The sequence below is a fragment of the Bos grunniens genome, chromosome 18 (assembly GCF_055505025.1).
Source record: "Bos grunniens cultivar Pamir isolate PY7600 chromosome 18, Bosgru_T2T1.0, whole genome shotgun sequence".
In the NCBI taxonomy this organism is placed as follows: Eukaryota; Metazoa; Chordata; class Mammalia; order Artiodactyla; family Bovidae; genus Bos; species Bos grunniens.
In genome coordinates, this window is record NC_141182.1 from 24,842,942 (window position 1) to 24,911,844 (window position 68,903).

Genomic DNA, 68,903 nt, shown 5'->3' on the forward strand with positions numbered 1-68,903 from the left:
TCTCAGGAAATTCTTGCCTGGGAAATGTTATGTATGAAAGTTGTTAAGAGAGTAAATCCTAAAAGTTTCATCACAAGGGGAAAAAAAGTTTACTATTTCCTTAATTTTATATCTGTGAGATGATGACTGTTCACTAAAATTGTGGTAATCATTTCATGATAAATGTAAGTCACATCATTATTCTGTAACCTTAAATTTATACAGTGCATATGTGCTTTTATTGATACTTTTAAAAACTGTTTCTGGCTTCTGAATTTGCAGAAGATCAACTGGATCAAAGGCGGTGCCCTATTTACATTACTGTCTTTTTGTTCTACAAACTCACTTCTGGAAGATCACATCACTTCTTCAACAATACAGGTACATGTATTTCACAGACACTTCTGCTTTTTCATCATTCCAAAAGTATGAATGACATCACCAGATGGTCAACACCGAAATCAGATTGATTATATTCTTTGCAGCCAAAGATGGAGAAACTCTATACAGTCAACAAAAACAAGACCAGGAGCTGACTGTGGCTCAGATCATGAACTCCTTATTGCCAAATTCAGACTTAAATTAAAGAAAGTAGGGAAAACCACTAGACCATTCAGGTATGACTTAAATCAAATCCCTTATGATTATGCAGTGAAAGTGAGAAATAAATTTAAGGGACTAGATCTGATAGAGTGCCTGATGAACTATGGACGGATGTTCGTGACATTGTACAGGAGACAGGGATCAAGACCATCCCAATGGAAAAGAAATGCAAAAGAGCAAAATGGCTGTCTGAGGAAGGCTTACAAATAGCTGTGAAAAGAAGAGAAGCAAAAAGCAAAGGAGAAAAGGAAAGATATAAGCATCCGAATGCAGCATTCCAAAGAATAGCAAGAAGAGATAAGAAAGCCTTCCTCAGTGATCAATGCAAAGAAATAGAGGAAAACAACAGAATGGGAAAGACTAGAGATCTCGTCAAGAAAACTAGAGATACCAAGGGAACATTTCATGCAAAGATGGGCTCGATAAAGGACAGAAATGGTATGGACCTAACAGAAGCAGAAGATATTAAGAAGAGGTGGCAAGAATACACAGAAGAACTGTACAAAAAAGATCTTCACAACCCAGATAATCACGATGGTGTGATCACTCACCTAGAGCCAGACATCCTGGAATGTGAAATCAGGTGGGCCTTAGAAAGCATCACTATGAACAAAGCTAGTGGTGGTAATGGAATTCCAGTTGAGCTATTTCAAATCCTAAAAGATGGTGCTGTGAAAGTGCTGCACTCAATATGCCAGCAAATTTGGAAAACTCAGCAGTGGCCCCAGGACTGGAAAAGGTCAGTTTTCATTCCAGTCCCAAAGAAAGGCAATGCCAAAGAATGCTCAAACTACCACACAATTACACTCATCTCACACGCTAGTAAAGTAATGCTCAAAATTCTCCTAGCCAGGCTTCAGCAATACATGAACCGTGAACTTCCAGATGTTCAAGCTGGTTTTAGAAAAGGCAGAGGAACCAGAGATCAAATTGCCAACATCCACTGGATCATGGTAAAAGCAAGAGAGTTCCAGAAAAACATCTATTTCTTCTTTATTGACTATGCCAAAGCCTTTGACTGTGTGGATCACGACAAACTGTGGAAAATTATTCAAGGGAGAGGAATACCAGAACACCTGACCTGCCTCTTGAGAAACCTGTATGCAGGTCAGGAAGCAACAGTTAGAACTGGACATGCAACAACAGACCGGTTCCAAATAGCAAAAGGAGTACGTCAAGGCTGTATATTGTCACCCTGCTTATTTAACTTCTATGCAGAGTACATCATGAGAAACGCTGGGCTGAAAGAAGCATAAGCTGGAATCAAGATTGCCGGGAGAAATATCAATAACCTCAGATATGCAGATGACACCACCCTTAAGGCAGAAAGTGAAGAGAAACTCAAAAGCCTCTTGATGAAAGTGAAAGTGGAAAGTGAAAAAGTTGGCTTAAAGCTCAACATACAGAAGACAAAGATCATGGCATCTGGTCCCATCACTTCATGGGAAACAGATGGGGAAACAGTGGAAACAGTGTCAGACTTTATTTTTGGGGGCTCCACAATCACTGCAGATGGTGATTGCAGCCATGAAATTAAAAGACGCTTACTCGTCTTTTCTTGGAAGAAAAGTTATAACCAACCTATATAGCATATTCAAAAGCAGAGACATTCCTTTGCCAACAAAGGTCTGTCTAGTCAAGGCTATGGTTTTCCTGTGGTCATGTATGGATGTGAGAGTTAGACTGTGAAGAAAGCTGAGCGCCGAAGAATTGATGCTTTTGAACTGTGGTGTTGGAGAAGACTCTTGAGAGTCCCTTGGACTGCAAGGAGATCCAACCAGTCCATTCTGAAGGAGATCAGCCCTGGGATTTCTTTGGAAGGAATGATGCTAAAGCTGAAACTCCAATACTTTGGCCACCTCATGTGAAGAATTGACTCATTGGAAAAGACTCTGATGCTGGGAGGGATTGGGGGCAGGAGGAGAAGGGGACAACAGAGGATGAGATGGCTGAATGGCATCACTGACTCAATGAATGTGAGTCTGAGTGAACTCCGGGAGTTGGTGATGGACAGGGAAGCCTGGCGTGCTGCAATTCATGGGGTCACAAAGAGTCGGACACACTGAGCGACTGAACTAAACTGAAAAGCATGAAGTATTTAATTACTTTCTTGTTGCAAACTTTAAAACTTTTTTATTTACAGAGAAATCCTTTATTTTTTTTCAGACAATCTTGAATTACTAAATCAAACCCAGTCTTCACCTGTGAATTTCTTCTCATCCAGCAGAGGGCAGCAATGTAAAGGGGGGAAATTTTTCCCTTCCCTCAGGGGTCCTGGGATGCAGGTGCTGTGGTATGCTAGAGCTTAGAAGGAAATGGCAACCCACTCCAGTGTTCTTGCCTTGAGAATCCCAGGGACGGGGGAGCCTGGTGGGCTGCCATCTATGGGGTCTTACAGAGTCAGACACAACTGAAGCGACTTAGCAGCAGCAGCAGCAGCAACAGGAAAAGAAAACCATACAAAACAGTTAAGTTGCAAACCAACACCATTAATCATTGTCTCTTTTCTCTGCGATATTTGGAAAGGGGAGAAGTGTAGTTCATTACCTCAAGGGCAGGAATGGACACACAGATGTAGAGAACGGACAGTGGGGGAAGGGGAGGGGAGGAAAGTGCAGAGAGTGGCGTCGACATATATACACTGCGAGCCGGAAGCTGCTGTGTGGCACGGGGGGCTCAGCTCAGTGCTGAGATGGCCCAGGGGAGAGGGTGGGGCGGAAGGCTCAAGAGGGAGGGGACATATGTGTACATACAGCAGATTTACGTTGTTGTACAACAGAAACTAACACAACATTGTAAAGCAATTATACTCCAATTAAAAAAAAAAAAGTCTGACTGGAATGACTCACAGGCAGAAGAGTTTGGGGCCAGCGATCTTTTCCTTTCCTGTTTTTTCTAGTTTTCCATCAATCCCTCGGGGCCTCATACGGGTCAGAAGCAGTTCCTTCCCCGGCGGATCCTGTTCTTTCTACTCTTCCCTCAGCGGCCCTTTGCACCGTGGTGGACCTTTCTGCCTGACCCCCCAAAGCCCGATCCTTCTCCCTGTCAGCCTCTGGTCTTGGCCACAAGTCACGGGTTTCCCCTCCTGGCAGAGGTGGGGTTCAGGACCTAGACCTGGGAAGCTGCCCTGCCTGGGCGACCACTGCCCTAAGACAGATCCAGCGCACCATAGCCCTGTGCTCTGCTAGTTTGTAAGTGTGCACCTCATTTTATCCCCTGGGAAGGCAGGCGTGGGGAGGAAAAAATCTAACTTGTCATTTGATTGTGTTCAAATACAAGGGAATTCCTGGGCAAAGAGATTGCTATGCTATATGGATGGACTGAGTCTTAAATTTGGACCAGAATGAATGGGGGGATAAAGGCCAGCAAAGGTGTGTAGAAGCTCGGCCATAAATGTGCAGGACAGGGCGAGAGTCAGCCCAATGTGCAGCATGGTGAGTATTATGGTTGCTGGAGTACAACTTTGAGGCTTAGAGAACAGTTTTTATACCTTGACCTGTAGGAAATAGATCTCTTTGTTCACAGTGGGATGATTGATAAAAGGTGAATTTACCTACCTATCCATTCATTCATCCATTATCTATCATCTATATCTATCTATCAGGCTTCCTTGCTGGCTCAAATGGTAAAGAATCTGCCTGAAATGTGGGAGACAATGTGTGAGTTCAATCCCTGGGTTGGGAAGATCCCCTGGAGAAGGGAATAGCAACCCATTCCAGTATTCTTGCCTGGGGAATTCCATGGACAGAGGAGCCTGGTAGGCTACAGTCTATGGGGTCACAAAGAGTCGGACACGACTGAGTGACTAACACATACACACACACATCTATCTATCATCTATGTATCTGAGCCCCTTTTTAGACATACCTCATTTTATTGTCGGAGAAGGCAATGGCACCCCACTCCAGTACTCTTGCCTGGAAAATCCCATGGACGGAGGAGCCTGGTAAGCTGCAGTCCATGGGATTGCTAAGAGTCGGACATGACTGAGCGACTTCACTTTAACTCATTGGAGAAGGAAATGGCAACCCACTCCAGTGTTCTTGCCTGGAGAATCTCAGGGACAGGGGAGCCTGGTGGGCTGCCATCTCTGGGGTCGCACAGAGTCGGACACGACTGAAGTGACTTAGCAGCAGCAGCAGCAGATCAAACCAGTGACAACATTCCCTTAAGCCAAAATCTAATCTAGTGCATGACCCTGACTTCCTTTAATTCTGTGAAGGCTGAGACAGGTGAGGAAGCTGCAGAATAAAAGTGTGAAGCTAGCAGAGCTTGGTTCATAAGGTTTAAGGAAAGAAACTGTCACCATAACATAGAAGAACAAAGAAGTGCCAAGAAACTGCAGCAAGTCGGCCAGATTATCTAGCTAAAATGATTAGCAAAGGCAGCTGCGCTAATGACAGACTTTGAATATAAACAGCCTTCTATTAGAAGAAGATCCAGCTAGGATTTTCACAGCTAGAGAGGAGAAGTGAATATCTGGCTTCAAAACTTCAGAGGACAGGCCGACTCTGTTGTTAGGGGCTAACGCAGCTGCTGACTTTCAGTTGAGTCAATGCTCATTTACCATTCTGAAAATCCTAGGACGCTTAGAAGAATTATTCTAAATCTACTCTGTTTGTGCTCTGTAAATGGAACCACAAAGCCTGGATGACAATACATTTGTTTCCAACATGGTTTGCCAAAAATTTTAAGCCCACTGTTCAGACCTAGTGCTCAGGGAAAAGAAGGATTCCTTTCAAAATATTACTGCTCAAAAGCTCTATTTTCATGCTGCTTAAACATCCATTCTGCAGTCCGTGGATCAAGGGCTAGTTTAAACTTTCAAGTCATGTTATTTAAGAAATACATTTCATTCAGGTTATAGACAATACAGGTAGTGATTCCTCTGATGGACCAGGGCAAAGGAAATTGAAAACCTTCTGGAAAGGATTCATCATTCTAGATGCCATTAAGAACATTCATGATTCATGTGAAGAAGCCCAAATGTCAATATTAACAATATTTTAGAAAAAGTTGATTCCAGCTTTCATGGATGACTTTGAAGGGTTTAAGACTTCAGTGGAGGAACTAACTGCAGATATGATGGAAATAGCAAGAGAGCTAGAATTAGAAGTGGAACCTCATGAAGGGACTGAATTGCTGCCATCTCATGATAAAACTTTTTTAAATTGGAGGATAATTGCTTTACAATATTGTATTTGTCTATGCCATACATCAACATGAATCAGCCATAGGTATACACAAGTCCCCTCTCTCTTAAGCCTCCTTCCCACCTCCCACCCCCATCCAACCCCTCTTGGTTGTCACAGAGCACCAGGTTTAGGCTCGCTGTGTCACTCAGCAAATTCCCACTGGCTACCCATTTAACATATGGCAAAGTATATGTTTTCATGATAAAACTTCAACAGCTGAGGAGTTGCTTCTAATGATGAGCAAAGAAGGCGACTACTTTAGATGAAATCTATTCCTGGTGAAGATGTTGTGAAGATTGTTAGTTCAGTTCAGTTCAGTTCAGTCACTCAGTCGTGTCCGACTCTGCGACCCCATGAACCACAGCACACCAAGCCTCCCTGTCCATCACCAACTCCTGGAGTCCACCCAAATCCATGTCTATTGTGTCAGTGATGCCATCTAACCATCTCCTCCTCTGTCATCCCCTTCTCCTCCTGCCCCCAATCCCTCCCAGCATCAGGGTCTTTTCAAATGAGTCAGCTCTCCTCATCAGGTGGCCAAAGTATTGGAGTTTCAGCTTCAACGTCAGCCTCTCAAATGAATACCCAGGAGTAATCACCTTTAGGATGGACTGGTTGGATCTCCTTGCAGTTCAAGGGACTCTCAAGCGTCTTCTCCAACACCACAGTACAAAAGCATCAATTCTTTGGCGCTCAGCTTTCTTCACTGTCCAATTCTCACATCCATACATGACCACAGGAAAAACCATAGCCTTGACTAGACGGACCTTTGTTGGCAAAGTAATGTCTCTGCTTTTTAATATGCTGTCTAGGTTGGTCGTAACTTTCCTTCCAAGGAGCAAGCATCTTTTAATTTCGTGGCTGCAATCACCATCTGCAGTGATTTTGGAGCCCAGAAAAATAAAGTCTGACACTGTTTCCTCCGTTTCCCCATCTATTTGCCATGAAGTGATGGGACCGGATGCCATGATCTTAGTTTTCTGAATGTTGAGCTTTAAGCCAACTTTTTAACTCTCCTCTTTCACTTTCATCAAGAGGCTTTTGAGTTCCTCTTCACTTTCTGCCATAAGGGTGGTGTCATCTGCATATCTGAGGTTATTGGTATTTCTCCCAGCAATCTTGATTCCAGCTTATGCTTCTTCCAGCCCAGCGTTTCTCATGATGTACTCTGCATATAAGTTAAATAAGCAGGGTGACAATATACAACCTTGACATACTCCTATTTGGAACCAGTCTGTTGTTCCATGTCCAGTTCTAACTGTTGCTTCCTGACCTGCATATAGGTTTCTCAAGAGGCAGGTCAGGTGGTATGGTATTCCCATCTCTTGAATAATTTTCCACAGTTTGTCATGATCCACACAGTCAAAGGCTTTGGCATAGTCAATAAAGAAGAAATAGATGTTTTTCTGGAACTCTCTTGCTTTTACCATGATCCAGCGGATGTTGACAATTTGATCTCTGGTTCCTCTGCCTTTTCTAAAACCAGCTTGAACATCTGGAAGTTCACGGTTCATGTATTGCTGAAGCCTGGCTAGGAGAATTTTGAGCATTACTTTACTAGCGTGTGAGATGAGTGTAATTGTGTGGTAGTTTGAGCATTCTTTGGCATTGCCTTTCTTTGGGATTGAAATGAAACTGACCTTTTCCAGTCCTGTGGCCATTGCTGAGTTTTCCAAATTTGCTGGCATATTGAATGCAGCACTTTCACAGCATCATCTTTTAGGATTTGAAATAGCTCAACTGGAATTCCATCACCACCACTAGCTTTGTTCATAGTGATGCTTCCTAAGGCCCACTTGACTTCACATTCCAGGATGTCCACCTCTAGGTGAGTGTGAGTGATCACACTTTCATAATTATCTGGTTGTGAAGATCTTTTTTGTACAGTTCTTCTGTGTATTCTTGCCACCTCTTCTTCATATCTTCTGCTTCTGTTAGGTCCATACCATTTCTGTCCTTTATTGAGCCCATCTTTGCATGAAACGTTCTCTTGGTATCTCTAATTTTCTTGAAGAGATCTCTAGTCATTCCCATTCTATTGTTTTCCTCTGTTTCTTTGCATTGATCATTGAGGAAGGCTTTCTTATCTCTCCTTGCTATTCTTTGGAACTCTGCATTCAGATGCTTATATCTTTCCTTTTTTCCTTTGCATTTTGCCTCTCTTCTTTTCAGAGTTATTTGTAAGGCCTCCCCAGACAGCCATTTTGCTTTTTCGCATTTCTTTTTCTTGGAGATGGTCTTGCTCCCTGTCTCCTACACAATGTCACGAACCTCCGTCCATAGTTCATCAGGCAGTCTGTCTAGCAGATCTAGTTAAAATAACTAGATTTAACTGTATTATTAAAACAACAGTAAAGATTTAGGATATTACATAAACTTCATTGGTAAAGCAACAGCAGGATTTGGGAGAATTTGACTCCACTTTTGAAAGGAGTCCTACTGCCACCAAATCGCATTGCATGCTACAGAGAAATCATTCATGAAAGGAAGAGCCAGTCAGTGCACAGACTTCACTGTTATCTTTAAAAATTGCCACAGTCACCCCAACGTTCAGCAACCAACACCCTGATCAGTCAGCAGCTATCAACATCAAGGTAAGACCCTCTACCAGCAAAAAGATTATGACTTGCTGAAGGCTCAGATGATGGTTAGCACAATTTTTAGCAAAAAAAGTTTTTTTAAATTAAGGTATGAGTATTGATTTTTTAAAAACATAATGCTATTGAATTCTTAATAGACTATTATGAAAGAAAGAAAGTGAAGTCGCTTAGTTGTGTCCTACTCTTTGCGACCCCGTGGACTGTAGCCTACCAGGCTTCTCCATCCATGGGGTTTTCCAGGCAAGAATACTGGAGTGGGGTGCCATTGCCTTCTCCAGAGGATCTTCCCAACCCAGGTATTGAACCCAGGTCTCCCGAATTGTAGGCAGACTCTTTACCATCTGAGCCACTTGGGAAGTCCTAATAGACTGTTATAGGGTGCAAATATAACTTTTATATGCGCTGGGAAAACAAAAAACTCAGAAATTACCCATCTCCTTACTTTCAGTTTGTGTGCATCTTTAGATCTGAAGTGAAGTGTTAGTCGCTCAGTCATGTCTGACTCTTTGTAACCCCACATGCTGGGGCTCTCCCGGCTCTTCTGTCCATGGGATTCTCCAGGCAAAAATACTGGAGCAGGTTGCCATTTTCTTCTTCAGATTAGATCTGAAGTGACTCTCTTTTCTCTTCTTGTGTTTCTTGAATCCCTATAATGTGAATGGTATTCTGCTTGATGTGGTCCTATAGGTCCCTTAAGTTATCTTCATTTTTTAAAGTTCTTTTTTTCTCTTTGCTGCTCTCTTTTAGTAAGTTCCACTGCCCTGTCTTCCAAGTCACTGATTCTTTTCAATGCTTCTTTCACTCTGCTGTTGAACCCCTCCAGTGTATATTCTGGTTCAGTTCTTGTATTCTGTAGGCCTGTGATTTGTTTGGTACCTTCTCGTGTTTTTTCTCTGCTGAAATTCTGCTATGTTCATCCTTTCCTCTCCCAAATTCAGTGAGCATCCTCATGACCACTACTTTTAGACTTATATTGGGTAAATTACTTATTTCTATTTCATTGAGGTTTTTCTGAGGTTTTATCTTGTTCTTTCATTTGGAAAATATTCCTCTATCTCCTCATTTTGTTTTGCTCTCTGTATTTGTTCCATACCTTGATATTAGGCAAAATAGCTATCTCTCCCAGTCTTGAAGTAACAGACTTGAGTAGGAGATAAAACAGCGTTTAACCTGACCTAGCTTGAGTTGTCTCTTAGTCATTTGTGATTATTTAAGCAGCCTGATTTTTTTTTTAATTTTGTGGTTTAGATTTTTTTTTAAACTTTCTATTTTACATTGGAATATAGTCATTAACAATGTTGTAATAGTCTCAGGCAGACAGCAAAGGGACTCAGCCACATGTATCCATGTATCCCTTCTCCCCCTAACTGCTTTCCCATCCAGGCTGTCACATAGGATTGAGCAGAGTTCCCTGTGCTGTACAGTAGGTCCTTATTGTTATCCATTTTAAATATAGCAATGTGTACATGTCGATCCCAAACTCCCTAACTATCCCTTCCCCACATATCCCTCCCTGACCACCATAAGTTCATTTTCTAAGTCTGTGAGTCTGTTTCTAAGCAGCCTGGTTTTTTTCTTGATAGGTGCCAGTTTTTGAGGGTGTCAAAAACTTTCTGATTTTTCAGACCCCTGGGACCCAGAAATATAAAACTCTTTGCCATCAGAGTGAACCAGGGTATCCCCACTATGGCCTGCATGTGTCTGCCAGCTTTGGGGGAGGGTCACAGGAGCAGTGCAAGGGCAGGGTACTTGCCCAGCCAGGTTTGGCAAGACTGTAGGCACCTACCCAACTGGCTTTGGTGGGACTGCAGAAGCGGTACAGGGGTGAGGCACTTGCTTGGTCAGCTTTGGTGGGGCCAAGGGAAAGTCTCAGATGCCAGACCTCCCCCCCAGAGCTAGCAGGCCAGAGGCAGAGTGCAGAAAACGTGTCTGCCAAGCTTATGTTAGCAAGGTAGAAGAAGCAAAAAGGGTGCCCACCAGAGGCCGTGTCCCCAGAGAGCAACCCAGCAGGTTCCTGCCCCTCCAGCAGATGCTTAAGGATTACCAAATGAATCTTCTTCACAAATGGTCTAGGCATCTTTCAAGCTGCTGCTTTTGTGCTATATCCCAGGAAGTGAGTTTGAGTATAATCTCTCTAAGAGATAAATCTCCATTCCCTATAGGCCCATAGTTCTCCTGAACAGGAGCTCTGTTGGTTTTTAAAATCAGGCATCCTGGGACCTGTCTCTCCAGTTCAGGTCCCAAGGGCTAGTGGGCACAGACCCCTCGCTCCTCAGGGATAAGCAGTGTGTTTTTGATATTCCTCCTGCTTGTGGGTCACCATACTGGGGTGGGTTTGGGGAACACCATGACTCTGCCCAGCCAGCCCATCTTGATGTGGCCCTTTGTTGTAGAGGAGCTGATTTACCATTGGTTACCAGTGAGATATTTTCTTCTGTAAATTTCCTATCTCTAGCTGTGGTCTTTCATTCTTAGAGAAGTCCCTTTAGCATTTATTGTAAAGCTGGTTTTCTGGTATCAAACTCTTAGCTTTTGTTGTTTAATCGCTAAGTCATGGATGACTCTTTTGCGACCCCATGGACTGTAGCCTGCCAGGCTCCTCTGTCCATGGGATTTCCCCAGCATGAATACTGGAGTGGATTGTCATTTCCTTCTCCAGGGAAAATCCAATTTTCCCTACCCAGGTGGATTCTTTACCACTGAGTCACCAGGGAATCCTTCTTTTAGCTTAAACTCTTTATCTTATTTTCAAACCTGAATGATATCCGTCTCAGGTAGAGTATTCTTGATTGTAGGATTTTTCCTTATGACTTCAAATATACCATGCCACTTCCTCCTGACATGCAAAGTTTCTGCTGAAGAGTTAGCTGATGCTTTATGAGAATTTCATTAGGCATAACTAGTTGGTTTAACCTTGGTGCTTTTAATAGTCACTCTTTAACTTTTGACATTTTGTCTTGGTGTGGACCTCTTGGAACACTCTGTGCTTCCTGGATCTGGATTTCTGTTTCCTTTCCCATATTAGGGAAGTTTTCAGCTATTGTTTCTTCAAATAAATTTTCTGCCCCTTTCTCTCTCTCTTCTCTTTCCCTATCCTGAAAATGACAGTATACTTGATATTGTCCCAGCAGTCTTTTAAACTATTCTAATTTTTTTAATCCTTTTTTTTTTCCTTTTGCACTTTGGGGATCCCCACTACTCTGTCCTGCAGTTCCCTGATTTGTTCATTCGTATCACCTATTCTATTGATGATTCCTTCTAGCATGTTTTTAATTTCAGTTGTTGTATTTTTCAGCTCTATTTTTCTTTATACTTTCTAACTCTTTGTTGTGCGTCTCACTGTGTTCATCCATTCTTCTTGAGTTTGTTGAGGCTCTTTATATTCATTACCTTGAACCCTTTATGGAATAGATTGCTTATCTCCACTTCTTCTAGGGTTTTATCTTATTCCTTCCCTTGTAACATATTTTCCTTTTGCCTCCTTTTGCCTAGCTCTGTTTTTATTTTTTTTGTATTAGATAGGTCAGTTACATTTCCCAGTCTTGGAGAAGTGGCCTTATGCAGCAGTTGTCCTATAGGAGCCAGCAGCACACTCCCAGGTCACCAAAATTATAGGCTCTAGTGGTGCCACCTGTGTGGATTGCCAGAGTCCTCCTATTTTGGCAGGGCAGACTACTGTGGGCCCACAGTAAGTGGGGCTGGTCCCTGGCCCAGCTGGCTGCCAGGGGATTCTGAATTGGGGGTAGGTCCCAGGGCTGGTTTCAGCCTGTTCATGGCAGGGCCATGTGCCAGTATGGTTGGCTGCTGACGTCGGGGGGTTTTACAGCTGGTGCTGACCTGTTGGGTGAGGCTGGGTTCTGGGCCTGCTGATGGGCAGGGCTGTGTCCCAGAGTGGCTGACTGCTCAGCCTGAGGGGTCCTGGGACTTGTGCCAACTAACTGGGGGATAGGGAAGAGCCAGTGGTAATGGACTAGAGGGAGGGCTCCCAAATGGCACTTGCTAGCCCTGGTGTCCTGGTGGTAGAACAGGAGCCCATAAATAGCTGCCACTGTAATATTTCTCCTTAGGGGGTGCCCCAGTTGTCTCCTGCCTCTTCAGGAGGCTCTCCAAGATCAGCAAGTGGATAAGACCAAGGCTCCTTTCATATGACTGCTTCCTTGCTGGATCTAAGAGTATGTGATATTTTATGTGCACCTTTCCCAAGGTCTCCAGTTCCCCTGCATGCCGGCCTTCAAAGCCAGAGACTCTGGGGGCTGGCTGGTCTTCCTGGTGTAGGTTCCCCAGGTTGGGGGCCTGATGCAGGCAGGACTCAGACTCCTCGCTCCTTGGGGAGAACCCCTTCAACTGTGCTTATCTTCCTGCTTGTGGGTCACCTACACAGGGGATGTGGGTCTTCTCTATCCATCCTCTTGTATTGTTGTTTCCTTCTTTGTATCTTAGTTGTGGAAAACCTTTTCTGCTAGTCTTCAGGTCATTCTCATTGTTACCCTATTTGGAGTGCCTGTTGGAAGAGGTGAGTTCAGGGTCTTTCCACTGTACCATGTTGGCCACTCCCTTAGAAAATTGTTTTCCTGAAAATAAGTTACTCAGTGGGAAAAGCATACCATGATGATCAGCTAGTAATATAAGGATGGGACCGCCTTGTCCACCATCATGACCACTAGGTAGGTAATCAGGCATTGTCTTCATCAAGGGTCACTGTTACTGCAGTCACTTCCTGGAACTTCAGGAGACTTTTCCTTTTGACACTAAGATCTCTGGACAGAAATAACATTATGTTGAGGCTTCCAGGGTCCTTCTGATGCCCTGTTGTGATTAAGTGATTGGATTCCCCAGATGCAGTCCAGTTCTAGGAATGGCAGAAGCAGAGCCCATGTGGGGAACTTTGGCCTGGGTGGATCTTGGAGGGGAGAGCTGCACTCTTGATGCACAGAAGTTGGGGATATCTGCACCCCCACTTTAACAGTTACCTGGCACCTCTAATCTAGAAGGCTGTCTATTGCCTCCATTCTGCATCCATCTGTTGGGGGTTCCCTCATCCCCACACATCGACTCTCCCTTTCTCTGCTCTGAAAGTAGTAATCATTGTTCTGTCATCTTTCAGCTTCTAAAATACTGTTGCCATCAACTCCTCTTCTGTTTTGTTTGGACACAGCAGCTTGTGCCTTAACAAATGTTATTTTGCTCTCCTTTTAGAAAAACTTGAGAAGGGAGTGGAAATAAATGCATGGAGTTTTAAAATAGATTTTTTAAAATATTTATTTATTTGGCTATGTCGAGGCTTAGTCGTGTTGTGTGGGATCTTTTGCTACAGCCTATCGACTCTCTAGCTGTGGCGGGCAGGCTCAAGAGTGTTCCGGTTCAGTAATTGTGGCCCGTGGGCTTAGTTGCTCTGAGGCATGTGGAATCTTAGTTCCCCAACCAGGGATCGAACCTGCATCCCCTGGATGGCAAGGTGAATTCTTAACCACTGGACAACCAGGGAAGTCCCCATAAATGCAAGTTTTGATCCTTCTTCTTTAATAGCAAGTACCAAACTGCTTTTTAAATAAACACTTAAAAACAATATCATACATGTCATTACATTTTTGACTGCTACATAGCATCCCACAGTAGAAACACTTAATAAATTATATAATCATTTACTTTGTTGGTCATAAGTTATTTCATACTTTTTACTACTATCAGTATCACTGAGGTGAACAATCTGAAACAGACACCTTTGAGAACTATTCTTCAGTAGAGAATCATACAGACATTCAGAATTATTCCTCAGTAGAGAAAGCTGCCGTCTGTGGGGTCACACAGAGTCAGACACGACTGAAGTGACTTAGCAGCAGCAGCAGCAGCAGCAGTAGCAGAGAATAGCTAGGGCCACCCGGATATCCTTTTTAAGTATTTGGATGTGTTTAACTGCTTCAGTCGTGTTCAACTCTTTGCAACCCCATGGATTGTAGCCCACCAGGCTCCTCTGTCCATGGGATTCTCCAGGCAAGAACACTGGAGTGTATTGCCATTTCCTTCTCCGGGGGGGATAGATTTTGCCAAATTGCCCCAAGAAATGCTGTATTAATTTATCTCCTACATCAGTTGTGAAACTTCCTGTTTTTCTTGCCAATACTTGGCACAACCACTAAAACTGTCGTGAGGTGATTCCTTGCCAATTGGACAGGTACAATTTGATATGTATAGTTTTAATTTGCACATCTTGATGTTCATGCTTATACTTTGGAGTGACATTTTATATATATGTGCAGCTTGAAGGGTACTTGAAACCTGGGTGATATGATGGGGGAACCGTGGACTGATTCAACCTCCGCCCGCACCGCACACTTGTGCCCGGTCCCCAGTGTGCTCCTGACCTGCTTCCTAGAAGGACAAGTAAGCACAGAACAAGACAGTGATTCAGGGGAATCTCAGTGGGTTACAACTTCCCATGGCTCCTGTGACCTTTCAGAGTGAGAGCCGAGAGCTCACAAAAATAGATCCTGGGATTTGACAAAACTTGTTGGCAATCTAGCATTTTGGAGATTCTTCTGTTTTATTCTTGCTGAGGTCTGTGGGATCCCCTAAGGAACAACTTTCACCTGCTGAGAATTTAGCCATCTTTGGGAAGGAGAACTCACCTTCCACTGTCTCAGTGAGTGTTTGGAGGGTTCCTTTTCAGATTAACCCTCTTGGCCACTCCAATGGCTTACATGCTTCTGCCAGATTCTACTTTCAGAAACACCCGTGTTATCTTGTCATCCCCATCATCTGGGGTGAAACCCAGCTCTCCTTAACCTGGTACTTTTCAGAGTAAAAAAAAATTGGTCTCTGTCCTTTATTCACCTTTCAGCCCCTGCTGCCCAACCCCAAGAAGTCTCCAAATCCACTTTGCACTGCTGCTAATGTCCTTTCTTCTCTATTCTCCAAATCCTGCTCACCTCTTAATGCCCAGTATGATCAGAAGTCATGGACAAATTTGGGCATGTATATATATATATATATATATATATATATGTATGCTCTGATGGGCTATCCAGGTAGTTCAGTGGTAAAGAATCCACCTGCAATGCAGCAGGAGGCACAAGTTCAATCCCTGGATGGACAAGTTCCACTGGAGGAGGGCATGGCTACCCACTCCAATATCCACTCCTGGAAAATTTCATGGACAGAGGAGCCTGGAGGGCTGCAGTCCACCGGGTTGAAAAAAGTCGGACATGTGATCCTGAGCACACACACAGGATCTCATGATAATAATAATACAGATGGTATACTGATATAGCAAAAAAGCATGATGTTATTATGAGAACAACTGAGGTTCCAGAAACACTGCATATGTCTAGGCTGCAGTGGAAAATGTCATATAATTCTAGATTCATAGAATGTTGATTCAGAGTGAGTGGTGCATGAGAGATCACCTCACCCATAGGCACTCCTGTCTCTCACCACTCCCTTTCCAGAACAGATGCCCGAATGCTACCCAGTGGAGTTCCCAGGTTTCTGATCTCCCAGTGCCATGTTCTAAACCATGAAGTCTTTGTCTGATTAATCCCATGATTAACCGAACAAAGCCCAGTAAAGGACCCATATGACACAAGCTCATACTTGTCTAGTGCTTGTTTTAGTATGTGCTCTCTGTATATCTTTTGAATAAATTGATAGAGATGGAAAGGTTTTGTCTTCTCTCCTAAGACCTGCCCAGCTGCATAGGAGTTAAGGTCAGTTCCTAGGATTTTACTTTCCAGATCATCTAGTTTCACATGGAAACCTTAGGGAGTTACCCAAAGGAAAGGTGATCATCCCAATCAAACACCACTGACACCTAAGAGCTGTGTTACTTATAGTGATTGTGATGCCACAGAATTATACACATTAAGCGAAACTGAGGTTTGGCTTTAAATTTGATAGGCTTCAGCCTTACCCATTTCTGCAGAGTCATCATGAGCTAGGTATGGGCATTCATAACTGTAGCCATTCAGAGCAAGGTCTGGGAGTGGCTGCCTCTCTTTTTGAAATTGTGGGTGTCGCAAGTAGGTATGTGATTGAACCATGAGATGAAGAGAATAATTCATCCCCTCTTTTTATATTTTGTTAAGACAGCATCCCACAGTCTTCCTAGGCTAACAGCTAGGGTTGTGTTCCCAGAATGGAAAGGCCAAATGGCCAGGGCAAAAGGCTGGATAGTTATTCCTTGACTGCTGCTGCTGCTAAGTCACTTCAGTCGTGTCCGACTCTGTGTGACCCCACAGACGGCAGCCCACCAGGCTCCCCCGTCCCTGGGATTCTCCAGGCAAGAACACTGGAGTGGGTTGCCATTTCCTTCTCCAATGCATGAAAGTGAAAAGTGAAAGTGAAGTCACTCAGTCCTGTCCGACTCTTAGCGACCCCATGGACTGCGGCCCACCAGGCTTCTCCATCCATGGGATTTTCCAGGCAAAGTACTGGAGTGGGGTGCCATTGCCTTCTCCGTATTTCTTGACAGGCGTATGCATTTATGAGTTTTAGTGTGAGTGTTAGTTTGTGTGTGTGTGTGTGTGTGTGTGTATGTTATGATAAGTGATTAGAAACAGCCTTGTTTTTTGCTTAGGTAGACCACTTGGATTGTTCCACATGAATAGAAATAGAGATTCCCTTTTTAGGGTGCTCATATGACCCCTGATTCTTTCTCAGATAAAAGTAAGGGAAGAAATCAAACTTCATAGAAGCAATCTTCTCTGAAGGCTGATCCCAATTTTGTTACAAAGTCCTCATCTGAAACACAGGGCTTCCCCTCACTGGCCTGCCATTGTGGCCAGAATGAGTGCAAATGAGCATCCTTTCTAGAATTTGGGTCTCCAGAAGCTTCATTTCAGCTATAGCCTATGCCCTTAGCCAAGAACCCATGAGCCTTTTGGGGATTATCTTGTGTTTTATAGCTGCTGGTTGCTCAGCTCTCTCTGATGTCAATATTGGTCTGGCCTGGACAAAAGCAGGCTTGCTAAATGACAATGTCAAAGCATGTGAGCATAAGGGAGGTACTGCCGCCTCTTACTGTACTGGCCTGGCTACAATTCATAAATGAAACTATAAAGTCTCTTTTTCTCTCTCTGTATGTTTATATGTATAAAAATGTGTGCTGTAGATGTGTGTGTATTTTCTACCTCTAGATGGTATTTCTAAAATTAGCTTGTAAAATGAGCTTTATTTAATTAGTTTAAGAAAAATTAAGTGCTTATATAAGTCAAACTCTCAGAAATATAACAGAAACTAGCCCAAATGTTTCTCAAGTTCATATGATCTAAAATAATCTTTAGTAAATAAAAGCTAGTTTAAGTTTGTTGGGTATGTTAGTAAACATATCTTGTGACACATTGAAAATTTTACTATAAAAATTATGTTTCTAAAAAATATATTTTTTAAATAAGTTGAATGAGTTTTCATATCAAAAGTGTGTGCTCAGTTGTCCAGTTGTGTGCGACTCTGTGGGACCCCATGGACTGTAGCCTGCTGGGCTCCTCTGTCCATTGGATTCTCAGACAGGAATACTAGAGTGGGCTGCCATTTCCTTCTCCAGGGGATCTTCCTAAGCCAGGGATTGAACCCACGGCTCCAACTGCCTCTCCTGCATTTCAGGTGGATTCTTTACCCCTGAGCCACTGGGGAACTTTCCCAATATCAAAAGTAAGCTGGTACAAATTAAAAGTTGGTTTTTTCACTGTTAAAGGGAAAAAGTTTTATTGAACTATTGGTCTGATAGTGAAAGGTTTTTCTTTACCTTTTAAAATGATCTGCCTAGAAAACAAACATCTTGAGACTTGTTAAAATAATCACTTGTATTGCATGTTGTCTTTGATTACTTAAGTAAAACTAGTCCTCTCAATAGTAAATGAGGGAAGTTTTGCTCAGAATATATAACCTTCCATATTTGCTTGAGAAGTCTTTGTCACTTTGGTTTAGTAGATAACTAAGTATTGTTTCACAGTGACCTGTGATTCTATTTGACTGTTTTTAAACCTTTTGTTATTTTTTACAAACGTCCCCAAAATAAAATTCTAAATGAAATCTTTTAACCTAAACTAACTTTGGGATCTTTTGAAGAGTTCCTGGAACACCTTAAAAAATTTATTCTCTCTCATATGAAAAGATATTAATTAGATATATTTGATATATTAAGTTACATGGGAAGCATTGTCAGAAAAGAAGTAACACTAAGCTTTTTAATGTTGTATTTATGTTAGTATGTATTATGTGTTCCAAAAATTGCATGAAATTCCTAAAAATCTGAAATGCCTTAGTAGTTCCAGTTATTATCTTAAAATGTTGTGTTTCACAGAAATAACAAAATTTCCGTATCAATCACACTGTAATGAAATCTAATGAGATCTTTAACCATGGTTATTTTAAGTCTTCTGTCATTTACAGAAAGTTCTTGTTTTACTTGGATGCTTTTGCAAAAGTGTTCCAACAAAATGTTTCATCTTCAGAGAAATTCATAAAAGAGATTCTCACAAGTGCTCTAGAATACCTATTGTAATAACTTTCGATCATACCACCAAAGTGGGTAAGAATTTTCAGAACTCTAAGGAAAAATTAAATTCATAAAATTGCTAACAAAAGTCAGCAAGAATTAATTATGTAGGACTAAATGAATTGATAAAGATCATTATAACTTTTGATGACTTTTTGTTTGAAATATTGCTGGTTCGTTTATGTTTTGTTCTTCCAGATTTAAGGAAACCTGTTTTCTTTTTCTTGAAGTGATTGACAAGTTAATCAATTATACCTTTGCGAACAAAGATGAAATATTTACTTTTTCTCCCTACCTAACCCCTTCAAAATTCAGAAACTCTTGAGTATTCTTTTCATGGCAATATAGTTTATTTGAGTAAGTTCTCCTTATAACAGAACACAATAATATTGGACATATTACCAAAGCTTTGACTAGTAGTTGTAGTGCTCAGTTCCTCAGTCATGTCCAACTCTTTGGGACCCCATGGACTGTAGCCCACCAGGCTCCTCTGGCCATGAAATTTTCCAGGCAAGAAAACTGGAGTAGGTTGCTGTTTCCTTCTCCAGGGGAACGCCTTGACCCAGCCATTGAACCTGAGAACGTCATATTTAAAAGAGATGTATAAAGGCTCAAATATGACCAGACAACTTTAAGGAGCTGCTTGAAAAAGTTGACCTGTTACCTTGCTTACAGGTTTCCCAGCAAGCTTACCAGGTGAGAAAGGAAAATAACTTCCTGGCAGACTCAGGAACCTCAAGAAGAAAGGAGTTTACCCAAACAATAGGTATTGCAGGCTTCCCAGGAGACACAGTTGTAAAGAATCTGCCTGCAATGCAGGAGATGCCACTTGATCCCTGGGTCAGGAAGATCCCCTAAGGAGGAAATGGCAATGAACATCAACAACATAGCTGATTCACTTTGCTGTATAGCAGAAGGCAACACATTGTAAAAAGCAACTATATGCCAACAGAAATTAATTAAAAAAAATACTTAATACTTTAAACATGAAACCTTTCTTTTTATTCTCTTTCTTCCCTCGACTCTGGTAATGGCCTGGAAAGATGATGCCATCATCCATTGCTAAAGGGAGTAAGTTTTCAGACTGCTGGATCTGTCATTTTAAAAAACTCTTGTCTGTCCATGATGCCAGGGTCACCCTGATCCATTTCTTTGTCTCTGCTAACAACCCCAAACTTGGGAAACCTTGTGTCCAGGCTGTCTGCAAAAAAAATTGTACATGAGGAAAAGGTAAAACTGCCTAGGTGGTCCACAGACCCTTTTACTAGCCTCCATGGCTGTCACCTTTCCAATCTTGAGCCAAAGATTCAAATGGGAATTACCAGGAGACATTCAGTGTTCAAGACTTGCTTCCTTTGAAGGAATGCGTAAATGTAAATGGTTAGGAGTAAATGTAAATGAGGCTATGATCAGGAACCTCTCCTTTACTGTTGAAAGTATTACAGAATCTGCTACTAAAGCAATAGCTGCCCAAGAAAACTCCTTAGACTCTCTAGCCAAAGTTGTTTTTGGTAACAGGATAGCCCTTGATCTTTTTTATTTATTTTTTATTGAAGGATAATTGCTTTACAGAATTTTGTTTACTGTCAAACCTCAACATGAATCAGCCATAGGTGTGTATATATATATCCCCTCCCTTTTGAACTTCCTCCCATCTCCCTCTCCATCCCACCCCTCTAGGTTAATACAGAGCCCCTGTTTGAGTTTCCTGAGCCATACGGCAAATTCCCCATTTTTTAAAATAGCTATCTATTTTACATATGGTAATGTAAGTTTCCATGTTAGTCTTACTGTCTCACCCTCTCACCCTCTCCCCATGTCCGTAAGTCTATTCTCTATGTCTATTTCTCCATTGCTACTCTGTAAATATTCTTCAGTACCATTTTTCTAGATTCCGTATATATGCCTTAGAATATGATATTTCTCTTTCTCTTTCTGACTTACTTCACTCTGTATAATAGGTTCTAGGTTCATCCACCTCATTAGAACTGACCCAAATGCATTCCTTTTTATGACTGAGTAATATTCCATTGTGTATACTACCACAAATTCTTTATCCATTCATCTATCGGTGGACATCTAGGTTGCTTCCATGTTCTAGCTATTGTAAATAGTGCTGCTGTAAACAATGGGATACATGTGTCTTATTCCCCTGATTATCTTTTGACTGAGCAAGGAGATATCTGTACTTTGACCAACACCACCTGCTGCACTTGGATTAACATTTCTGGGGAAGTAACTTAGTTACATATGATCAATTACATAAGATCACTGAGCAAGCCACTTGGCTTAAAAAGCTGACTCCTTCAAAGATTCTTTCTTGGACAGATTTGACTTTGAATTAGTTCTTGGGTACCATGGCTCTACTGTATGTTGTGTGTGTGTGTGTGTGTGTGTGCACACGCACGAGCTCAGTCACTTGGTTGTGTCTGACTCTTTGTGACTCCGTGGACTGTAGCCTGCTGGGCTCCTCTGTCCATGGGATTTCCCAGGTAAGAATACTGGAGTGGGTTGCCATTTCCTCCACCAGGAGATTTTCCCCACCCAGGGATCGGATCTGCTTCTCTTGCATCTCCTGCACTGAGTGCACTCCAAACATTGAGAGTTATTGTGCTTATTGCAATCACAGTCATTTCCATGAGTGCATTATATTCTCTCAAAAGCTTTAAATACATGTTCCCAGCTGCTAACGACCAAGAAAATGATCTCCCTAAGACTGGAATGTTGGAAAAGAAGGAAAGAGAATAACCAGATAAGTATCATGAACTTGAAGCCATGACCTATTACCTGTCATGGGGATTAAACAAAAAAAATTGTTGCATTCTGGACACCACACAAAGGACCCACAGAAGTTGTGACCTGTAGCCAAGAGTGGTGCTTAGATCTTGCCTAGATCTTGATCACCTCTCTCAGTTAAGCTAACTATTGGATCAAAAGAGGGGAATTGTTAAAAACAAAAACAAACAGGCCTCAGATGCAGTCACTGTGCTAAGCCCTCATCATCAGATGAAGATTTAGTACCTTACCTAAGTGGAGTGTCAACCTTCCCCAGGGATGTAATCTTAACGAGTCAGTCTGAAATTTCCTAGCCAGCACCAGTGAGGTAATATGCCTCATAGACCCTTTTGTCCCCTGGAAGAAAGTGACACTGCCCAACATCATCATTTTTCATTTGTTTATGATTTGCTTGTCCAACCTCCTCCCTACCTTTCAGAACTTTTCTGCTTGCTAGGTGGATTTCTGCTTTGTGTGTGAATCATTTGAAAAGGCAATTATATCTTCAGATTTATGAAGTGGAGCTTTATTTTTTAACATAGGATACTGTCCCTGGTGGCTTAGAGGTTAAAGCATCTGCCTGGAATGCGGGAGACCCAGGTTCGATCCCTGGGTTGGGAAGATCCCCTGGAGAAGGAAAATGGCAACCCACTCCAGTATTCTTGCCTGGAGAATCCCATGGAGGGAGGAGCCTGGTAGGCTACAGTCCATGGGGTTGCAAAGAGTCAGACACGACTGAGCGACTTCACTTTCACTTTCACTTTTCGCTATACTTGATGGGATTTTTAAAATAACTATTTTCTTGAAATATAATTCAAGTACCATAAAATTCACATTTTTAAAGTGCACTATTTAGTGGATTGTATATTCACAAAGTTGTTTAACCATCACCATTATCCAATTCCAGAAAATTGTCACCACTCCTAAAAGAAACCTCATACCCATTAGGAGTCATTCTTTATTCCCCTCATCCCCAGCCTGTGGGAACCTCTAATCTACTTTGTTTCTGTGGATTTGCTTATTATGAACATCTTGTAAATAAAATCATACAACATCTGGCCTCCTGTAGCTGGCTTTTTCCATTAGCATGATGTTTTTAAGGTTCCTCCACATTGTAGCAAGTATCCATACTGTATTTCTTTTTATGCCCAAATAATATTCCATTGTGTGGATAGATTATATTATAGATCATAATAGTTCTTTGTCCATTTATCAGTTGATGGACATTTTGGTTGTTTCCACTTTCAACTCTTTTGACTAACGCTGCTCAGTTCAGTTCAGTCGCTCAGTCGTGTCCGACTCCTTGCGACCCCATGAATCACAGTACGCCAGGCCTCCCTGTCCATCAGCTACTCCCAGAGTTCATTCAAACTTATGTCCATCAAGTCAGTGATGCCATCCAGCCATCTCATCCTCTGTCGTCCCCTTCTCCTCCTGCCCCCCATCCCTCCCAGCATCAGGGTCTTTTTCAATGAGTCAACTCTTCGCATGAGGTGGCCAAAGTATTGGAGTTTCAGCTTCAGCATCAGTCCTTCCAAGACTGATCTCCTTTAGGATAGCCTGGTTGGATCTCCTTGCAGTCCAAGGGACTCTCAAGGGTCTTCTCCAACACCACAGTGCAAAAGCATCAATTCTTCGGCGCTCAGCTTTCTTCACAGTCCAACTCTCACATCCATACATGACCACTGGAAAAACCATAGCCTTGACTAGATGGACCTTTGTTGGCAAAGTAATGTCTCTGCTTTTTAATATGCTATCTAGGTTGGTCATAACTTTCCTTCCAAGGGGTAAGAATCTTTTCATTTCATGGCTACAATCACCATCTGCAGTGGTTTTGGACCCCAAAAAAATAAAGTCTGCCACTGTTTCCACTGTTTCCCCATCTGTTTCCCATGAAGTGATGGGACCGGATGCCATGATCTTAGTTTTCTGAATGTTGAACTTTAAGCCAACTTTTTCACTCTCCTCTTTCACTTTCATCAAGAGGCTTTTTAGTTCCTCCTCACTTACTGCCATAAGAGTGGTGTCATCTGCATATCTGAGGTTATTGGTATTTCTCCCAGCAATCTTGATTCCAGCTTGTGCTTCTTCCAGCCCAGCATTTATCATGATGTACTCTGCATATAGGTTAAATAAGCAGGGTGACAATATTTGGAACCAGTCTGTTGTTCCATGTCCAGTTCTAACTGTTGCTTCCTGACCTGCATATAGGTTTCTCAAGAGGCAGGTCAGGTGGTCTGGTATTCCCATCTCTTGAAGAATTTTCCACAGTTTATTGTGATCCACACAGTCAAAGGCGTTGGCATAGTCAATAAAGCAGAAATAGATGTTTTTCTGGAACTCTTGCTTTTTCCATGATCCAGCAGATGTTGGCAATTTGATCTCTAGTTCCTCTGCCTTCTCTAAAACCAGCTTGAACATCAGGAAGTTCACGGTTCACGTAGTGCTGAAGCCTGGCTTGGAGAATTTTGAGCATTACTTTACTAGCGTGTGAGATGAGTACAATTGTGCTCAGTTGTGCTCAAACACAAAAATGCTGCTATTTGTGTGCAAGTTTTTGTATAGACATATTATCAATTATCTTGGGTACATACCTAAGTGTGAAATATGGTAACTCTAATTTTAATTTTTATTTATTTGTTTTTAATTTATGTTTTTATTTATTTATGTTTGGCTGCACTGGGTCTTCGTTGCTGCACGAGGACTTTCTTTAGTTGCAGCAAATGGGGCTACTCTTCATTGCAGTGCACAGGCTTCTCAGTGCAGTGGCTTCTCTTGTTGCAGAGCACAGGCTCTAGGGCATGCGGGTTTCAGTAGTTGCAGCGCATGGGCCCAGTAGTTGTGGTGTACAGGCTTAGTTGCTCCACGGCATATAGGATCTTCCCAGACCAAGGATCAAACCTGTGTCCCCTGCGTTGGCAGGCTGATTCTTAACCACCAAACCACCAGGGAGTTCCTAAGTTAAATTTTTAATAAACTGCCAAGCTGTGTCCTAAAGCAACCCTAACTATTTTATAACCTATATTTTCCCCTTAACAGTGGATCATGACTGTATTCTCTTGTCCGTATGTAGAAGTGTGCATCACTAGTTTGAGTGAATGGATAGTATTGTCTTAGCCAGCTAAATACCAACATCAGAGCATATTTGGAGAATTCTCTTTTGTTGGACATTTAATGATTCTATGAAACAGATTTTGAGCGTTTTCTTTGCATCCCCACCAGGGAGATGACACTCTCCCAAGTATATCCAGAGCACTTTATATATATAGCACATATCCCTGTATATGGCACTTTCACATTGCATGGCAAGCCACCCATAGCTTCCCCCATCTCTTTTATCTATTACATGGTGAACTCCTCTGGGCACTAGAACATGTCTTAAATGTACCTTTGTATCCATACTTCCCAGCATAGAGTCAAATATTTGATAGATGTTTTCAGAATGAATGAATAAAGGAAATAATGAATAGATGGAAAGATGGATGGTTAGAGTCAGGAACTATGAAGAGACAGTGTTCCTTTACTATAAGAACATTCTGTCCAAAGATCCCTGCCTGGAGAAGTAGTGAGTCCTCAGACCCTGCTGCTGCTAAGTCGCTTCAGTCATGTTCGACTCTGTGCGAGGTGTGCAAAAGGAGGCTGAGTTAATTGTCAGGAACACTGTAAAGTTAATCCACGTATCAAAAGGGAAATGGGATGAAATTTAAGATGCTTCCAAAGTGGAAAGCATGGAATTCTATGAAACAGAAACCTGGGGAAGCGAAGAGATTTGCCATATTCTCCAACCGGACAGCTGTGGGGCTATGAGTCACTCTGAAAGTTTTTGAGTTGTTCTGAAGACCACAGACCAAAGCGTCAATTCAGTCAGTTCAGTCACTCAGTTGTGTCTGACTCTTTGCGACCCCATGGACTGCAGCACTCCAGGCTTCCCTGTCCATCACCAACTCCCAGAGCTTACTCAAACTCATGTCCATCAAGTCAGTGATACTATCCAACAATCTCAGCCTCTGTTGTCCCCTTCTCCTCCTGCCTTCAATCTTTCCCAGCATCAGGGTCTTTTCCAATGAGTCAGTTCTTTGCATGAAGTGGCCAAAGTATTGGCGTTTCAGCTTCAGCATCAGTCCTTCCAATGAATATTCAGGACTGATCTCCTTCAGGATGGACTGGTTGGATCTCCTTGCAGTCCAAGGGACTCTCAAGATTCTTCTCCAACACCACAGTTCAAAAGCATCAATTCTTCGGCGCTCAGCTTTCTTCACAGTCCAACTCTCACATCTATACATGACCACTGGAAAAACCATAGCTTTGACTAGACGGACCTTTGTTGGCAAAGTAATGCATCTGCTTTTTAATATGCTGTCTAGGATGGTCATAGCTTTTCTTCCAAGGAGCAAGCATCTTCTAATTTCATGGCTGCAGTGATTTTGGAGACCATGAAAATAAAGTCTCTCACTGTTTCCATTGTTTCCCCCATCTATTTGCCATGAAATGATAGGACCTGATGCCATGATCTTAGTTTTCTGTATATTGAGTTTTAAGCCATTTTTTTCACTCTCCTCTTTCACTTTCATCAAGAGGATCTTTAGTTCTTCTTCACTTTCTGCCATAAGGGTGGTGTCATCTGCATATCTGAGGTTATTGGTGTTTCTCCCAGAAATCTTGATTCCAGCTTGTGCTTCATCCAGCCTGGCATTTCGCATGATGTACTCTGCATGTAAGTTAAATAAGCAGGGTGACAATATACAGGCTTGAGGTACTCCTTTTCCCATTTGTATCCAGTCTTTTGTTCCACCAAAGTGTGCCCTTGTCTAAAGACCTCTGTTTGCTTATGCGTGCTTTGGGTAGCTCACAGTGCACTAAGGTTAGAATCCAGGAAGGGAGAAACACTTGTGAAACATGTGGTTGAACAAGTCAGTGGTTACCTGTAATCAGAAAGTTTAATGCAAGCTCTTTTGATAAAAGTCAAAGTCTTGGAGGGCGGGGCCTGGACGGGCTTGGCCGTGGAAACGTCAGCCCTCTCATCTTCGGTAGCGGGGAGAGCTTTTCTGTTGTCTCCTCAGGCTCTTGGGCGGCGGGGGCGGGGCTAGGGGAGAAGCTGGAGGGGGCGGGAACTGGGCTGACTCATAAGGCCCTCGGTAGGCACAGAGACCTGAGGACGAAGAGCTTGCTGTCCTGCCACCATGGGGCTCGTCGCTCTCGTCCTGACCTCCCTCGCCATTTCCACGGCTTGGGGTGAGTCGTCCTGAAATGCAAATAGCAGGCGGTCTTTGGGAATCCTTGTAGGGGACCAGGTGGAGGAGAAGCGTACAGTGCAAAGCAGTGACAAGCTGCCAGGTCCCACAGCAGCGCGAGCTGTCAGAACTCTGAGGCTCTGCCAACTCCCGGCGGCGACAGGAGACAAAGGGGAGGGTACCCACTGGGAGCCCACCGGCCGTGCCACGTGCAGGAGGGCAACCAGCTCACCTATCGCTGAGCAGCTGAGGACTTTGGCGAGCTCCGTCTGTTTCCCCCTTGATCATTAGTCCAGATATGGCTAAAAGTGGGTTGCTGCTGCTGCTGCTGCTAAGTCACTTCAGTCCTGTCCGTCTCTGTGCGACCCCAGAGACGGCAGCTCACCAGGCTCCCCGGTCCCTGGGATTCTCCAGGCAAGAACACTGGAGTGGGTTGCCATTTCCTTCTCCAATGCATGAAAGTGAAAGTGAAGTCACTCAGTCGTGTCCGACTCCTAGGGACCCCATGGACTGCAGCCTACCAGGCTCCTCCATCCATGGGATTTGCCAGGCAAGAGTACTGGAGTGGGGTGCCACTGCCTTCTCCAAAAGTGGGTTAATGGAGTATTAATGTCCACTCTGGAGTCAGTGTACAAGGGTTCCCATCCAAGGCAGCACTCAGTAGCTATGTATTCTTAGACAAGGGATGTTTCTTTTCTGTGTCTAAGTTTTGCACGTCTAAAATGGAGGTGAGAACTATATCTACATCATTGGGCTGTTCTAAGTGTGAAATGGGTTGTTTCTAAAGAGTGTCTGGAATTGGAAAAAGTGAAAAAGCAGTGATTCATAAGTAAAAGAGTTGTTATAACTTATAGTGTATTAATAGACACCCTGAGGTGTGGTAAAGCCCATAGATCAGGAGCCAATTGCCATTTAAGAGATAGTTTGTTTTTCCCAGTTTCCCAGAGGTGGGGGTGTGACACCACCTGGCGGGCTAGAAGGTGAAGCACCAGGTGTGTCAGGGGCAGAGGAAGAAGGGAGGAATCAGGGCAAGAACTTTATCTTGGTTAGTGGGGTGGGCTGGATAGGGTGAGGGAACTAGCCAATCCCCGCCACGCTCTAGGGCTTAGGGAGTGCCCACAACTGTTAGGTACTTTGCCTTGGAGTGATTAGGGCAGGATGATAGTGGCCATTGTGGAGGGCCTGATAAAGAAGGTGGTTGGGGTTCAGCCTCTGGCATGCTGGAAGAGAAAGTTCATTCCTGTCTCCAGGGATTGGCTAACTCTGGGAGGGGCAGTCCCCCCAGAATCAGCAAGGCTCCCAGTGTCAAAGCATCAGAATACACAGCATAGAAGACATGGTTAATACAAGGGTGCAGCAAGAGCCCTCAGAATGTATCTGTACCATTTTATAGATGGAAAAACCGAGGCTCAGAGAGGGGAAAGGTATGTATCCAAGGTCAGCTGGAAAATCATGCTCTGAATTCTATCCCTGTCTCCTGAGTCCAGAGCAAGTGCTCTGACAGTCCAGTCTACACTGGGTTTAATCCTCTTCCTGGTGCTGTGACACTGTGAGAGGCCTGGAACTGAGGGGAAGAGCAGAGTAAGAAGCACATTAGAAGCTGATTATCCCCTTTCTGCTGGTTTATCTGGGTAGAGTCAGTCTATTTCCATCTTTTAAAGATCCATACTGGCTTCCTCCATTTCTTCAGTTACCTCTTTTGTAAAATGGGCATATTAATGTTTCCCTAGCGAGGCTTTTGTCATTGGAATGTCCACATGGCACAGAGAAAGTACCCAATACACATCATTACATGCACCTCAGGTGGTAACCGCCGCCGTCACCATTGCTGCCTGTGCCTCACAGCACCACCCACTTTTTCACCTTTGCCAATTGGCCATCTGTCCACTTCATGTCTCTTGAAGGTTATCATCAGATGTGTTTATAAGACCAGATCTGGGTTATTCTTCTCTGTTCTGGCCACACGCTTTGAGGGAGAGGTTGTCGTTTTATCTGTATCTAAAGGGGAACAATTGGGAGGGTGAGAGGCTGGAAATCATTTTCTGTTAGGATGCTTAAACAAACTGCAGCTGTTGAGGATGGACAAGAGAGGACTTGAGAGATGAGCATGAACAGGGGTCAACACGAAGGCCACCTGCCTTGTGAAGGTACAGGATGTCCCCAAGCAGGGAGGACCAGGCCTGACGTGGCAACTGCAGGAGATGCATTTGAGCTCAGTGAGAAGGAACTGTCTGCTCCATGGGAATGGGACAGACAGAGTGTGACCCCCAGTCTCGCTCTCTCTGATGACCCTGTGAGTTAGGAAGGATAGTCAGCTTCACTCTCTCTCACATAAGAAGCTGAGGCTTAGAGAGTTGAGAGGACATTCAAGATCACATGGCAAAGGTAACAAAGTCCACCCAGAATCCGGTTCAAACCTTCACCTCTGACGTGTCCTCATTTCCTCCCAATGTCCACCAGGGCTGCCACCCTCACCGCCTATTGTGGACACCGCTCAGGGCAGAGTCCTGGGAAAATATGTCAGCTTAAAAGGATTTGCACAGCCTGTGGGCGTTTTCCTGGGAATTCCTTTTGCCAAGCCTCCTCTTGGATCTTTGAGGTTTGCTCCGCCGCAGCCTGCAGAACCATGGACCTTCGTGAAGAATACCACCTCTTACTCTCCCATGTAAGCCGGGGGTGTGGCTTTTGGCATCGTTCAGTGGGGATGTTAGTCTCAAAGGGATGCAGGAAGGAGCCAAGGCAATCCTCTGAGTGGCTTATGCTTTATTCTGAAATCCTCAAGATATTGTAGATCCTTACCAGCATTCCAGAATTCTCACAGCACTGTAGAGCCTTTTATTCAACCAATATTTCTGGAGCACCTCCTATGTGTCAGGCGTGTTCTAGTGTCCTGGGATCCATCAGTGACCCAAAGAAAGATCCCACCCTCATGCAGCTTGCCTTTGTAGCAGGGAAAGACAGATCCTGAGCAATATGCAAGGTAGCAGAGTAATAATATGTAAGAATAGGCTAAGTGCTTTGGAATAAAACAAGGAGTTGAGCAGTGGTCAGAAGTAATGATTCTGTTTATTCTTCTGTCTTGATCTTCGATGCAGCTGGGGAGTGAGGTGGGCCAGGAAGTGTGTGGGTGGGGAGTCTTTGGGGTATCGCCAGTTCCTAACTCCCAGGTGTGACTGCTGCCTAGTAAGGAGGAGAGCAATGGTCGGTGTGTCCTAGTCACTGTGTCCACGTTGGGCAAAGAAGTCAAAGTCATCCCCCAGAACACCTAGGACATCTACATGCGTGGATCTCTGGGGATTTCCAGGATCTGCCTCTTGCCGCTACTCTCCGCCCTAAGGTGGGGTCCAGAACCACCTCATTAACACAACATATGATGCGTTTGTCACTCTCTTCACTTAGGAAATTCCTAGGGCTTTAGGATCTCCTTGCAGGAAATGGGAAGACCAAAGACACATTTCTTATTATATCACAGTATCATATCACACAATACAGATTCTTTATTTTTTTTAACAATTTTAAAAATTTTGATTATTAAGTTTTATTGGCCGCACCAGGTCTTTGTTGCTGCACGTGGGCTTCCCCTAGTTGCAAGGAACAGGGGCTACTCTCTAGTTGAGATCGTGGGCTTCTCTCTGCCGTGGCTTCTCTTGTTGTGAAGCATGGGCTGTAGGGCTCGGACTCAGTCGTTGTGACTCACGGGCTTCACTGTCCCACAGCGTGTGAGAGCTTCCCAGATCAGGGATCAAACCGATGTCCCTGCATTGCAAAGCAGACTCTTAACCATTGGACCACCAGGGAAGCCCGATACAGATACTTTGGATGTCTGCTTTGCTCATTTGTATCATAAACATGGTTATATGTCATTACATATCACAGCCTGACATTACATTACATTGGGTATTGAGTTATAGTTTATTTACCCAGTCTCTTATTTGGGACCATTAAGTTCTGGATATTTTTGATAATATAATTAGCACTGTGATGAACATCCTATAGCCAAACCTTTATGCACATTCACAGTAATTGAGGCTGAGTTCCAAGAAATGACATTTCTGAGTAAAACAGTATCACCTTTTGTTAAATCTCCTTCCGAAAATGTCCCAGCTACACTCTTTTCGTTAATATATGAAAACTTTCATTCACCAGACCGTAGCCAATGCTTGAAATTATTTAAAAATATTTTGGCTATTGAGTAGGCAAAATAATAATAATTATTAGCATCATAATTATTTATATAATTTTAGAGTTTATTCTGCATTTATCTCAATACTAGTGATGTTGAACTCTCTTTCCCATTAATTTTTCATTGTATCCTTTTATGAATACTATATCCACTTGCCTTGGTGATCTGGGGACAGCTCCTCCAGGATGGAAATCAAGAGGGTCTCTTTGGGGCTCTGACAGTCATTTGACAGCTATGTCATCCAAGCACCTCAGTACTGGGGGCCACCATGCCTGCTTTCTGAAAATCTGGAAATGTGGCTTATAATGTCCTCGGAAACATAAGCAGTGCATAGTCTGACTCTTCATGGCTATGTGACCTTGGGCAGGTTCTATAACCTCTCTGTGCCTCAGTTTTCTCAACTGTAAAATGGGGATAATAATAGAACCCATATCATGGGTCTGATCTGAAGATTTTTTAAAATAATTTTATTTATCTTATTACTTATTTTTGGCTGTGCTGGGTCTTTGACGCTGTGCAGTCTTTATCTAGCGCGCAGGCGTCAGTAGTTGAGGCTCCCAGGCTCTAGAGCACAGACTTAGTAGTTGTGGCTCACAGGCTTAGTTGCCCCGTGGCATGTGGGATCTTCCCAAATCAGGGATTGAACCTGTGTCTCCTGCACTGGCAGGCAGATTCTTTACCACTGAGCCACCCGGGAAGCCCCTGATCTGAAGATTTTGTGGTTGTTCAGTCCATAAGTTATATCCGAATCTTTGCAACCCCATGGACTGTAGCCCATCTGGCTCCTCTGTCCTTCACTATCTCCTGGACTCAAATTCATCTCCCTTGAGTCGGTGATGCCATCTAACCATCTCATCCTCTGCCACCCTCTTTTCCTTTTGCCTTCAATCTTTCCCAGCATCAAGGTCTTTTCCAACAAGTTGACTCTTAGTATCACGTGGCCAAAGTATTGGAGTGTCAGCATCAGCAACAGTCATTCCAATGAATATTCACGGTTGATTTCCTTTAGGATTGACCGGTTGGATCTCCTTGCAGTCCAAGGAACTTTCTAGTCTTCTCCAGCACCACAATTCAAAAGCGTCAATTCCTTAGCCTTCAGCCTTCTTTATGGACCAATTCTCACATCTATACATGACTATGGGAAAAGCCATAGCTTTGACTGTACGGACCTTTGTCAGCAAAGTGATGTCGCTGCCTTTTAATATGCAGTCTAGGTTGGTCATAGCTTTCCTTACAAGGAGCAAGTGTCTTTTAAATATTAAGTATTGCCTGTTACCGCTGTTAGACCTTTCAGATCCATTATTTGGGCAATGCATAACACTTGACGAGATGAGCTGACAAAATCTTAGCATGTCAGTGCTGCAAGACCCTTATAGAAATCATTCCCTGCACTCAGACGTGGCAGACTGAGACCCAGAACAGAGAAGAAACTTGCCCAAGGTCACCCGGCACGTAAGTGCAGAGGCAGAACTAGAACCAAGCTCTCCTAATGTTCACCACAAATATTTTGCCCTTGACCTGTGGCATGCCTTAAATGACTGCCAACAGAGTGGCTTCTCACCGTTTTTGGAAGTCTCCCATGAACTGGAACTCCTAGTTGACCTGTAGAGGAGCGTAAGCACCCTGTACTCGCTATGCAGCAGAGAGCCAGCTGCAACCAGGGAATGCAGGAAATGGTCCACTTCCAGGCTCATAAGCAGCATCTTCTTGACACAATGCATTCCGAAGCTCCTGAAAGGGGGAGGTGCCAGGTCTTCTCATTAGTCACTCTCCCCAGAGACCTTGGTGAGCCCTAGAGCCCCCTATCCTGACCCCCCAGGTAGTCTCCTACCCATTCCAGTGTCTGGAATCTGGTAAGACAGCTCTGTTTACAGGCTTACTTCTCCCAGTCCAAGACCTGGCCTCACTACAGGAGACATCTCCTTGGTCAGCTCTGATTGAACATCAGGAGTTCTTCTCTTTCCTTGCCCCTCCCAGGTGCTCCCAAAACGCAGTGTTGGTGGAAATGACCTCAGACCTCATTAGCAACGGAATGGAGACTGTTAAAACTAAATTTTCTGAAGACTGTCTTTACCTAAATATTTACACCCCTGCTGACTTGATGAAGAGAAGCAGGCTGCCGGTAAGCGGTGGGAACCACTGGTCAAGGCTGGTGTTGGGTCCAGGAGTGAGGGATCCAGGAGTGGGAGTGCTGGGGAGGAGATGATGCTCGAGCCTTGGCCGTTCCCATGATGATGGTGTTAACAAAAACTTTAGCTATTCTCACTTTCTTGCTATGTGAACTCCTTAATTTGGGGACATGCATTATGAATGGCCTCAATTCTTACCACAGTCCTTGGCACCTAGTAGGTTTTCAGATCATATTCATCAAATGGTTGAAGACTTCTTGGAGGAGGTGGTTTTTAGGCCGGTCTTTGGAGGATGGGTGAGATTTGGGGAGCAGAAGGAGGCAGCAGGAAGTCATATTAAGATGAGGTACCACCCAGGGCATAGGCTTCTTGACACGATCATTCATTCACATGAGAAGTTGAATTCGCCACACAAAAGGTAACTAAGATGAAGCTGAAACAAGCTTCTAACCAAGGGCTTCTGCATGCTGAGTGTACTGAGCTGGGTGAGGGGCCCAGGAGTGAGGGTGGTGGGAGTGTTGGAAAGAAGATGATGCTCGAGCCTTGGCTGTTCCCATGATGATGCTCTCAGCATGAAGAGCGCTGAGTGCAGGTGGAACTGGGGCAGGGGAGACAGGCAGGGGCAGCTGGGGTGCCCTGAGTGGGGTGGCGGCCTGGGCCACTGCTGGAGAATGGGTAGGTGACCAAACCTGCCTCTGAGGTCTTCCCCAGCTCTGCTTTCTGTAACCTGTGTGGTTGGGTCCTCCCCCACCATCCCGCCCAATCCAGGTGATGGTGTGGATCCATGGAGGAGCTCTGCTGATGGGTGGAGCATCAAGCTGTGATGGGCTGGTCCTCTCTGCCCATGAAAATGTGGTGGTGGTGACCATTCAGTACCGCCTGGGCATCTGGGGATTCTTCAGGTAAGACTCTGGACTCTCCTGATGGCACATTGCCCCGAGTGTGGGGGTGCTAGGACCCTACTCTGGTCATGCAAGCCCTCAAGGGGCTCCTTGCTAGGCTCCCTACTAAGACATCTGAGTCCCCTCCTAATTGGGCTCCACCTACCTTCTCATTCCCCAGCCACCCTGGTGCACTTACTTCTGAGCTCTTACACATAAAACACCTAATCTCCCTGACACACTCCTATTATTCCTACCAAGCCCAACCCAGATGTTATCTCATCTGAACTACTTATCTCGTTTTCACTTTGCTGCCTGGCATGTTGCAGTATCTTTAAGATGACAGTTATCATGCAGCACAGCACTTAGAGGCTCACACATCTTATCTCCTGGGGAAGCAAATGTATATTACCATATGTGAAATAGATGACCAGTCCAAGTTCAATGCATGAAGCAGGGCACTCAAAGCCGGTGCACTGGGACAACCCAAAGGGAAGGGATGGGGAGGGAGGTAGGAGGAGGGTTCAGGACCTGGGGGACACATGTACACCCGTGGCTGATTCATGTCAGTGTATGGCAGAACCCACCACAATATTGTAAAGTAATTAGCCTCCAATTAAAAAAATAAATTAATTTTTTTAAAAAAAGGAAGGGGTAGACTCATGTGGGAGCTCCGTGAAGTCTTGTAGGTGAAGGAACGGGTGCCTGGAACTGGGAGGTGGTAAGGAGCATCTGACTCCAGGGGTACATCTACTGGGAGGAGCGTTGGGCCACTCACCCCATTTCCTTCTGGAACTTGGCACATGCGTAAGTGAAGGCTTGAGTCTCCTGTGTGGATTCTGTGGGGACAGGAACCAGGTTTCCAGCAGGCAGTTACTGAGCTTTTCCCGAATGTACTGGCGCCAGGACCTCTTACTCTGAGATGCTGGGGGGTGGCCTGGGTGAGAGGTGGTCACCTCCCTGGAAAGACCTGTGGGCTGGGGGAGGGTTGTCCCAGGGGAGTCGTGTCTCAGGATGTGTCCCCTTCACGGAGACCCTTCAGCTCTTCCCCCCACGACCCGTGTCTGCTCCCAGGGACAGTGTAACTGCACATACTCGCCCCACTTCCTCTCCCCCAGTCTCTCTTCTACCACATGAACCAAGGTTTCACCCCAACCAGACACCAGACTACTCTGGTCCAGGTCACCATGCCCCAGCATCTCTCAGCCAACCTTGGCAGATCCACACGTGATCCCTCAGTTCTTCTTGAAAAGCTGACCTCTCCTGGCTCCTGGCCACCTCCTCCCTCATGGGTCCTCCTTCTCAGCTCCTCCCTGGCCCTCCTCCTCCTGTCTCAGCCTCTGTGCATCTCCTTCTTTGTCCCACTGATTCCTTGAGTGACCTCAGGGAGCACTTCCAGGCTTCCTATTTTTAGTCCCTTTTCTCCACTGAAGCCCACAAGTACACCATTAAGTGCCTCCTACCTTCTCTATGGGGCATCTGAGGGCACCTCACTCCTCCACTAACAGACATAACCCTTGGCTCCCATGGTCCCCTCAACAGGGCCTCATGCTCAGCTATTGGCAAATACACCCTTCCAGTTACTCTGGATAAAAACCTCATGGTTGCATGAATTCTTCTCTTTTTTTCACTCCCCACATTCAGTCACCACCAAATCCTCTTGGTTCCACAGTAACCAGAGTGATCATTTAAGACATAAATGGAATCTTGTTATCTCTGCAATGGCTTCCCTTCTTACTTACAGCGACATGGATGTCCTCACCCAGAGCCTCAGGACCCTCTGTAGCTGCATGTCCTAGACTCACACTTTTGCTTCACTGGACCCCAGGGCCTTTGCACTTGCTGTTTCTTCCACCGGGAACGCCCTTCTTTGGATATTTGTGAAGTCCATGTACTCATAGGAAATGCTCAGTCAATAGATAAAGGATGGATATGTAGAGCCCTACAGCAGAATAGGATAGAAGAAGATGAAGACCCTGTGTCAGGGTTGTGGAAGCCCAGTCCTTTCCAGAAGGCTCCCCTGGACCCCCAGCCCCATCTCTGGTCCTCAGGGCCCTGCCGGGACATCTCTGCCCCCAACCCCACCCTGTTCTCTTACTCACAGCACAGGGGACGAGCACAGCCGGGGAAACTGGGGCCACTTGGACCAGGTAGCTGCGCTGCACTGGGTCCAGGAGAACATTGCCAACTTTGGAGGGGATCCAGGCTCTGTGACCATCTTTGGAGGGTCAGCAGGAGCGGAAAGTGTCTCCGTTCTTGTAAGTCTTCCTGGCCCTGATGTGGCTGCTGATGGGACCCCTTGCAGACCAGCCCATCTAGTCCTGGGACCTTTACTTTCAAGATCTGGATTCAAGGCTGACCCACCTCTGTGCAGCATCAGATGGTGGAGAGTTAATGGCCAGACTCCCCTTGGCCCCCAGGAAGCTCAGGACTCAGCTCAGCCTCCAGGGCCGTAGCTGCAGCCACAGCTGCGACAGACACTCTCTTGCTGTCCTGTGTCGGTTGAGCTCATCCTCTCCTTCTTAATCATTTTAACGTTAGGACTCACCTCACTTCTTTTGAGATTAGGGGTGGGTGTAAATGATTAATCAGAGGAGCTGACCATGAGGTTGGTCTGGGTGTCCTTGTCTGACTTGAAGCCAGGCCTACAGTTCAGGGAGACACGAGCACTAGGAACAGGTTGGGGGTCCCCTCTGAGGGCTCTGGGGGCTTGTCCATGCCCAGGAGGGAGGGCAGCAGTCTCTGGGGCTGAGGGATGGAGCTGGGCTGGGGAGAAGGAGAAGAAGAGGAGGGATGGGGGATGGGACAGGCGACAAGGGACACAGATAGGACCTGGGAGTGTGGTGTGGGGAATGGGAATGGGGGAGACACCACGGGAAGCAAAGCTGGAAAGCCAGATTAGAAGGTGCTGGGAGCTGTGGGAAACACTCCAACTACCTCACTATTGAGCACTATTACTATATTTTTAAAACATGTGGAATCATAGTTGAATATTCAGGGAAAACTTTTTTATATTTTATAAAATGGAGAAAAAAGAAAATCATAGATAACCCCCTCAAATAAAAATTCATCCACAATCCCATTAGCCAGTGATTCTCACCATGGACAGTTTCATTTTTCTGGTCTTTTTTCCATGCTGTTGTGCTGTTCTGTGCTTAGTCGCTCAGTCGTGTCTAACTCTTTGCAACCCTGTGGACTGTAGCCCACCAGGCTCCTCTGTCCTTGGGGATTCTCCAGGCAAGAATACTGCAGTGGGTTGCCATGACCTCCTCCAGGGTATCTTCCCAACCCGGGGATTGAACCCAGGTCTCCTGCATTGCAGGCAGATTCTTTACCATTTGAGCCACCAGAATAGCCCTTTTCCCATGAATCACCCTATCTATCATCTATCTATATGTATGAATTTTTAAACAAAAAAGCTTCCTTTACATTATAGCATATATGTTTCCCTAACCATTAATTATTATTTATGTTTTGTGTGTATAGTCATTAGTATTTCTAGTCTTTGAATGAAGAATGAAAAATACCTTATTTACCCAATGTCATATAACACCTTGTGTTATTTCCACTTTTTACTGTTATGAATAACGTGAACATCTTGGAGATTTTTGTTTGCCTCCAAATCATTTCCCTTAAATCCTGAGTAATGGAATTGGAAAATTAGAACTGTGTGTTTAAATCGATGCTAGAAATTTCCAGCTGCCTTTCAGATACTTTGACTGTTATGCCTCACTCTGTACACCTGGTTCCCTCTAGAGGAGGTTTTCTTGGAGAAGCTGGACCCTCCGGTCAGTCTAGGGAACAAGGTCAGTCAGTTCAAGCAAGGACCTGTCATGTCCACTGAGCCCCACGGTCTCCATAGGAACAGTCCAGGATGGGGCTATGGATGGGTCTAGCTCTTGAAGACCCCACTCCCTGTGAGCATAAACTCCCTTTCTTGCCACTCTCCTCCCAGGTTTTATCTCCTCTGGCCAAGAATCTCTTCCACCGGGCCATCTCAGAGAGTGGCGTTGCCCTTATTCCTGGCCTGGTCAAGAAGGACTCTAAGGCTGAAGCTAAGGTAGGTCTCACACTGGACTGTCCCTACACCATGCTCTGCTCTGCTGAAGTTGTCAGGGCCCTTTCTTATCACAGGGTCTGGCTGACATCCTCAGAGAATCATAGCAGTGAGGGTGGCTGACCAGGAAGGGCGAGGACACACTCCGCCCCACCTCCCAGTTCTCCTGCTAAGCAAACTGGGGCAGAGAGCAGAAGAACTTGTCAAGGTCAGCCAGTGATGAGGGCAGAGCTGGACTCGGGCTCGTGACTCTGGACTGCCAGCCCCGGCGCACTTTGCACTGAACATGCGTCCCAAAGTGTGCCAGGTGGGGTGAGGGGCTGCACAGTGGGCAGTGGCATCTGTGTTGCCTCCCTCAGTGTCTGAGTCTGCTGAACTCATTGGCCTCATGTGAGCCTGGAGTGGATTTTCCCTGGGGGCTTGTGACTGGGGTAGGTTCCTGGAGCATTCATTCAATCATTCATTCACTCAACAAGTAGTTTTGATATAATCTGACATCTGGCAACCTCATGAAGCTTCTATTATAATTTAGGAGATAGAGTAATAGTTATACAATTGCACAACTTGTAAAATGTCAACTGTGACTAGAGCAATAGAGAAGAGCTACTGCTACTGCTGCTAAGTCGCTTCAGTCGTGTCTGACTCTGTGCGACCCCATAGACGGCAGCCCACCAGGCTCCCCCGTCCCTGGGATTCTCCACGCAAGAACACTGGAGTGGGTTGCCATTTCCTTCTCCAATGCATGAAAGGAAAAGTGAAAGTGAAGTCGCTCAGTTGTGTCCGACTGTTAGCGACCCCATGGACTGCAGCCTACCAGGCTCCTCCATCCATGGGATTTTCCAGGCAAGAGTACTGGAGTGGGGTGCCATTGCCTTCTCCGAGAGAAGAGGTACCTGATGTCAAAAGAATCCAAAAGGAGCACTTAGTCCAGTGTGTAGGGAGAAGTTATCAGGAAAGGCTCCTGGAAAAAATAATGATCAACGAGTTGAGATGAGAAGGGTGAGCAGTAAATTACTTGGTAAGAAAAGAATATCCAGGAAGAGGGAACATCCTGAGCAAGTGTCCTGTGGCAGGAGCAGGTATCTCAAGTGAGAGGGTGAGGAAGGCTGATATGGCCAGGGCAGAAAGTGCAGACAGCACCTGGAGAGAGCTGAGGATGCGGCCATTGGCAGGGCCATGCTACATAGGACCTAGTGGGGACTTTGCCTTTATTTGGAGAATGTTAGGAAGACAGGGAAGGGTGAGCAACACAAAGGCCCTGCTGAGGAGTGTGCCTTAGAGTCAGTGATGTGGAGCATTTTGGTCGGGCTGGTTGGTGGAGGGGTAGGGCCAGCAGCCTCACTTAAAGGGAGGAATCTAAGATAATGAAGGAATCTAAGATTCTTATTCTTGCCCTACCTCCCTCTCTCTCTCCCCCTACTCTGTCCACTTCTTATGGCTGAGCACTGATTGCATGTCAGACACTGGACCCGTCTCCAGTGTGCACACTCTCCAGTGCCCCACCATCCTGGCGCCTGAGTTCTCCGCTGCATCTTCCCCTCTGGCTTCACTTTGCCAGTGACTGGCCTGAGGCCACATGGCTGTTAATTGGATGAGACAAGATTTGAAATTAGATAGTGGGATTGTGGATTCCACATTTTTAAGCTCCATTCCATGATACCTCTCTTCAGTTTCAAGGATATTGTGCCCATTTTAACAGACATAAAGTAACAGAGCAGAGGCTGTATAATCGGCATGACTGGGACCCAGGACCCACGCAAACTGGTCTGGAGCATTTTCTTTTTCTTTCTTCTTCTTCTTCTTTTAGTGTTTTAAACTTTAATTTTATTATTATTTTTTTTTAATCATGTATTTATTTTGACTGTGCTGAGTGTTTATTGCTGTGTGCAGGCTTTCTCTAGTTGTGGCGCACAGGCTTCTCACTGTGGTGGGTTCTCTTGTTACAGAGCATGGGGTCTGGGGTGCAGGGGCTTCAGCAGTTGTGGTGCGTGGCTTTAGTTGCCTGCAGCAGATGGAATCCTCCCAGACCAGGGATGAACCCGGATCCCCTGCACTGGCAGGCGGATTCTTAACCACTGGACCACCAGGGAAGTCCTGGTCTCGGGTGTTTTCTGCTACCTCTGGCTGCCTTGAGAAATTGAGGTTGGGACAGAACACCTCAGTACTGATGGAGGGAAGAGAAGTGACTCTTGAATTCTGCTGTCACCTGTGATCTCTGTAGCGAATTGCTGCCTTTGCTGGGTGCAAAACCATCACCTCGGCTGTCCTTGTTCACTGCCTGCGCCAGAAGACGGAGGACGAGCTCTTGGAGATAACACAAAAGATGGTAAGTGCATCAGTTCTCTTGGAAAAACAAGCCGCCAACCCTGGAAACATGGCTCCAGGCTTCACCATTTCAGCTTCAGTCCTCTTGCCCTAGAAAAATTACCTGGGACAGTTTCTCACCTCCCAGGAGCAGTGTCAGCCTCTGGATCTGAATGGGGAACTGTTTTTATTTATTATTATGAATATCTCAAACTTTAGCAAAGTCAAAAAAAGAACATAATGAACAATTAATAATCCTCTAGATCTATCAAAACATTTTTTCTATTCTCATTTTTAGATATATTTTAAAAAATTAAACATTGTATATTTCAGAGGTAACTACCATCCTGAACTTTAGGGACAGAAATATAAAAAACAAATATTTTTGGAAAGATTATCACAATTTATCTTAGTTAACTTAGAAACCTTTTCATTTTTAAGCTAATGGTGGGCCACTTTTCTAGATTTTTTTAAGACTCTGCCTCAGTTGTTATTCTAGGAAAACTGTACATCAACCCATTAATCTATCCAACCATCCATTCATTTATTCATCTATCTTATCATTCCTCTATCCAGTCCACAAATCCATTCAAAACTTTTCATTCATCTATTATTAATTATCCATGCACCATCCAGACACCAGTATTGTCACTCCATCATCCGTCCCTCCAATCAGTGATCCATCCATCACCCATCTCCATGTATCCACTTGTCCATCTGACTCACCAGTACTCCACCTACTGACCACTTCATCCATCCATGTATCTAGGTTAAATGTGTGTGCGGCGGGGAGGGGTGGTAGCAGGGAGGGTGATGTGAACGTGAATCAGCTATATAGTCCCTGCTCACAAGGAACTTTCCAGGGAGAAACACACCCACATACTTTGTGGGCTCTGTGTGGTAGGCATACAGAGAGGGGAAGTATTTGTTGTACTAAGCAAGGATACTTCACAGAGAAGGTGACCTGTGAGGTTTGATGGATGTCTGTGGCAGTGCGTCATCACAGAGAAGCCACAGCAGGATGGACACCCAGAAATATAGCACCCAGGCCAATAGAAACTATCCTCTCTGTCGGGGAGGGTTTGAAAGAAAGCCCAGAGTAACCTAAGCACCTGGGCTCTCTGTCTGGACTCGGAGGGTATTCCTGGACCCCCAGAAACAAGTCTCTAACACTGGACTCTGAGCCCTTTCCAGTGTGGCCTTGGGACTTAGATCCTGGCTTCTCAGGCTCACATGATGTGACCAATATGTTCAAAGAATGAAAACACAACTGCCTTCTAATGCCTGAAAGGATGTGAATTTATTTCAGCACCTCTCAATGTGGTACATGAAGTCCAGTTTATAAAGGGAGAATTGGTAACTTTGGTAAAACCCAGAGCCTCTATAATCCTCCTCAGTTTTCTGAGATCATGTGGAAGTGTTTCCATGATTACCTTCTCACCCTAGTACACACACATAGACACACACACATGGACACATGCACCTGGATTGCAGGGCTACAACACATAATGGAGAGACCGTTTTTGGTGACCTCATATGTACTGGTCAGGCCTGTTAGCTACAGTATAACAATAATGTCAGTACAATTGTGGTAAACTTACAACAAAGAGAATTTTCAGTGAGTTTGTAGGAGTCAGGATTTTCTAATGCAAGATGAGAAAACTCATCTCAAAGTGCTTTGAGAAGAGAGAGGAATATATTGTGACAGAATCTTCTGGTAACTCACGGACAAGTCCAGGAGTTGACGGCTTCTGGCGTGGCTGGATCTGGATGCACATATGATGCTATTAAGAATCAGTCTCTATCCCTCAGCTTTTACCTTTCTGTGTTGGCTTCACTCTTAGGCAGATCTGGCCCCTAGGGAAGTTAAACAACAATACTCTAGTCTTACATCCTATCTGCTTAGAAACCCTCTTTCCCAATAACTCCAGCAAAAGTTTTGGGTAAACTCTATTGAACTGACATGGGCACATGTCCACCGCTGAAGTAGTCCCTGTATTCAGGGATTTGGTGCATCTGAGGTCACATACAGATGCCTGTAATCATGGAGTGAGAGTTGGGGAGAGGGGGTCCCCCAAAGGAAAATCAGGGTGTTGTTGCCTGGAGGAAGAAGAAGGGGAAATGGGTGAAGGGCAGGGCAGGCAACCAACAGTCCTCTGCAGAGCTCCCCTCCCCCATCCCACACCTGCTCCCTGTGCTGGTGCCCAGGGGAGGGTGTCGTGCCTGCTTCCTTTCAGCCCAGCCAGGGTGGCACCAGGAAGGAGTACTTGGTACCTTTGGGACAGCTCACAGAGGTCAGCTTTCTTCCCAGGAAGCCTCCTCACCACACCCTCTGTCTTTGTCTTCACAGAACTTTTTCACTCTTAATTTCTTGGGAGACCCAACAAAGGTAAGGACCTTTGGTTTCTTTATTATGGGTTTTAAGACTTGACACCTTTAAGCTCCAGTTACATATGAATGACAGGAATTCTCCCATGTGAAGCCATAGTAGCTCCTTGTGTTTACCCTGCTGACGCCCGGAGAGAGCTAGAGTAATGTCCGGGTGGCCCCAGGAGGAGACCAGTCATCAGACTAGAACCCAGTACCCTTACCCCCAGGCAGTGCTCTCCATCACCAACTCTGTGTCCCTGTCCCCAAACAGCCCATGGTCTTGTTTACATTCCTGAAAACGCCCTGTTGGGAGAAGGTGAACGAGAAACCTCCACTGTGGGGAGTGGAGATGACTGGGTAAGGGGCTCTTCAGAAGCCTCCAGGAGGAGCCCGGATCATCTCCTGGGGGGGCTTCAGGTTGACTGACTGTGCAAGTCGCACTGTTTGCAGGGATGTGGGGAAAGGAGCCATGAGTCTTGAGTCCTCAGGACACCACTCTCCTCCCAGCCATGTGGGAAACTCCAACAGCAGTCTCCCATCTCCTTCGTCTCCTCCCACCTTCCAACGCTTCCCTTCACCAGGTTCTGATGGCATTACTTCTGTGGCATCTCAGTCCTGGCCTCTCTGCAGACTCCCTGGGGAGTCTTACCTTAAAAGGTGTAGAGAGGATCAAATGAGACTTAGTCATTCAACAAAGTTTTTTTTTTTTTTTTTAAGTAGATTTGCAGTGTTGGACTGGTTTCTGGTATATAGTGAAATGATTCAACTATACATATACATACACAATCTTTTTAATATTATTTTCCGTTATGGTTTAATTACTACTACTACTAAGTCACTTCAGTCGTGTCTGACTCTGTGCGACCCCAGAGACGGCAGCCCACCAGGCTCCCCTGTCCCTGGGATTCTCCAGGCAAGAACACTGGAGTGGGTTGCCATTTCCTTCTCCATGGTTTATTACAGGATATTGAATATAGCTCCCTCTGTAGGGTCTTGTTGCTTATCTGTTTTATATATAGGAGTTTGTATCTGCTAATCCCAAACTCCTAATTTATCCCCACTCGACCCCTTTTCCCCTTTGGTAACTATAGTTTGTTTTCTGTCTGTGAGTCTGTTTTGTTTTGTAAATAAGTTTATTTGCATCATATTTTAGATTCCACATATAAGTGATATCATATGGCATTTGTCCTTCTCTTTCTGACTTACTTCACCTAGTATGTAATCCCTGCGGCCACCCATGTTACTGCAAATGGCATTGTTTCATCCTTTTTCATGGCTGAGTAATATTCCATCCATCATATGTTCCATATCTTCTTTATCCATTTATCTGTCGATGGACATTTAGATTGCTTTCATGTCTTGGCTACTGTAAATAGGGCTGTTGTGAACATTGAGATGCATGTGTCTTTTTGAATTAGAGTTTTCTGTGGATATATGCCTCGGAGTGGGATTGCAGGGTCATATGATAATATTTTTAGCTTTTTAAGGAACCTCCATACCGTTCTGCAAGGTGGCTGCACAAATTTACATTCCCACCAACAGTGTAGGAGGGTTCCCTTTTCTTCACAGAGATCAAACAAGGAGCTACATTTTTGTCTTTTTGTTTCATCTCTAATACCATTAACATATCTTTTCATGGTCCTATTTAGTGCCACCTTTTGCATTCTTGAGTTTTGTGCTGTCAGTTTTGCTGTTTAAAATAATCCCGACCACAGACAGAAGGGCTGTCTAGTGTGCCTAAGTGCAGGCAGCCTACGATGTGTCTGACTTGTGAGAAATACGAGTATTAGACAAACTGCCTTCAGGCATGGATGACAGTGCTGCTGGTCAAGAATTCAGTGTTAATGAATCAACAATGCGTAGCATCCAGAATAAGGAAAAGATTATTTGCCGATCAGTTCGTTGAGCTGCTTAGGAATATGCTAAATTAACATCTATAGCGTGTGACGAAGCCATGAAAAACAAGCTATGTTTGTGATTTTATGAGATGAAGGCGGATTAAAAAAAAAGCACAGTGGGCAGCACTGTTGAGGCTGATGGCCAAGGGATTTACAGTCCCATCACCCAGGGAACCGCTGAGCCCTTGTTGGCTTAGTTGCCCTGAGGCCTGCGGAATCTTCCCGGACCAGGGATTAAACCCCATGTCCCCTGCATTGGCAGACAGTCTCTTAACTGGGGGACCACCAGGGAAGTCCGTTACAGTAAGTTTTTAGAGCTTAAGTATCACAAATACAGAGAGCTGAATGAGACTGGAAAGAGACATATAGATAGATAGATAGATAGATAGATAGATACTTCAAATATATGCACATTATATTATATATTTTTATACCAAATTGACTGAAGATCTGTCCCCATCACCTGGCCACTGCTGTCCCCTGGTCAGAGTCCTACCCTCTGGGGTCCACAGAGTTATCCCTCTTTGTTAGGACTCAGGTGTGTGATACTGGTTGTGAGCTCCGGCAGGTGGAGACAGGGATGCGGGTGTGACCTGGAAGGGGAAGCACAGACAATACTCTGCCCTCTTCCCCAGACCTATCCTTTCCTGCCCACCGTGGTTGACGGAGTGCTGCTGCCGAAGATGCCAGAAGAGATGCTGGCTGAAAAGAACTTCAACACCGTTCCCTACATCGTCGGAATCAACAAGCAGGAGTTTGGCTGGATTCTGCCTTTGGTGAGAAAGCGCAGGCCTCATAAACTTGTCTCCCATCCCATCACCCTCCCATCTCTGGTCACAGACCCCTCTCTGGGACCAGGCCAGCTGTCCTCATCATACAAAAGTTGACATTTCCATGAAAACTATCTCCGATGGTCCACACTGTCATCTGGGAGATGTAGCCCTGGGGACCCACATCCCCACACACTCTGTGATTGTCCCCCTATCCATGGATCCTGAAATGCTAGTTCCGGGAGGGCCGGTGGAGATCGTCAGTGGGCAGATGAAACCCAAGGCCTGGACGGGGCCAGGGGCTCGAGGGTTCTGGAGAGTGAGGTCTGGGACCTGCAGCCTCTCCCCTAGGGCTTGCTGTTTTCATGCTTTCCCCACTAATCACCCCTGGTCACCCATGCTCTCACTCATCTCACGGAAAGAGTCAGAGGAGCCTGCTTCCTCCTGGGTTAAAATTGACTTCAAAAGTTAGGAAGGGCTTTCCCTTCTGCCAAAGATAAACAAAGCCGGACACTAGGTGACGTGGTAACAGATTTGATTCAGTTACACCCCTGCTCTAGGGAAAAGATCCATCGTGAACTGAATCCAATCCCTGAAATGAAAGCCTGGAGCTTATTTAAGGAGTGGGTGGGAGTGGGGTGGGGTGGGGTGGATTGTCCATGTGACTGGACCACCTGGATTTGTTAGCTGGAGTTTATCTGGAGAAGAAACAAACTTCTGTCTTATGACAGGAGGCAGTGTGTAGAATCAAGGTTCCCACTGAACTTAGGCCTTTATCTTTTCACAGGGACTGGAGGACAGAGCAAGAATTATCCCCTGCATGTTTGTTTTTCATAGAGATGGCTCTCAGGTCCTTGAGGAAACAGCTTTGGGTGGTAGATTTACATGTAAAGGGACAAAGAAAAGATTTATAATTACAAGAGTTCTAAAGTAACTGCTCTAAGAGGGAGTTCAGGGACCTACCTGCCTATCACCAGGCTTTGGCGGAAACAAACAGTAAAATCTCCTGGCAGCCCAGAGCTCTTGAAGAGGGCCTGCGGTCATCCTGGGGACATGGCCTTAAGCCTTCTTTAGCTGTCCTGGAGTTTGGTCTAGTCTCTTAGGGCTGAGCTTTAATGGAGTTGTAGTTCTGCGGTTCTTCAGAATGATTTCAGAGGTTATACCAAAGGACCAAAGTCATAATGGCAGGATTTGGGGCTTTCTCAGTTATCTGACTATCAAATCTGCCTGTAAAGCCCCTGGGTCAGGAAGATCCCCTGGAGAAGGGAATGGCTACCCACTCCAGTATTCTTGTCTGGAAAATTCCACAAACAGAGGAGCCTGTTGGGCTACAGTCGATGGGGTTGCAAAGAGTTAGACATGACTGAGCTACTAATACTTTCACTTTTTTTTACCAGTTATCTGACACAGGTAGGGTATTTGTGGGTCCGTGTCATCTGCCCCAGAGCCCTTCACTTCAACCCTAGGCTGGCCGAAATCTTCCCTGTCTGTCTGGACCACTCTGGGGACTCTAATTGTTTGTCTGTGTGTGTCTACACACACACACACACACACACACACATATACACACACACACACAAGGACTAGGACAGCTTCCCTTAACAATTACATTATCCTCTTTACACTCCTTGGTCTCTGGATATTAAAGTCCATTTGAGTCCAAAACTCATCAAAAACGCATGACAAAGTGACCTTCAGCCTCCATTTAGTTTGGTCTGTTGGTCACTTTGGTTTTTCCTGCTATTTCCTGATGATTTCATAATTGCTTAACCTTTGTTTTAACAGCTCATGGGCTTCCCACTCACTGCAGGCAAGATGGACCAGGAGATGGCCACGTCATTCGTGTGGAAGTCCTACCCCATCCTTGTAAGACTCTAGAAATCACAGAAACTGGCTGAGCACCAAAGAGGGGCAGGGGCTTGTTTCCAATTTCAGAGCATCTGATGGCAAAATGAAGACTGGGGCTAGGGGTCAGGGGGGTTCAGCTCCTATTTTTCTGCCTTTCCACCTCACCACCAGGGGTGGGCAGGAGTGGTGGCATGGGGCCTGAGAAGTTCACCATTAATGCAAGCCTTCCTCCCTGGCTGGGGAAGCCAGGGCTGTTCACTAGGGCTTGGTGGTCACTTTAACTTTTGATCTATTTCAGAACATCCCTGAGGAACTGGCTCCAGTGGCCACTGACAAGTATTTAGGAGGGACACATGACCCCGTCCAAAAGAAAGACCTGCTCCTGGACTTGATTGCAGATAGGTTGTTTGGTGTCCCGTCTGTGAACACGGCCCGCTACCACAGAGGTGAGTCTTCGACATTGGACAGGAGAGGGACCCTGACCCCACCAGCTTCACACTGTATTCTGTCTTAACCCTCAGCACAGAAAGATATAAGAAAACTTCAAGATGCATTCCACATAGCCAGGGGTGGGGCACTGTCCTATTTTGGTTTCCACCAGAAGCAGACTCTGAGGAAGGATCTAAATGCAGGCAGTGTATTTGGGGTGATCCCAGATAACACTGGTAGAGGAGTGGAGAAGTGACACGGATGGACAAGGAAGTCAGTCTACACTGTGCTGTCAAGCGAGTATCCACCACGGACACCTGGGGCTGGGGAATCACTGGGAAACCAGCAGAAGACGTGGCTCAGGGTTTTCCCCAGTCAGTGGCAAGAGAGCTGGGGTATTTATCCTCCAGCTTTGATGAGTCATCAGTTGAAGGCTGTTCCCAAGGGCAGTTAATTCCCTGGTGCTTTAATCTGCTGCACATGTGGGCAGCATGGTCTCTGGCTGCCGAAGACCTCAGGCGAAGAGCTACAGATGCAGGAGGTGGGACTCTGGCCAGTGTGCCCAGAAGCAGGGGACTTGGGGAGACACCAACAGTCTCTGCCCCGGGGTCCCTCACCTGAATTACAGTAGTCTGTGGGGCCACAGGGCAAATATTGGAGGTTTTGTCTTAGAAACCTTCCAAGGTCAGAGATAGCTTCAGACTAGTTTGTTAACCAGTGGAGCTGAGATAGCATGAGGCCAAGTGTCGGATCAGGAATGTTGTCTGGGACCAAGAAAACCCAAAGGACTGAGCAGAGGGAGGTATGGGGCAAGTGGTCTGGAGAATGTTGATGTCTGCAGCTGGCCTTGTTCCATGCCAGTGTGTGCTGGGTCTATCGCAGGACCTTTTAGCATATCCCAAGACTGTGTGTGAGGGGGCCCTAGGGGCATGAGGCCAAGGATGGAGGAGCTCACCTGGACAGGAGGTGTCCTTTTGGAGTGCCTTGCTGAGGTCCTCACAGGACCCTCCCTTTCCAGGAGCTATCTCTCACCTAGTCTGCAAGGCAGGACGTGGTTCTCTGACCCAGATCACTCTTTCTAACCATGCTAGAAGGGTTTTAGAATTTGGGACTCTATAAGCATAATAAAAAGTAGCTACAGCTGACCTACCAGGTCCCCCCAGTTCAATACAGTCATGGATAGGTTCTGGTTACCCTTCCTCCTCCCTAGGGTCTTGATGAAGCTCTTCAGCCAGGGGCGGCCTGGGGTCAGAGCTGTTCTCTCACAAAGTGGTCTTGTCTCTCCATACATGTGGTTTCCTCTGCTTCATTGTCTGTTGACCCAGTCATCTTGGGTGAGTCAGGATGTGTCGGACCCCCATCAGAGTCATTTTTGCTTGGAATTCCCAGACTTCATTAACATTATGCTTTCCTTTTTTTAAGTTTTTGTACTTGTCTTAAGTCTTTTTTTATACAGAAGAGAACTTATTCTGAATATAAAAATTAGCATCTTATAGTTGTAGAACATTTTGAAAATATGGAAACACATAAAGAAGAAACTAGAAATTTCTAGTTTCTAGTCAAATTTATAGTCAAAGCTAGCTCTAACCTTGGAAGCCTTCAAAATTCATAGAAATATCCACTATAAATTTTTGACATATTTTCTTCATTAATCTTCCCATGACTTACATATAATTTAAATATTAATTTTATATTGTGTTTTTTTCATGGAATCCTATATGGTAAGCATTTCCTCAATGTCAATGAAAACTCATAAAAAGCATCTATTATCTCATGGAATAATACATTAAAATTTACTTTAGTATTCCTGTCCTACTGGATATTGAGGCAGGCTGACCATACTTTGATGCTGTAAAATATTATGCTCAGCCTGATGTGCATATATCTTTAATGAAATCTCTGATGATTTTTTTTTTAGATTTGGTTACTAAAGGTTTAATTACTAGGCTAGCTTGTAGGACCATTTTAAAGTTCTTGATACATATTGTGAAATTGCTTCCAGTATATAAGAATGAGTATTTCTTAATTCTCTCTGTTAAGATACTCAGATTAAAAAATAAAAATAATGCTGCCAATTTCATAAGCCCCTCCTTACCAAATAGAGAAAAAAGAACATCACACTGTTTAAATTTGTGTATTTTTTATTGCTAGCTATTTCCTTCCCTCTGCTTTTCTTATTGTTCCTAAATGTTACTATTCAAACCTGTGCCCTACTTATTCTTTTGAAGACTTGTGTTGTGGTTGTAGGAATTTAATAAATCTCAGAAGTTTAAGCCAGAAATGTTAAAAAGAAAAAAATGAACAAAAATATCTTTTGGGCAATATGCTCCCAAAAATAATTTCTCTCATTCATGAAAGTTCTTTCCCCTATGGTTGGATCATGAGTTCTTTCTAAAACTTTAAAATGGTAGAGCCAAGGTTAAAGCCCCTCCTTACGGCATTCTCTGCTTGACACTGAAGTAAAGTCAAGTCACTTAGTCGTGTCCAACTCTTTGCAGCACCATGGACTGTAGCCTACCAGGCTCCTCTGTCCATGAGATTTTCCAGGCGAGAGTGGGTTGCCATTTCCTTCTCCAGGGGATCTTCTCGACCCAGGGATCGAACCTGGGTCTCCAGCATTGCAGACAGATACTTTATCATCTGAACCACCAGGGAAGCCCACAGCCTTGAAGCAACTGTTTAATAAGTGGCTTGTGGGACCACAGAGGATTGCTTCTTCCAAAAACCACCTCTTGCTAAACCAAAGTGCAAAGGTGGGAGATGAGGGAGGCAATTAAACAAATTATTTTACATCCTCCTGTTGGGATGGCATATATTGTTAAACTACTTTGTTGGGAAATTTTAATGACGTGAAGCAATTATTATGGGCATATGTAATAACATAATTATCAATAGTATCATAATTTTATATGCATAAGTGGAATAAGTTCTGAAATATTAACAGAGCACTCTGCACTCTGAGCAGTGCGATTATAAGTGATCATTTTGTTCATTTTCCTTTTTTTTTTTTTTTGGCATTTTCCAAATGTGATAGTATCCCCAAGGCGGGGAGGGGATGTTGTGATATCTGCCCACCAGTCTGCCTTGGGGCCTGACCCTTCCCCATTACAGTCACTGGCTGTGGCATAACGATCAGTGCAAAGCACAGAGCTCCCCAGGTGGGGGGCCCACGAGTTAGCCCTGAAGGAACAAGATGAGCATCTCTGCTAAAGCATCAGCAGGAAAACTGACTCTTCTTGGGGCTTCGAGACGGGGTGGAGAGAGGGGAGAGGAGAGGGGAGAGGAGAGGGGAGGAGAGAGGCCAGGAGAGAGGGACTGTCCCCTTCCTCAGCCCCTTCTTCCTTCTGCCAGTGCTGCACACTCCCTGAGCCACGCAGGAATCAAGACATGTGAGAGGACGGACAAAAAGGAAATACTGGATTGAGGTTTCCTGAGACACGGGGAGCAAATTTTCCCCTTTCTGCATAGGTTTGTGTTTAAATCCGCACGTTCAGGCTCACAACTTGAATTTACTTCACTCTTGGAATACATGTGAAAATCACTGGAAAGGTTCAAAAATGGACATAATGGAAGACACCTGTCAGGCTGCAGGTATTCTCAAAGGAAATGAAGACTAGCCTGTCAGCAATGAAATACAATAAAGTGTGCATGTATGGATGTCCTTGTGCATGGATGATCAAAAGGGGCTTATGTGAACTGACCCAGTGCCCCTATATTTATTTAGAATGGAGCTACTCAAGGTTTCAACATTCATTCATTCACTCTTCACTTACTCATTCAATAAATACCCAGCTCAAATCCTTTTCCACCTCTACCAACTACGCAGCCTTAAACAAGTGATGAAATTTTTCCAAAATTTTTCATGTGCTCATAACCAGGGGCTTCCTGTAGGAACACACAAGGTTGGCACACGGTTGGTTCTCACAGGGGGCAGCTGCTATTCATACTGTTGTTATTCACTCAGGACTAGGCGTGCCCCCAATTTCCTGATTGCTCACAGACCCCCGGAGACCTTGATACCATCAGGTGTGCGTCTGCTGAAATGAACCATGTATGAATCCATGTTTTCCAGATGCTGGAGTCCCAACCTACATGTACGAATTTCAGTATCGCCCAAGATTCTCATCAGAGCTGAAATCCAAGACAGTGATAGGGGACCATGGGGATGAACAGTCCTCTGTCTTCGGGATTCCAGTTTTGCAAGGTGATGGCCCTTTGGTGACTATGAACTTGGAGTTAGGAGATCTGGGTTCAAGTTTATTTGGTGACCTTGGGCAGGTTCCTCCTTCTCTCCAGGTCTTAGTTTCCTGAATTCACCATAACAGGGTGGAAGGACAAAGGTCCCAACCATCCTTTTGCTCTAATGAACCTGATGGAGAATGTGAATCCTTGTGCCCTCACCCTGGTCACTGTAAGAATCCAGACCGGGCATTAGCAAGACGGGAGCTGGGTCACCCGCAGGGCCCTGCTCAGGGCTAGAAGGCCACCACTCACTCTGCCCTCACAAGAACACATCAGAATGTGCGTGAGGGTAAAATTAGAGTTGTTATTTACCTTGAATCAGGACTAACATGTGTGTCTCTCTATCCAATCATCTATCTGTCTAAAACTCATATCTTTTAATATCATAATATATCTAGGTGTGTAATATTAAAAAAAATAAAAACTTTTCACAGATGTCTTCAATGCCTTAACCATTAGTAGTTACAGACAAATTGTGTGTGACACATCACAGAACTGTTCATTACACACAATGCCTCTGGGCATTTCCTGGTTGGGTGACTTTTGCGGGATCTTGGAGCTCAGTTATTTTCCAGATTCTATGAAAATGTGTGTGGATCAAAGACACTGAGAAAAGACCCAAAGGAGAGCATCCTGGGAGTGGGGTTACTCTAGCAGCAACCCTGGGGTGTGTCCCTGAAACACTAAAGGCAGAAGGGCAGTCGCGTGGGCACAGAAGACAAGGCAGTCAGCTTATGGATCGACTGCAGCCCTTCACTGAGCCCAGCCTCAGTTGGTAACTGTCAAGTTTAAAGTCCACTTGTGTTACCCAAGATCTTCTTAAAATGCAGACTCAGACTCAGTAGGTCTGGAGTAAGGCCCCCATTTCTGAATTTATTAACAATTTCTCAAGTGCTGCTACTGCCCATGAACCACTCTTTGAGCAGCATTGGCTTTGTCCCCTCCCCACAGATGGTGCCTCAGAAGAAGAGATCAACCTCAGCAAGATGATGATGAAATTTTGGGCCAACTTTGCTCGGAATGGGTGAGCTGCTGGCAGACATGGAGCGGGGTTGGGCGTGTCTGTTGGGTGGGGGGAGCTTCCAATGTGTGATGGTCAAACGCCCCGCCCTGTGACCTCTGAGATGAGAGCTCCCCGTGATAGATTGGCTGCCCAGGACATGGTCAGCCTCCTATCTCTGGAGGCATTTGAGCCTTTGGCAGAAATGAAGTCAGGGGGGTCCCTGACAATCTCAGAGGTCCAAGACCACACAGCAGCTTTGGGGAATTTCTGTTTGATTTTGTTCTAGGAATCCCAATGGGAAGGGGCTTCCCCACTGGCCAGCGTATGACCAGAAAGAAGGATACCTTCAGATTGGTGTTAACACTCAGGCAGCCGAGAAGCTGAAAAGTGAGAAAGTGGCTTTCTGGAACGAGCTTCTGTCCCAGGAGGCAACAAAGAAGGCACCACGGTCAAAACATGTTGAGCTGTAAACCGGGGGTTTCTCTAGAAATGTTTATGGACCAAAGAGGCGTCTTATTGTGGAGGCTGAGGAATTATCCGATGGGAGTGGCAGAGGTCAGGGAGGGGGAGTTTCTGTTTCTGTGGCCTCGATTTGGAAATAAACATTCTTTTGGAGACCAAGTCAATGTCTTTGTCTTGCGCTGGAATAGTCATCCTCCTCAGTGAGAGAAGGATGAAGGCAGTGGGCACCATCGGCAGGAAGGTGCTCTGGCCGTTCTGGCTTGACCTCTGGACGTGCAGAGTGGAGGGGGCTGGGCCCTGGGAGGTGCTGAGGGGGACGCTGCATCACTCCATGTCTCTGGGCCATCCACAACTCCAATGAGAGGATGTGGGGGACCAGAGTGCCGTGTCCCCCTCCTCCATGCAGAGGTGCCTGTAGAGATGGAGGCGACACAGACTGAGGATGTGCTGGAGTGGGAAAGAGGGGGACGGGGCATGGCGACATGTGGCATGGCTGCCTGGCCCTTACTGGCCCTCCCACAGGTCTACAGTGCTTTCTTCAACTTACGTGTTATCCTTCCAGGCCCCTCCCTGGGGCCATCTCTTCCAACAACTCATATGAACCCTCTCTGCGGTCTGAACTACATCAGATCCAAGCAGTGACCACCCTGAAGTGAGTCCCAGGAGTATCACCTGAAAACTGTCTCTTTCAGATTTCCTGGGGTGACTACTGTCTTCTCCTGGGATGTAGAAATCTCTAAGAAAGTTACGGCCACACTTTCTGCAAGAAAAATCTGGATTATTCCGTTTCATGACTTTTTCTGATTCATTCAAAGAGGTTGCAGGGCAATTACCCTGAAGTCTGAAGGAAGATGAGCACTGTGGAAGAGAGATGGGACATGAACACTGACTGACTGCTGACAGGCGGAAGATGGAGTCACTGCGTGTGTGAGTAGAGTGACTTAAAATGAGCATCAAGTGTTAAAGGCCAACTGTGAGCGGGTAAGGGAGTATACAGTCCTCAGAAACCAAGGACCCACAGGAAGGTTACTCATTGCTGGCCCTTCTCCCTGGACCTCTATCAGGGAGCTTTGAGAAATACTGGTAACAGGTAGTAAGATCAGAGAAAGCCTGTCCTAAGAGGGCAGGCTAGAAGCCCTGCTCAGACACTTCTTCCCCTAAGAAATGAATCTCTTAACCACTGGGAAAAGGCAGCAAACCCATCCCGTTTTGGGCCCTGGGGAAAACCTACTGAAGCTGAGGGAAAGGAAAATTTTAGGTTGAAAGCTGGATACAGAGCGGGGGCTGCGGGCGGTCGGGGCTCCCGGCCGGGGCGGCGGCGCCATCTTGTGCCCGGGGCCGGTGGGGAGGCCGGGGAGGGGGCCCCGGGGGGCGCAGGGGACTACGGAACGGCTTGGAGTCTGAGGAACTGGAGCCTGAGGAGCTGCTGCTGGAGCCCGAGCCCGAAGAGGAGCCGCCCCGGCCCCGCGCCCCCCCCCGGGAGCTCCGGGCCCTGGGCCTGGCTCGGGAGCCCCCGGCAACCAGGAGGAGGAGGAGGAGGAGGAGTCGGGACTGGTCGAGGGTGACCCGGGGGACGGCGCCATTTAGGACCCGGAGCTGGAAGCGATCAAAGCTCGAGTTAGGGAGATGGAGGAAGAAGCTGAGAAGCTAAAGGAGCTACAGAATGAGGTAGAGAAGCAGATGAATATGAGTCCACCTCCGGGCAATGCTGGCCCAGTGATCATGTCCATTGAGGAGAAGATAGAGGCTGATGCCCGTTCCATCTATGTTGGCAATGTGGACTGTGGTGCAACAGCAGAAGAGCTAGAAGCACACTTTCATGGCTGTGGTTCAGTCAACCCTGTTACTATACTCTGTGACAAATTTAGTGGCCATCCGAAAGGGTTTGCATATATAGAGTTCTCAGACAAAGAGTCAGTGAGGACTTCCCTGGCCTTAGATGAATCCTTATTTAGAGGAAGACAGATCAAGGTGATCCCTAAACGAACCAACAGACCAGGCATCAGCACAACAGACCGAGGCTTCCCACGAACCCGATACCGTGCCCGAACCACCAACTACAACAGTACCCGCTCTCGATTCTACAGTGGTTTTAACAGCAGGCCCCGGGGTCGCGTCTACAGGGGCCGGGCTAGAGCGACATCATGGTATTCCCCTTACTAAAAAAAAGTGTGTATTAGGAAGAGAGAGAGGAAAAAAAGAGGAAAGAAGGAAAAAAAAAAAAAGAATTAAAAAAGAAAAACAGAAGATGACCTTGATGGAAAAAAAAATATTAAAAAAAAAAAAGATATACTGTGGAAGGGGGGATAATCCCATAACTAACTGCTGAGGAGGGACCTGCTTTGGGGAGTAGGGGAAGGCCCAGGGAGTGGGGCAGGGGGCTGCTCATTCACTCTGGGGATTCGCCATGGACACGTCTCAATCGCGCAAGTTGCTCCCCTGTTTCCCTGTTTCCCTTTGCCCCCTTGGGGGCTGCTCAAGGGTAGGTGGGCATGGGTGGTAGGAGGGGTTTTTTTTACCCAGGGCTCTGGAAGGACACCAGACTGTTCTGCTTGTTACCTTCCCTCCATCTTCCTCACTTTCACAATCCCCTCCTGCCTGCTCCTGTCCTACCAGGTCTACCACCCACCCTGCCCCTCTTTTCTGGCTCCCTGCCCCTCCAGATTGCCTGGTGATCTATTTTGTTTCCTTTTGTGTTTCTTTTTCTGTTTTGAGTGTCTTTCTTTGCAGGTTTCTGTAGCCGGAAGATCTCCGTTCCGCTCCCAGCGGCTCCAGTGTAAATTCCCCTTCGCCTTGGGGAATGCACTACCTTGTTTTGGGGGGTTTTGGGGTGTTTTTTGTTTTTCAGGTTTTTTTTTTGTTTTGTTTTTCTTTGCCTTTTTTTTCCCCCTTTTATTTGGAGGGAATGGGAGGAAGTGGGAACAGGGAGGTGGGAGGTGGATTTTGTTTATTTTTTTAGCTTATTTCCAGGGGGTGGGAGTTTTTTTTTTAATATGTGTCATGAATAAAGTTGTTTTTGAAAATAAAATAAAGAAAGAAAGCTGGATACATTTTTTTTTAATCAGCAACATAATTTAGCTATAGTTATCCAGAATTTTAAGTACTCCCCTTTCCAATGTTATCCAATGATCTCATCTTTTGAGTTTGCAAGTGAGAACTTTATAGGTCAAAAAGAAATTGACTTTTACTGGGTGTCTGCTGCCACCTAGTGGTAATTTAGTTCATTGCAAGCTGCGGGAAATCCCAATTTAGTCTTAACTAGTCAGAGAAGGCAATGGCACCCCACTCCAGTACTCTTGCCTGGAAAATCCCATGGACCGAGGAGCCCGGTGGGCTGCAGTCCATGGGGTCGCTAAGAGTCGGACACGACTGAGCGACTTCACTTTCACTTCTCGCATTCATGCATTGGAGAAGGAAATGGCAACCCACTCCAGTGTTCTTGCCTGGAGAATCCCAGGGACGGAGGAGCCTGGTGGGCTGCCGTCTATGGAGTCGCACAGAGTCGGACACAACTGAAGCGACTTAGCAGCAGCAGCAGCAGTCGGAAACAGTGTCAGACTTTATTTTGGGGGGCTCCAAAATCACTGCAGATGGTGATTGCAGCCATGAAATTAAAAGACGCTTACTCCTTGGAAGGAAAGTTATGACCAACCTAGTAGCATATTCAAAAGCAGAGACATTACTTTGCCAACAAAGATCCATCTAGTCAAGGCTATGGTTTTTCCAGTGGTCATGTATGGATGTGAGAGTTGGACTGTGAAGAAAGCTGAGCACCGAAGAATTGATGCTTTTGAACTGTGGTGTTGGAGAAGACTCTTGAGAGTCCCTTGGACTGCAAGGAGATCCAACCAGTCCATTCTAAAGGAGATCAGTCCTGGGTGTTCATTGGAGGGACTGATGCTGAAGCTGAAACTCCAATACTTTGGCCACCTCATGTGAAGAGTTGAATCATTGGAAAAGACCCTAATGCTGGGAAGGATTGGGGGCAGGAGGAGAAGGGGATGACAGAGGATGAGATGGCTGGATGGCATCACTGACTCGATGGACATGAGTTTGGGTAAACTCTGGGAGTTGGTGATGGACAGGGAGCCCTGGCGTGCTGGGATTCACGGGGTCGCAAAGAGTCGGACACGACTGAGCGACTGAACTGAACTGAACTGAGTCAACCAACCAGCACATCAGAAGGTTGAAACAATCAGACTTGCTTTGCTCAGATCCTAGAACGTGGTTCTAAGTTTATAGCTGACAGGCCCTTGAGTAAACACTTTGGAGTTAGCATGAGCTGATATATGTAGTGACCTCCCCTCCCCCCCATTTTTTCCCTAGGGTCTTAGTTTGAATTTTTAGGACCTTGACTTTGTCCCCAACTTCCCTGCTACTAAAAGCCCTATTCAGAATGCATTTATAAATTTATAGTCAAGGATGGTTGAATTCATCCTGTGAAGATGTTTTTGAGAATTTCATAGTACAATTGGAGATAATTATACGTATTTAGGATGCCCAAAACTGGGAACATCTTGTTTTAAAGCACTGTTTTCCAAATTGCCTGACATTAGAAACATAGCAAAAAGCAGGCCCAAGGCAGGACCTTTCAGTGACTATTAGTAGCAAGGAGGCCCAGGGACCTCAGTGTCACTGTCAACACTGTCGCTGTGGTGACACAGGATGCTGGCTGACCTTGAGGATGCTGAGTAGTCCCAAGACTCAGTTTCCGGTCTTCTGCCACTTCCCTGTCCCTCTGGGCCCAGATAAAATGGTTGTTCAGAGCTCAGTCTTGGCCAGAATCCACCCACAACTGTTATTAACATGAATAATATTTAATAGCAATAACAATGGTGTTTCAAGAGGCTTCAAGAGAATTCAGCTAGGATTTTGGTCTGTTCTTAACACAGCAGCCAGACTCATCCTGGTAGAACGTGTCATCCTCTGTTGCAAACCCTCCAATGGCTCAGCACTTCTCTGGGAGTAGAAACCAAAGTCCTTATGTTGGCTCACCAGGCCCTACATGACTCCCTCCCACTAGCTCCATTTGCCAAGTCCTGTACCTCGGGACCATCAGAAATGTTCTGCTTTGGACCCTTGTCATCTCTGGTCCTCTGCGCCTGTGATGCTCTGTCAGTGGACTCCCGCCCTCTTTTCTTTAAAATCTCAGCCCCTCCCCCTCAGAAACCTACCCCTTCCCCTTTCCAGCTTTATTTTTTGCCTGAGCACCTGTCATTATCTATCCTCCCCTAATAGAAGGCACACTCCATGAGGGCAGGGACTTTATTATGGAAAAATCCTTGCTTTCTCCAGACATTAATGGGCAGAGTGTGCACATAATAAGTCAGACAAGCAAACTTGTGAATTAAAGGTCTCTCTCTTTGAAACCGGAGAAGGCAATGGCAACCCACTCCAGTACTCTTGCCTGGAAAGTCCCATGGACGGCGGAGCCTGGTGGGCTGCAGTCCATGGGGTCTCTAAGAGTCAGACATGACTGAGCGACTTCACTTTCACTTTTCACTTTCATGCATTGGAGAAGGAAATGGCAACCCACTCCAGTGTTCTTGCCTGGAGAATCCCAGGGACGGGGGAGCCTGGTGGGCCACCATCTATGGGGTCGCACAGAGTCGGACACGACTGAAGTGACTTAGCAGCAGCAGCAGCAGCAGCTTTTTGAAACAGGGACGTTATATGAAGGAAACCATTCTTAAGACTTCCCAGGTGGAGCTAGTGGTAAAGAATCTGCCTGCCAATGCAGGAGACATAAGATATGTGGGTTTGGTCCCTGGGTCGGGAAGATCCCTTGGAGTAGGGAATAGCAACCCACTCTAGTAGTCTTGCCTGGGAAGTTCCACAGACAGAGGAGTCTGGCAGGTTACTGTCCATGGGGTCCCAAAGAGTCAGACACAACTGAGCGATTGACTGACTGATTATACAGTTATTGTAAAAAGATGTCTTCTATTTATGGTTTAAAAGGCTTAACTTTTTACTTATCCCGCGAAGCAACATAACAATCCCCCATCTTGGTTCTATAGATTCAGATGATATCTGACCTATGTTTCTTCATTTCTTCTATTTGTTACCTCAAGGGTTTATTTAGTCAAGGCAGAAACAAGAACAGTGGAGGGCAGCTGTGAAGTGAATTGCCGTAGGTCTCTGAATAACCACATTGGAGAAATTAACTGTGAGTGCTGTGGTGGCCCTAACAAAACCAAGGGTTTCATCATTGATGGTCTGGGGTCTGAGGTTCTGAGGTCAGTATCAGGTATGGTATCAAAGGCTGAGGTCCATCCTTGTCTTTGCTCTTTACAGAGCATGTCACTGTGGGTCAACCCCAGTGCCCAGAAGTGACTGGCACATAGTAGGTACTCAGTGAAAAGGAAGCTGGACTTGGCAATGCATCTTTGGGGGTATGTGAGTGGATGGTCAGAAGACCCTTAGGATTCACAGGGGGTCCCAGGTGGGAGAGAAAGGTGGACCTGAAGGATCCTCTCCTCTCCTTTTTTGATGGATTCTGAACACTGTAAATTCCACCAACACTTATTGATGCCTGTGGGCCAGCGCTTGGAGTGGAGGAGCCAGCAGGGATGTCAGAGGTCAGCACAGAGGGCCTACCCTGGAGAAGTTCACTGCCAAGCCACAGAGCCAACCAACAGAGAACAATGTATTCTGCGCCCCCATGGGGCTCAGAGAGCACTGTGTGGGGAGTGAGCTGTTCTGTGGGAAGGGGCTGGGGACCAGGACACCGCGCTGCGCGGTGGGCTAGGAGAGTGAACCAGAGATGATCCAGAAAAAAAAAAAAAAGAGAGATGATCCAGGAGGAGAAGTTGGGGCATCATTTGGAGGCAGTAATGTTACATTTGTTTCTTTTTGCTCCCTCCCTTCCTTCCCCACCTTGATTGCTAAAGTCACATATTTTCTTGGTAGAAAATTTATAAATTATAGGAAAGAACTAAAAAAACCTCACCACACAGAGATGGTACTTGCTGCCATTTTAGTGTATATTCATGTAGACTATTAGGGGCATTATTAAATTTTTAATTATGAATAATACATGAATATAGTCTTCTTGTCAAAAATTAAAACATTATAGATAGGTCTCAAGTCCCCTTAGACAGCCAGCCCCACTCTTGTAGCTGGCTCCAGCCCTTGCCTCCCAGATGACCACTCATTAGGGTAGTAAGTATCATTCCAGACCGTTTTCTATGTATGTGGAGATGCAGAGACCTGGGTTTTTTTTTTTTTTTCCTATTCTTTATCTATATATTTTATATTGTAAATTCAGTTCTGTGGGTGCATCTTTCTACTTCACATTTGAATACTTATTCTATATGCTCACATATGTACCTCTAGAAAATACATTATTTTTGTTGGTTTTTTTTCGTGTGTTTGAACTGTATTTATCCTGTTGTGATGTATTGACTTAGGGCAAAGGGGTAGAGAGCTTAGGCTCTGGAACCTGATTCCATAGGTTTGAATCCTGTCTCTACCGCTTCTTAGCTGTGTAACCTTGGGAAGGTTACTTAGCCTCCCCGCTCTTTGTCTCCTTTAGAAAAATGAGCTCTTAGTAGTTAGTATCTTATCTCCCTTCCTAAAAGAGTTGTCATGAGGACAAAACGAGATCATACACGTCAACTGTTCAAAACAGGGCCTGCCACATGGACGACTTCAAATGAATGTTAGGTCTGATAAATGTGCTGCTATTTCTAGGACCATTTCCTCATCAAATGGTGAAGTAGCGTAGCGGCTTAGAGCGTGGGCTGTGCAGTCAGGCTGACCGCTCCCTGGGTTCCAGTCCCAGAACTACCATTGGCCCAGTGAACTTCGGGCAAGTTTATTAGCTTTTCTGTTCTTTATCTATAAAATGGCTTAACAATAATACCTACTTTATAGGGTGAGAATTATGTTAGCGTGCCTAAGTATTTAGAAGGGTACCTGCACTTAAGTGTTCTAGTAATTTTCTTTTTGTCTGCTGCCAAATTTTCAAGGAATGATTATAGTACCATTGTAAAAGCCATTTTCCTATTAATAGATACTTCAGCTGTTTACCCATCTCCTTTCTCATATGTGTTTCTCTACCCAGAAGTGGAATTGCTGGGTCATCGGGCATGTACATTTCAATTTCTTTTTAAAATATTATTTTCTTAATAGTTAATTTCTTAATATTTTTAAAATGCACATATAGATGTATTATTTTAAATAGTTGAATTAGTTGTGGCCAGTTTTTTTTTCACTCAACAACATAGTGAATAATTTCCAAGTACAACAGCATTTTCTTCATCCATCTTTTTATATGCATTTTATTATGAAAAATTTCAAACATATAAAAGTAAAGAGGATAGTAAAATGAAATGTATCCATCCCTTAGCTTCAACAAATGTCAACATTTTGCCATACTCTATACAGCACTACTAATAATGGCAGAATATGCATTGTAAGGGTGAGCTGTAATTTATCAAGCTGGCCTCTATTGTTGGAAAACTAAGACTTTATTTTTTCACTGTAATAATGGGATTTTTAGCGTCTTGAACTTAGCGATGGGAGTACAGGGGTTTCTTGCCATCCCATCTTAGGCATTGCCCTGCTCTCTTCTCAGCCCAGCACTGACCCTCTTCTGCCCTCAGGTTTCTCTGATTCAGAGCTGGAGACCACAATTCCATGCAGGTGACTTTTTGAAGGTGAGAAGGAGGGAAGGAGGGTGAGAACAGGAAAGGAGGGCACCGAGCACAGATAATTGTCAGGGACCCTCTATCCTCGACCTCTCCCACTAGGGTGCAGAACTTATACCACTAAACTGTCCTGCTATGAGCAAGGGTTTTGTTTCCCTCAGGTCTGCCCAGGAGTGAGATGCAACCTGCCAAGCATCTTAGGGAGAGGCAGAGGCCCCAGTGTCAGGCGAAGGATGCTGACAGCCTGTAAGGAGGCCTGGAACGGCAACACACCCACACTGTGCATCGAGAGACCCAGCCGTCAGCTACTGGTGAGCGAGGCTTCATAACAAGCATGGGGGGCGGGGGCAGGGAAGCTTAAGAGGGACGGAATGTGTGTGTGCTTATGACTGATGCACATTGTTGTATAGCAGAAACCAACACAACATTGTAAAGCAATTATCCTCCAACTAAAATAAAATATAAAAATAAATAAATAAAATACACATAGGGTTTCAGAGTTTGGTATGAAAAAAATAAGATCTCGTTAAAAATTTTTTTAACATTTGTTACATGTTGAAATAATAGGATATATTGCATTAAATAAGACATTATTATATTTTTAAAATACATTGTACAATACGCGGATTATAGCCAATATTTTAAAATAACTGTAAATGGAGTGTGAACTTTAAAATTTGTATTAAAACATTTTTAATTAAAAAAAAAAGCATGTGTGACATTAAAGCAAATCTAACCCCCAGCACCTCAGAATGATTGTATTTGGAGACTGTCTTTAGAGAGATAATGAAGTTACCATGAGGTCATGAAGGTGGGCCCTCGTCCAGTGTGACTGCTGTCCTCATAAGACAGGATCAGGACACAGACACGCACAGAAGGAAGACTTCAGTGAGGACGCAGCTAGAATCCAACCATCACAAACCAAGAAGAGAAGCCTCGGGCGGGGGGAGTCAACCCTGCTGACACCTTGATTTGGGCCTTGTGGCCTCCAGGATCGTGAGAAAACGAATGTCTGCTGTTTACACCAAAAAAGAGCTTGTGAATTAAACTGGAAGATGTGGGGTTGGAGAGGCAGGCGGCAGGAAATGAATCTCTCCTCCTTTCATATCTGGCTGCAAAGCCCACAAGACGCACACGCTGAGGCTGAAGCTAGATAGGGAGTGAGATAAGAGATTGGGCAGCACGATGGCTCAAATGGAATTTAAGAAACCAAAAATGTGTATCAGCCAGCCAACGGAGTGGGAGGCAGTGGGACGTGGCGGGACAAGGCGGGAGGCAGCTCTGGCAGACGTGAGGGCCTTTGGGAAAACTGGCATGGGGCAAAGGAGCCCCTGAGGAAGGGCTGGTAGGATTCTGGGATAAAGCTATTGACTGTCAGCAAGGAAGGGTGCGCGCCGACACGAGGGCAGTGTGGGACTCCCTTGGCCACCTCAGAAAGTTCAGGCTCAGTACACAGGGGCGGGTGGGCTCTAATGGAGTTAAATATGCTCTCCCTGAGAAGCCTGAGGCCAACCTTCTGAAGGCCACTGGCCTGCCATCCATCCTGCCACAGGACACCCAGGGAGCAGAGAAGAGCAGACATTGCAATAGGCACCCCCAGGGTTGCATCCCACCCGCCCACGTTTCACTTGACTGGAATGTGAACCAGAAGGATCAGAATCTTTAAAAATCAGTGTTGCTGCATGTCCCCAAGGGGACCATCTCAGTAACGTCTGCCCCCTTCAAAGTGGTCGTGCCACAGCCCACGCCCCCCACTCCCCAGCGTTTCACACCTGCCTTGTTACTCATGAGCAAGAGTTCCTGGCCCTGCAAGGGGCCGTGGCTTCCCACTTACCAAGGCTTTGAGGAGTCCAACCTCAGTTTCTACCTTTTTTTTCTTCAATCTCCTTTCGAGGCTGTATATTCTACCTCTGGCTACAGCAATTTGTCTGATGCCCAGGAAAGCAGAGATACAAGGGGTGGGGGTCAGTGGAAGGGGAAGATCAGCATGGAGGGTGAGGATGTAAGCCCTGGAACCAGGCTGTCGGGTTCAAATCCTGGCTCCCCTGGCATCCCAGTTTTTTCACTTATAATATGGGGGAAACGAAATGAATAGATATCAGTACATGTAAACCTCTTCACACTCAATGATCGATAACTATTAGTTTGATCCCTAGTGAAACGGAGTTCCCCCTCACCCAAAACTGAGCTCCTCCACGGAGTTTACGATTAACTTCTGTATCCAAAGCTTTATTTCCTTTCTCGTTCCAGACCTGTTCTTCCTCAGGATTGAGGAACAAAAAAAAGAGGGAATTGTCACCAAGGGGGACCCTAATGGGCCTTTCTGGGACAGACCTCCCTTCCCTATGTCCTCCACCTGCCCCTTGGTTGTAGAAAAACTTTAGCCTCCTCGGCCTCCCCCAAGTTCCAAGGAATAAATTTAATCAGAGAAGTGAGAAAATTCAGGAACAAAGGAAAACAGTCAAGCAAGACAAAAGTGATGGTTTAGCCATTAAAGTCGAGGATCTTCAGTTCCTCCTCAAGGGCAGTAGACAATATTCTGAGCCAAATCCTTTCAAATGCTTTGCAGCAACTGAACCCCCCACCAGGTAGGAGAAGTTAATGGTGTGCTGCCCACAAGCACATAGATTCCAGACCAGCTGGAACCAGAAGGTTGATAATGTTGACTCCCGATTACCTCACCACCAGCCAATCAGAAGAGTGTCCACACGCCTGCAACCCTTTCTCCCTGTCTTTATAAACCTTTCCCTGAAAGCCATGGGGAGTTTGGGCCTTCTGAGCATTAGCTGCCCTGAACCCTTTGCTTGGTGCCCTGCAATAAACACTGCACGTTCCTTCACCACAACCTGGTGTCAGTAGATGGGCTTAATTGCATGCAAGTAAGCAGACCCGAGCTTGGTTCAGTAACACTAGCCCTGGGTTGTTCTTCCGCTGGCCATCATCTCTAGCCGCTCTAAGCAGGCCACAAGGACATTCTCCCAGCTGCCCTCACCACTGACCACAGGCCTTCTTGATGGGGCCCTGCCTGCTCCCCCAGGGCCCAGGCACTAGGCACCAGGGTCAGGAGTATTCTTGCACCTCCCCACCTGAGGGCCCCCTGCAGGGCACTGTGTGCTGTGAACCCAGGCCCCTCTCCCCTCCTCCACCCTCCACCTTGGGGTCCTCCAGAACTCAGAGCCACTCCCATCCGAGCCACACGGCCTTCACGGCTCCCTCCCTGGTTCCAGAAGCCACATCAGGCCTGTCCACCTGCATCAGGACACCCTGAGGAGGGGGGTGATTAAAATGCCAGTTCCTAAGCTGAAAAACGTCAGTTTCCTAGATCCCATGAATCCAAATCTCTGAGATGAGGACTGGCAATTCACACACACACACACTCACACCACCAACTCACACACACAGTTTTTGAGATTAAATTACATTTACATTCAGTAAAATGTGCAAACGTTAAATTCATAGTCTGATGGGTTTTGACAAATGAAACATTCCCATGTAACTCACACACCAGACATGACATAGAACATGTCCATCACCCTAAGAATTCCCCAGCCCCGCTTCCAGTCAATACGTCTCACCCACCCACAACCACCGTTTGATTTCTGCCCCATATTAGTTTCATCTATTCATGAACTTCATGTAAACAGAATCCTATAGTTAATACTTGTTCTGGCTTCTTTTACCCAGCCCAGTGTTTTTGAAATTCAACCATATTATTGCATATATCAATAGTCTATTCCTTTATATCTGAGTAGCATTCCATTGTATGCATGCCCCACAGTTAGCTTATCCCATCTTTGCTGGACAGTCAGGTTGTTCACAGTTTGGGGCCATTATGCAGAAAGCGGCCATGAGCATTTGAGGGTAAGTCTTTTTGTGGACAGCATGCTTTCATTTCTCTTGGGCAGACACCTAGCAGTGGAATTTCTGGGCCTTTATTACAAGCTGCCAAACTTTTCTAGAATGGTTGTAACCTTTAAGACTCCATCCAGCAGAATATGAGTTCCAGTTGCTTCACATTTCTGCCAACACTTGGTATTATCAGGCTTTTAAATTGTGGTCATTTTGGTGGGTATGAAGTGGTGGATCATTGTGACCGGAATTTATTTTTCCCTGATGACTAAGAATATTAACTATTTTTTCATGTTTATTGGCATTTTATATGCTCTTTTCCAGAGAAGGCACTGGCACCCCACTCCAGTACTCTTGCCTGGAAAATCCCGCTGTAGTCCATGGGGTCACTAAGAGTCGGGCACGACTGAGCAACTTCCCTTTCACTTTTCACTTTCATGCATTGGAGGAGGAAATGGCAACCCACTCCAGTGTTCTTGCCTGGAGAATTCCAGGGACGGGGAAGCCTGGTGGGCTGCCGTCTATGGGGTCGCACAGAGTCGGCCACGACTGAGGCGCCTTAGCAGCAGCAGCAGCAGCATGCTCTTTTCATGAAGTGCCTATTCAAGTCTTTTGACCATTTAGAAAAATTGGTTATCTTTTAAATTATTATTAATAATTATTAATTTTCAGATATTCTTTTATATATTCTTATAGTATAAGCTCCGACAGTATTTTCTTTTTTATAGTGCAAGTGCCTGACACACTTTGATCACTGGGGCATCTATTCCAAAGAAGCATCCACTTCAAAAACAAACATTTAGAATAAACACATTGCCAGCTACACAGCAAGATAAAGAGCCAGGCTGCCTCCCCCACCAAGATTCCTTTATTTTTAGAGATCTTGGTTGATTCCAACAACTGACCTTAGGTGCTACCCTTTCTCTTCTTTCTATGTTTTAAAATTCCCACTTTTATGTTTTAAATTCATCAATAAGGAGTGAGTTCAGGAAAATCTACCCCCCCCACCCTCAACCCCAATAAAAGAGGAACACCAGGCCCATGCAGTCTCTCTCCCCTTGACCTTGCTGTGTGGCCCCAGATGTGATGTGTCATTTCCAGATCTTATAAGTCTTAAACCTCAAATTTTTTTTTTTCAAAATTTCCTGATGGTTGTAGCTGAAGGGTGTCTTCAATCGTAAGAACCACATGGACTGGTCCAACCAAAATATTGGTTATCGACAGGCTGAGACCAGCACACAGTTTTGGTCATATGTCCTTTGTCATAGATAAATATTAGGAAATTTTCCTTTCAGTCGAGGGCTTGCCTTTTCATTTTCTTCATGGTATCTTTTGATGATCAGAAATCTTAATTTGTGTTGAAAACCAGTTTGTTATTTTGTCCTATTTTGATTAGTGCTAGTTTCCTGCCTAAGATCTGCCTACTGACTATGTGTTTAGTAAGCTTCTCATGTGATTCTGCTTTGCACTAAAATTTGAGATCTCAGTGGTGCTCTATTGGGTATTTTCCCCTGCTTGCTCTCTTCCACCTAACACACGTGTGCATGTATGCATGCACGCACACACACACATACCTGGACAAGGAATCCAGAACTTAAGAACCCAAGATATGATGGGTAGCAATGGGTTTGCCCTCGCTATGCACCCCCTCCCTCTTTGTAATGCTGCTGCTGCTGCTGCTAAGTCGCTTCAGTCATGTCTGACTCTGCGCGACCCCATGGACTGCAGCCTACCAGGCTCCCCTGTCCCTGGGATTCTCCAGGCAAGTACACTGGAGTGGGTTGCCATTTCCTTCTCCAAGGCATGAAAGTGAAAAGTGAAAGTGAAGTTGCTCAGTCACGTTCTACTCTTAGTGACCCCATGGACTGCAGCCTAACAGGCTCCTCCATCCATGGGATTTTCCAGGCAACAGTACTGGAGTGGGGTGCCATTGCCTTCTCCCTCTTTGTAATAAGAACCCACAATTGTCTGGGAGGTGAACGTCCCGCTAAGACTACATTTCCCAGCTTATTTTGCAGCCAGTGGTGGCCATGTAACCAAGTTTTGTCCAATGACTGGTAAGCGGAAGTGGGTATAAAACTGTAGGAATATATTCTTAAAGGAATTAGGAGCTTCTTCAGAGTCCTGCCCTTTATGCTAGCTGGAACCTGAATGCAATAGCTGGATCTTAAGCAACCACCTTGGCCAGTGAGGAGGGACGTTAAGGATGGTGGAGCAACAGTGAAGAAGGAGCCTGGGTCCTTGATGACTCGGGCGCCACCGCATTGTCTGCATGGCCTGTCTTTGGACTTCTCTTAAGTGACAGAAAAATAATGTCTTCCCTTGTTCAGGTACTGGTGGTGTTACTGTGTTTGGGTTTTGTTTGTTTTCTGCAGTTGAATTGAATACTAACTTCTGCACCTGGCTGTTTTCCTTTGAGGGAGATGGAGAAAATGAACTCTCCGTTCTTTGTTAGAAGATGCTGACCAAAGGGGGAAAAAAGGCAAAACAAAACAAAATGAAAAACTGATACCAATTAATTTCTCAGGAATTCGGTCACATGTTTTTTGGAAAGAAGTCGAGGAATCTGGAAGAATATTCCTACAGTCTCTAATGTTTTCAAAGCACTTCCACACATATCTTTTCATAGAGTCTCATTGCATCCTTCCAGGTGGGTTGTATTTGGACAAGCAGTAGTGACTTCCCCTGACACAGGAAAGGTCTGAGGTTCAGAAGGAAAGTAACTTGCCCAATCCTCCCCTCCATGGCCCAAACAGACCACAGGCAGTGGTGGGATCCCCTGACTTTTTGCCCAGGGCACTATGGAAATGCCTGAGAACCACAGTGGTACAGGGATGTCTGGGCATGAAGCATTTCAAAGGGCAAGGGTGAAGTCCTTTTCCCTCGATGACAGTGGAGTGTGCCAGAGCTAGGGCTCAGGTCGGGCAAGGGGCTACCCACTGTCAGGTGCCA

At 45.3% G+C, this 68,903-nt stretch overlaps 1 protein-coding gene, 1 long non-coding RNA gene, 1 other non-coding gene and 1 pseudogene across 4 annotated transcripts; 3 read left to right on the plus strand and 1 right to left on the minus strand.

Annotated features, from left to right (window-relative positions):
• Positions 1–22,193: 22,193 nt before the first annotated feature.
• On the plus strand, positions 22,194–22,265 carry TRNAS-GGA (transfer RNA serine (anticodon GGA)). The gene has a single exon. It is a non-coding gene; the product is annotated as a tRNA-Ser (tRNA).
• Positions 22,266–26,795: 4,530 nt separating this feature from the next.
• Positions 26,796–53,610, plus strand: LOC147353270 (liver carboxylesterase-like). Its single transcript, XM_086350748.1, has 14 exons — positions 26,796–26,876; positions 29,336–29,540; positions 33,036–33,180; positions 33,956–34,089; positions 36,173–36,326; positions 38,024–38,128; positions 40,347–40,451; positions 42,780–42,818; positions 45,333–45,473; positions 47,253–47,333; positions 47,614–47,761; positions 51,817–51,948; positions 52,938–53,010; positions 53,276–53,610. The coding sequence occupies exons 1-14, from the start codon at positions 26,825–26,827 to the stop codon at positions 53,457–53,459; spliced, it is 1,698 nt and encodes a 565-aa protein (XP_086206874.1). The 5' UTR covers positions 26,796–26,824; the 3' UTR covers positions 53,460–53,610.
• On the minus strand, positions 30,350–32,789 carry LOC147353271 (uncharacterized). Its single transcript, XR_015145496.1, has 2 exons — positions 32,620–32,789; positions 30,350–30,631 (listed from the first exon to the last, which is right to left on the minus strand). It is a non-coding gene; the product is annotated as an uncharacterized LOC147353271 (long non-coding RNA).
• A 1,352-nt stretch (positions 53,611–54,962) lies between the features above and the next one.
• On the plus strand, positions 54,963–56,491 carry LOC147353272 (polyadenylate-binding protein 2 pseudogene; annotated as a pseudogene). Its single transcript, XR_015145495.1, has one exon. The product of XR_015145495.1 is annotated as a polyadenylate-binding protein 2 pseudogene (transcript).
• The last annotated feature ends 12,412 nt before the right edge of the window (positions 56,492–68,903 follow it).

Coding starts and splice junctions, on each gene's coding strand:
- LOC147353270 (XM_086350748.1), top strand. CDS start 26,825: ATGGGGCTCGTCGCTCTCGTCCTGACCTCCCTCGCCATTTCCACGGCT. Junction 38,129..40,346: donor ACTCTAAGGCTGAAGCTAAG/GTAGGTCTCACA, acceptor TGATCTCTGTAG/CGAATTGCTGCCTTTGCTGG. Junction 45,474..47,252: donor TTGGCTGGATTCTGCCTTTG/GTGAGAAAGCGC, acceptor TTGTTTTAACAG/CTCATGGGCTTCCCACTCAC.